This window comes from Myotis yumanensis, unplaced genomic scaffold (assembly GCF_028538775.1).
Source record: "Myotis yumanensis isolate MYYU_CA2020_CCGP unplaced genomic scaffold, mMyoYum1.0.hap1 SCAF_16, whole genome shotgun sequence".
Classification (NCBI taxonomy): Eukaryota; Metazoa; Chordata; class Mammalia; order Chiroptera; family Vespertilionidae; genus Myotis; species Myotis yumanensis.
The window spans coordinates 39,679,975-39,750,337 of NW_027223767.1; the positions used below are offsets into that span (position 1 = coordinate 39,679,975).

Sequence of the window (70,363 nt, forward strand, 5' to 3'; positions counted from 1 at the left end):
CGCCGTCCGCCTTCCTTCCCGCCGGCCCCCCTCCTTCCCCGGCTTTTGCCTGGGCTGCTTGGCCCCTGGTTAGTCCGCAGCTTGGGGTGGCCGGAGGGGTAGGGCTTGGGAAGTCGGATTTAGGAACTCGGGCCAGGTGTCTGAGAGGAGGGGCTGTGCGGACCTGGGGTGGGGAAGCAGGAGGAGGAAAAGGAGGGGCCAGTCCTGAGAGCAGGTCCTGAGCGAGAGTCTGTCTGCCCTCGGGTCGCAAAGGGGCGCACCCGCTCTGTGAGTCTGCAGCGCACGCCAGCTTGGAGCCGGGAAGGCCGCTGGGCCGCTGGGCCGCTGGGCCACTGGGCCTGGCAGCAGAAGGGGAGGCCCTGGTGACCGCGCCGTGCAGCCTGGGCCGGAGGACCTGCCCTTGCAGCCTGGTTCAGCCGCAGAGCCCGCTGCTTCTCCGAGGAGCAGCTTGAAGGAGAAAAGTGGAGCAGCGCCTCCGGCACCGCCTCCCCTCTTTCCATCTCACAGGGGAAACCAAAACTGGACAGGAAGCCACTTGTCTCTGGCCTGGGGCGGGTTGGGGCCCAGGAAACAGGCCCCAAATTCAGGGCTCCGGTCCCTGGGGCAGAGTCTCCTCCGCTGGATACAGCTGTGCCCACGTCATCACCTCCTGCACTGACTTGTAGGGCACAGAGCCCTGCCTCATCAGCTCGATCAGGATCTCTAGGAACAGGCCTGCAGGCCTTGGGCGTCACAGACCCTGCTGTTTCTCACCTGGCCTGGCGTCAGGGAACACCGGGGAGGGTAAGGAGGAGCCCCCCTCAGCCAGGCCCATCTTGTCCACCAGCCCTGCCGCTCGCCCAAGCACTGAGCTAGGGGGTGCCTGTAGCGAAGATACCCAGGAAGTCTTTGAAGCTACAATTGCATCACCTGGGAAGAGCCAGGAGGGGGCGCTCTGTGGGCCTGTCCTTGCAGGCCTACCCTGGGTAAGCATTAGGGGCTTGCCGGAAGTCCCAGGCATTAGAGAAGCCACTCCTGCCTGTCGCCAAGCGTCAACCCTGGTTGAGTGGAGGAGAAATAGCCCTTGCCCTGGGGAAGCACCAAGTAAGGATGAGGATTAACACAGCAGTAGAGGCTGTGGGATAGGCATGTTGATCAGGGCAGACTTCCTGGAAGAGGAAACTTTAAAATAGGACCAGGCCAGGGGTTCTGTGGGTTAGAGGTGGGAGAGAATGAGAGGGCAGACATGGGGGCACCTATCATCCAAGCCTGCCTGCTGCACAGCCTCACACATCTCCTGTGGGCTTAGCTGGATACCCACGGTGCACAGGGCGGCTCTCATGGCTGCGCACATCCACAGGGCCGTTGGGCGGGAGCTGACAGTCTGAGGATATCCTGGAATATGGGGGGCAGGTAGAGGGGCAGGCAGCAAGGTGAACCGCACACATAATACAGAGGACAGCGGCTGCTGTGTGTTGGCACTTGTTTAGTGCCCATTCAGTTCTCATGTCCAAAACTCACGTTTGGACAAGTTTGTATGAAGAACATTAAAAACTCATGTCCAAGGCCACACCACCAGCAGGGACAATGCTGGGCTTCGGACCCCGGCCGTCTGGCCCTGGAGCTACAGAGCATCGAGGCTGCAGGCGCCCTGCTGGCACCTGGCATGTAGCAGGCACAGCAAATTATTGATGAATAAAATGATTCTGTTTTGAGGGACCTCTGCCAATATCAAGGCATGATCATTGGGGGGCAACAGGGTCCCCAAATTGTGAAAGGGGTTTCTTTTACCCCAACTCCCACAGTCCCAGGTTCCAGGGGTAGGGGACTTTTTTTCCAATTGTTTCTCCCAGTATCCTTCTTCTCTTCCTTCTTCCATCCTTTCATCCATCCACCCATCCATCCATCCACTTACCAACCATCCCAATACCTTCCTATCCACCAATTCATCTTACACACACACACACACACACACACACACACACACCAGTGGGCCCTGGGGTTGAAGAGAGGAGCAAATTAGACTGGCACGGAGAGAAGGGTACAATACAATCACTATTTCTTGCAGTGACCTCAGCCGCTGGGCAGGCAACCCCTTGTAGTTCTGCTCTGAACACCCCCTACTTTTTCTCCCTGCTCCCAGCCAAGGGCCCTCACCTGACAGCTGCCGGGATGTCAGTACAGTGGGGCCTTGACTTATGCGTTTAATTTGCTCTGTGATGGAGCTCGTAACTCAAATTACTCATATGTCAAATCATAAAGTGAACGAGTGAGACACGTGATGCTGGGCTGATGTGGCGTTCACTGTGACGTTCGCTGCGCCAACTAGCGGTGGGGTATCTGAAGCTGGCTCGTAACCCGAATTTTAGCTCACAACTCAAAGCAAAAAATCGGCTGAGAGACGGCTCGTATCTCGAAAAACTCGTTAGTCGGGACACTCGTAAGTCAAGGCCCTACTGTAGTAGCAGGACCTTGTCTGCAAAGCTGCCTCGGGGAAAGAGGTTGTAAGTCCTTTGCACCTGCTGCAGAGGTGACAGGGCAGGGCAGGCTTATCCCAAACCCAGCACCCCACTCCTAGCCCTCACCTCTGAGACCCAGCACCTGGGCCTGACGACGCTACGAAATGGGTAGCTGAAGGCCCTTGAACTCTTTGGCCCCGTGTGAGGCCTGCTCTGCCCCTGTGGCCAAGGTTGCTGCTGGCTCCGTCTGGGTCAGCAAGGCAGTGTGTCGCTGCAGCCTCCCCTTCCAGGTCTCGCGTGAACAGTCTTCTGTGGAGGCCTTGGAGGTGGGAGGAAGACACTTCCCATTGGATGCTGAGACTCCAGGGGACCCAGGGCCAGGCCTGTGGGCACACAGCTCCGCCTTCTCCCAGGAAACCCCATTCCAGCCATGTGCACTCGCAGTCCTCTAACCAGGGGGCTCGGGACAGTAGCTTGGAGGAGCAGTGGACCCTGTCCTAGCCCTAGTCACCTGTATGTTCTCTGTGCCACGGGGGTCTCTTGGTCTTCTGCTCTCTGCTGCCAGAAAGGCAGAATCACAGGCTCTAGGCTGGTCTAGCGCCCCAGGCCCGAAGCTCCCAGGATGGCTTTGGGGTGAATTTTAACATCTTTTGGCAGGGGTGCACTCTCCCCCTCACCACAGGCCTGCTCCTCTCTGGGGTAGTTAAAAAATGGTGGTGGCATCCCTCAAAAATTGAGACAAGGACTTCGCAGCCAGGTGAGTTCACTGGTTCCGGAGCTTCTGCAGAAAAAGTCTGAGCTGGGGCCAGCACTGGAGGCTTTATTGGTTTCGTTTAGTCATTTCTCTGGGGGAAGAAGTGGGCAACAGCTTAAAATGGATTTTCAGCATTAATGGAGTCTCTTTCTTGGTTCCCGGCACTGAGCTGCAATGCAAAAGAGGGGGTGTCACTTGGGCTCCAGTGGGAGGGTCAAGGGAGAGGGATGAGCCCAGAGGCCGCTCTGAGGAGGGCCCTGGGGCAAGAGGACCTACTCCTGCTGCACGCGGATGGGCAGCTGACATTGTACTGTGTCCACGCATCACTAGAAGCAAGGGGTGCTGCAGGACCCTCTTCCCGCACTGGCCACTCGATGGAAGTGTCCTGGGCCCAGGGCTGGAGCCGTCAGGTTCTTGGCATGGAGACATTGGCCTGAGCATTTCTGATGAGGGATAGGTCATCAGCCCGAGGGGTGAGAGGCTTCCTAATGCTAGAATGGCTCTTCCCATTTAGAACCCAGGTCCCTGGCGAGCCCTGGAGTGCTCACCCTCCAAGGTTCCCGGGCCTCCTCCAGCCCTGGCCTTGGCCTTGCACCCACCCCTTCCTCTACCCAGCACCCCCTTCCACTGGTCCCTGTCCTCCTTGAAACTGTGAGGAGCGGGCCCACCCACATCCTCGAGCAGCCGCCCCTTGCGGGGAGCTGCGCCAGCCTCACTTACTCTTTCCTGTCTCCATTCAGTGAAGAGGACCTGGCCGGGGCCCGGATAAACTTGACTTTCCCTTTAAAGGCGGTCCTCTGGGGCTCCGGCTTGCTAAAGTCAAAGTAAGGGTGCAGGGTCTTGTCTTCCTGCTTGGCAGATTCCAGTGGCTCTCCGGCTTCCAGCGACTTCTCGGATGCCCTCTCCTGCACCTCAGGGAGCTTTTCCTGCTCTGGCTCCTCCTTGGCAGGCGGGGTGGTGCTCTCCACCATGGGCGCAGTAGAAGGCTCCACGGCCTTCTGGGGTGGAGATTTCATCATGTGCTCCAAACTGGGCAGGTCCCTGTTGCTGGAGGAGGCGATGGCCAGGGAGGATGCGAAGTTGACCAGATCTTGTAAGTTGATAGCTGGTGTGAGATAGGGGGAGGGCAAGTCGGTGTCTGACGGCTGCCGGGTGTCTGACGGCTGCCGGGTGTCTGACGGCTGCCGGGTGCCTGGTTCTGGAAGCTCTGCCTGGGTGCTTTCGTCCTGGAACTGCTTTACGGGGACCGGCTCTGGGACTGCCTTCTGGTTCGGGGGGCTGGCGATCTCCTCTGTGCTCTCGCCACGCTGCACGCCGGTCTCCAAATCCAGGCTGTATTCTGAGGCCTGGATATCTTTGTCTGCCCAGAAGAGGTGCTTGGAAGTCTGCACAAAGATGGAGCGATGGGTGGAGTCCACTTGTTCCTCGTCCGTGATACTCGGGCTTGTGATGGAGCTCGACCTCACATTCCACTGTTGGGTGTCCTGCTGTGTTAGCGCCCCCTCGAGGGGCTGGAAGGATTCCAGGTCTTCATTGCAGACCTTCAAGCTGGAGTCCTTCTTGGCCTCAGGCTTAAGCATGGACGCCAGGCAAAACTCCAATGGCGGGCAATACTCCAACGACGGCACAGCCTTGGCCTCCTGCACCAGTTTTTTGTCTTGTTCCAGGTTCTCTTTAGGTGGGACATTCAAGTGTAGCAATTGATCCACCTGAAAAGTTTCAACTGAAAGCTGAGGAGGCCCCTGCCCCTTGGGTCCTCCCTTGCACCAATTCCCTGCCCTGCTCCCCTGACCCCAACCCTCATGGACACACACACACACACACACACACACACTGCACACTTCCTCCCCACACCTGCCTCTTTGCAGAGACCTCCTGGGGCAGGGAGGTGGTATGAGCAGGTCAATATCGGTTTGGTCCTAGGGTCCCAGAATTGTCAAGGCTAGGGGCTGGTTAGAATTTAGGGAAGATGGGCTTTGTCTACCACCTCTTCAGAAGAGGTGACCCTGCCCACTGTTACCTCTTCCTCATCTTCCTCTTGTGCAGGCTGGGGCTCCTCTTGTGCAGGCTGAGGCTCCTCTTGTGCAGGCTGAAGCTCCTCTTGTGCAGGCTGGAACTCCTCTTGTGCAGGCTGAGGCTCCTCTTGTGCAGGCTGGAACTCCTCTTGTGCAGGCTGGGGCTCCTCTTGTGCAGGCTGGAGCTCCTCTTGTGCAGGCTGAGGCTCCTCTTGTGCAGGCTGGAACTCCTCTTGTGCAGGCTGGGGCTCCTCTTGTGCAGGCTGGAACTCCTCTTGTGCAGGCTGGGGCTCCTCTTGTGCAGGCTGGAACTCCTCTTGTGCAGGCTGGGGCTCCTCTTGTGCAGGCTGGGGCTCCTCTTGTGCAGGCTGGAGCTCCTCGTGTGCAGGCTGGAGCTCATGTTGGTTTAAGTCAATCCTAAGACAGCAGGAGACAGAGTGGGTGACAGGGCTCCACGGGGTTGGTGGGATGGCTTTAGGGGGGAGAGGAGCTTTATACAGGGACTGGCAAGATGTCCCCAGCTATCCACTCCCTTGGCTGTCCCTACTCCCACCAAGAATTCTGGAGTTGTAGTCTCAAACTTTAGTGAGTTTAGAAAGTGCCTGGAGAGCTTGCCAAGTTGTCCCCCCGGCCTCCCGCAAGGAGGGATCCAACTGGTTGGAGGCGAGGCCCAGGAATCTGCATTCTAATCAAGCATCTGTCAGCTGATGCGGCTCACTTGGAGAACCAGTGTCCAGGAAGTGGCTCCTCATAGAAGGAAAAGCCCAGGGCACTGCCTTTCCCCAACCTGCTCAGTCCCAGCTCAGCAGATGTGAAGAGCAGAGGTGTGTGTGTGTGTAGGGTTCCCTCAGTTTTGTTAGCCATGTGCTGCCATCTTGGCCCCTTGCCTTCAGTGCTCAGCCATGTGACCCCCTCTCCTTCCTTAGGAACCTGCCCAACCCCAACTCGGACAGCTCTGTCCTTAGAGCAAGGTGGATCTAAGGGGTCAGGTCCCATCCACGTCCCTGGGTATGCCCCACTGCCCCTTAGTCCTCCTCCAAGATCAGAGGCTGGAGACAGAAGCAGGAAGGGGTGCTACCCACACCCCCCGGCCCTCGCCCCACCATGGCCTTTTGGCCTGGATACTATCCTTGGGGAGATTTTGAAAATAGATGGAGGAAGATGCTGGGTTGGGGGGGGGTACATGAAAACTTGGCAGTGGTGGCAAGTGGGGGTAAGGGTTGGTGGTCTTGGAAGGTGGGGGAGCGGTCCTCCGATGATGGGGGACTGGTTCTCACTGTGTTTCCACTATGTCCACCGAATCCTTGCTACAGCAGGGAAATCCATCGGCACCTGGCAGAAAGGAGGAGGTGAGGGGCTCTGGAGCAGGGGCTGTTGGTGATGCTTCAGCCATCCTCTCCATCTCTCTCTGTTCCTCACCTTAACCCATTTGCCATTCCCTCTCCCATCTTAACCCTTGTTTCCTCCCTCTTCCTAGCCAGTGTCAGCAGACATGAAGACCTATCCTTCATGTCTGCTCCCCTCCACTTTCCATGCTGGCCCATGCTGGCCCTCCGTAAGGGTGAATGCTAACAGCACTCAGTTCCATTTATTGAGAACTACTAACCCAGGCATTATGTTGAGCACTTTCTGTGCTTTATCTTGTTGATTCAACAAAAAAGAGGTTCATTTGCCCAAGGTCCTTCGGCTGGTCATTCAGGAAGTCAGCACGAGAATGCAGATTGGACTCAGGAAACTCAAGTGCCCTGTCCTGCATGCTGTTCTCCCCAGGAGCCTGGAGCTGTGTGGGGTTCCCCGTCATGTCCACACGAACCATCCTTATCTCCCTCCATTCCTGTCCCTCTGTCCTTTTCTCCACTCTCTTCTGGCCAGGCTTCAGATCTGCCACTCAGCCTAGCCATCCTCCTATCCCCAAGTCCATCCTCTCTTTCCCTGGCTCCTCACCCCATCACATCCTGGGGTCGTCCACCCCCAACTCTGGGCCCAGGTTCTCAACCCAGGTGATGCTGCCACGGACCTGGTTATTTAGGAGCTCTGATAACCCGACACAGAGACTCCTTGGGGGAGGTCTTCCCACTCAGGTTTTTGGCACATTACAATCTTCCCTGGAGATTTGTGTCTTTTACTGCAAACGCTTTTTTTCAATCTCTGGGGGTGGGAGGCACCAGGCTGTCCCATTCCTAGATCCCCAGGGTCGTGGATAGGGGTTGATGGTGAGGTCATCATGGCAATGGGCAAGCTGGGTTCCCATGAGTCTGGAGTGTGGCAGGAAGTGACAACCCTGGCTCTGGTTGAGAACTGCTCCCAGGGTTATATCAAAAGGATCAGAATGTGCAGTGGCCTCTTCCTAGAGATGTAGAGGCTGAGGAGGGTCCTTGCCTGGCTGGTCCTGGGACTGGGATTTGGGCACTTCTGTATTCAGCCTGGATCAACTGGGCTAGAAGTCTGCACCACCATGGACAGAATAAGTGGTCTCTTCAGAACCCTTCGCCTCCTTGACTATCACACTCCCGCGGCTTCCTCCCCATCTCTCTCACCATCTTTAACTTCACCTGCCCAAGTGCTGCTCCTCCCAGGCCTCTGACCTCACAGCCTTCCTTGCTTGTTTACAGAGTTTCCCTGGCTATTGAATCAACATCCTACAGTCTTAATCTTCCCATGAACGGCAACTGGATGTGGACAGGAGGAAAAGTGATTATGGTGTGGACCTCATAGCAGCACTGGCGGTTGGAAACAAAAGTCTGAGCTTGGCTCCACTTGGGACTTCTGTGACATTCTGTAGGATGCGAAATAATTTCAATTTCTAACTGCCGATTGCTAGTAAATAGAAATGTATTGATCTTGCAACTGTCCTAAAATCCTATAAGTTCTAGTTTTATTTTGTAATAGATTCATAGGTTTTCTACATAAACAATAATGTGTGTGACTTAAGACAGTCTTACTTCTTCCTTTCCAATCTAGGTGTCTCTTTATTTCCTTTTCTTGCCTTATCGCACTGAGAACAATCTCCAATACAATGTTGAATAAAGTGGCGAGTGGACATCCTTGCTTTGTTCCTGAGCTTAGGGAGAAAGCATTCAGCATATCACCGCTAAATATGATGTTGGCTGTAATTTTTCTTTCTTTTTAAAAAAATATATTTTTATTGATTTCAGAGAGGAAGGAGAAGGGAGAGAGAGATAGAAACTCAATGATGAGAGAGAATCATTGATTGGCTGCCTCCTGCATGCCCCACACTGGGGATCCAGCCCACAACCCAGGCATGTGCCCTTGACTGGGATCAAACTTGGGACCCTTCAGTCCACAGGCCGACACTCTAGTCACTGGGCCACGCTGGCCAGGCTGGCTGTAGTTTTTCTTATAGATGCCTTTTATCGGGTTGACAATGTTACCTTCTATTCCTGGTTTACTTAGTTTGTTATATATAGCATGCTATATATTGTCATATATAGCATGCTATATGTTAACATGAATACTGTTATATATTTTTTGTTAATAATTCATTTTATGGTGAAATACACTGATTAAAATTTTTTAAAAATTAATCTTGCATTCCTGGAATAAACCTCATTTCGTCATGATGTATTATCTTTTTGTACACTGTTGAATCTGATTTGCTATTTTTCTTTTTTAGAATTTTCACATATATGTTCATGAGGTGTACTAGTGTGTAATTTTCTTTTCTTGTAATGTCTTTGTCAGGTTTTGATAGTAGAGTAATACTGGCCTCAGAGAATGAGTTGAGAAGTATTCCCTCTCCAATTTTCTGAGTTTGTGTAAAATTGGCATTATTTCTTCTTTATGTTTGATAGAATTACTGAGGCTGTCAAGAGCAGGATTTTCCCTTCATCTCCACTTTCTTCCACTTCTTCACCCACATTCATAACACTTAGATTCACTATCAAGTAGTTTTGTTTTCGGACGAACTCAGCTGCTCTTCCATTATCAGTAGCAATGCTTGCTTTTATCACTACCAAACAACTTTGTTGTTCATTGTCCTGGTATGGTTTCATGCAGTCTTTTTTTTTTTTTTTTTAAATATATTTTATTGATTTTACAGAGAGGAAGGGAGATAGTCAGAAACATCGACGAAAGAGAAACATCAATCAGCCGCCTCCTGCACACCTCCCACTGGGGATGTGCCCGCAACCAAGGTACATGCCCCTGACTGCAATCGAACCGGGGACCCTCCAGTCCGCAGGCCGACGCTCTATCCACTGAGCCAAACCGGCCACGGCATGTGCAGAGTCTTTATCAAAAAATAAAATAAATGCAATGCCTTTACTCTTCCTGGTGTCTTTAACTTTCATTATAGTAACCTTTACAATTTTTGTCACACTTGGAAAATATCCGGTGTGTCAGCTGTTGGTCAGGGAAGACGGCAAGTTGGACACATACGCTGTGCTTTTACTTGGGGCCAACCCACCTCTCATTTCTACAGGAGGGGCCGGCCAGGAGTCTGAAGAGCGTGTATGAGCCCTCGGCTCAGTTGGGGCTCAGCCCTGGACTGTCCCTTGCCCTTCGCAGCGGCCTTGGCATCCCGGGTACTGGGAAGGGTCAGGTGCCGCAGATGAGAAGGTGCTGCAGCCTGTCCATGGCTCTCCTTAGACCCAGAGCTGGAGGTGGCCCAGAGGGGGGCTTTTGCTGACCTACATTTTACTTTTAGTCAACTCATCAGACCCAGGTCTACTTAGCATAAGAATAGCCCCTGGAGGGGGTGTAATAAATGTTGTAGGAGTGACTTAAATTTGTTGCCCCACAAATTTGGGAAAGGGGGTAAGTTGCTCTCTGGTTGTTGGTTGTTGGCACAGTTTATTATTTATTTATGCTTTGATTTTGGGCGCATTTTAAAATGCTGGCCCAGGTATGTTTTCCAGGGAGAGAAGGTCCGGAGGGAAAAGCCCTCATTCCAGTGGGCGCCTGAGCCCCCATGACCAGAAACTGGGGAGACCCAGGGCCCGGAGGGCAAGCATCTTTGCTCCTTGGCACAGAGAAGAGTGCAAAGCACAAAGGAGGTGCTCATGAAACAGTCGTGGCTGCTGCTTCTTCCTGCAGAAGTTCCGAGCACCGGTCAGGGGCAACTAACCACGATTTGAGCGGTTGTCTGCGGTTTGGATAATTCATGAGTCGTTTTCTGGGCACAAGGCTACTGTTCCTAGAACCTCCGGGCAAGAACCCTCCGAATGTGCAGCCTTAACCCCAAGGTGTACAGGGCCCAGGCCTCAGAGTTGGGGCCGCCTCCGCCTCCCCCCCACCTCCTCCTTCCCGCCCCATCCCCGCGAGGATGGCCAGGGCTTTGGCTGGAATCGCCCTTTCCACTGTGCACACCCCCCTCGCCCGCCTTGAGGAGCAGGGGCGGGAGCGCGGGGCCAAGACCCTGCCCCCCACTTCCACTTTCCCCGCCCTCTCCACGCGAGCAGTCCCTGCGCACCCGCCCACCCCGCCGCCCGCCGCTCCCACCTGTCATCCCCATGCAGACCGAGTTGGCGACCAGGGAGGCTCTGGGGGAGGCGGGGAGGGATGGTGGCTGCTGCCCCTCCGCCTCCACTGTGCTCTTTGGCGGGGGCGGTGGAGATGCTGTGGGCGCCGGTGCCTGTGATGTCGCTGCCTCTGTGACGTCCCGGCGAGTCCCGTGGGCAGGGAACTGCGCTCAGGATTTCCGGCGCGTGGGTAGGAGCGGCCTGAAGGGGCAGACTCCGGAGCGGGCCCCACCTGCTCGTTCGGCCTCAGAGCCCGGTCTGGGGACCAGGCAGCTCTGCTCCGCAGCAGGCCCAGGGCAGAGAGGGCTGGGCAGGGGTACGCCTGGGGTCTCCCCGACTGGCCTTTGCACCTGTTCTGGCCCAAGGCCGCTGCCCTCTGTGTACCCAGGAGCCCTCCAAGAACCCATGGAACCTTCGACCTTTACCCCAAGGTGGGCGGGTATGTCCCTGCGCGCGTGTGCACACACACACTCTCACTCGTGCACAGCTTCAGGGGGTGTGGAACCAGATGATACAAGACACCCTGTGTGCTGGTGGCATCACCCTCAGGCAGGCCCCTGTCCCATGACCAAGGTCCCACTCTGAGAAGTCACCTCTGATCACAGGCAGGCCTCAGGTGGCTGGAGGGCTGGGAGTCCAGGCTCTCCTCCCCCTCTCCACTAAGTTCCCTGGAGCCTGGCCTCAGGACAGGAGCAGTGGGTGGGGCGGCCTTTGCTCTGGGCCTGCAGGATGCCCCACTATCCATGCCTGGTCAGTGCCCAGGCCTTCTCTTCTTTGCCGTCCTCCTCCCCTCGGCCTGGCAGTGTTTGGCAGGGACTTCCCTGCTGCCACCGGTGGGGCATCTTGCCAAACTGGTCTGATGGGTAGCTCAGAGGGGGGACTGGAAGCACCCACTGGGAGTGGTGGGAAAGGCAGCCCCCCTCAAAGGTTGAAAACCGTCCTTGCCCCAAACACAGGGCAGACTTGACAAGATCCCACCATGAAGGCAAAGGGAGGCAGCTGTTAGGATCTGAGTCTTTGCAAGCAGGCGCGAGAGTGGAGAGAGCCAGGGTCTGAATACGTGTCATTACTCCAAACTTTATTGCTCACAGAGTTCCCTGCAACTCGAACCCTGCAGTTCTTCATGTACTGGGGGCCGGGGTCTCTCCCTGGGGAGCAGGATGGCTCCTTGTAGATAGCTGGACAGAGGGCACCTTGGCAAGACTTGGGGACAAGATTCCGAAGGAGGAATCTCAGGGGATACATACCCCCTCATCCCCAGGGGCTGAGAGTAGCAGGCCCCTCAACTCCCAGTGATTCACAGTTGATTAATGCTACATGAGTCCTGATCAGCTCCCCCCCTGAAAAGGCTGGACTGGGCAATGAAGAGGAACTGGGGGGGGCTCATCTTAAATCTGGAGGTTTGAAAGGATCACATGTGTGGAGACAGGTCAAGACTTGAGTCCCTTCACCCCATCTCCTAGTCTGCTTGTGCTAGTGATCTGCCCTCCTGGAGGGCAGCCGTGAAAGTGCTTTGAGGTCATCAGAGTGCAAAGTGCAGCTGGCAGTGCCCCCGTAACCTGGGGCAGGGCAGGGTCAGTGTGGGCATGATGCCTGAGCTGCGTCTCGGGAAGCTGGTGTGCAAGATGTTGGAAGCCGTGGCTCGGGTAACAGTAGCGCCTACATCTGCTGCTTTCTTTTCCGTCTTTAAACCTTATCCCCAGGCACTTCCTGTCAGGGAGGTCTCATGCCGTCACCCTTCACCTTTACGGATGAGGGGACCGAGTACTAGCTAGTCATGGCAGTGCTGGGCCTGCAGTCGGGGCCCAGTGCCTGCTGCTCTGGGGAAGGCGTGGCCAGCAGCCAAGGGGCACGAACGTGCGGATTGAGAACCACATCGCTGAAACACCTTCTTTGGTCCTTGGCTGAAACTGAGTTTAGCACAGGACCTGCATTGCAATACCCTGAAGAACGTGGTGCATTCTCCCAGGGAGACTTCCCAATCAGGGCTTCCTCCCTCCCTCTCTGTCTGAAGAGTGGCCAGGCCAGGCAAGGGGGTCGAAGGCCCCGTTTACCCAAGGCTGGGCACACCTGCTGCCTGGTCCTGTGCTGGACCTGGGTATGGGTCTTTAGGCACTTGACACCCTCAGACCTGCGTAGAGGCTGAGAGGCTCACCCACCAGCCGGTCCCTCACGGGCCCCAAACTGTTCTCCCCTGACAAGTGGTCACTGACCCAGGCCAGCTCGTTTGAACCAGGTCAGAGAAGGCCCTCTCTGTTCCCTGTGGGAAGAGGCCTCTTGACTTCTTTCTCCTCCTCACGTGGGCACAGGGTGTTCTCTCGGTGGGTCAGGCAGGATGCAAGTGGGAAATCCTAGGAGGCATTTTGCTGGCGCCCCCTTTGCCCTGGTCCCACTGCTGAGATCCCTGGGAGCAGCCTGAGCCTGGCTCAGCGGCAGCATCGAGCGCCGAGAAGGAAGGCTCCTCTGGCTGAGTGGAGCCGGTGGCGGAGGCTGGGTTAGGGCCTGTTCTCCAGCTGGCCATGCTTGACCCTCCAACTCCAGGCGAAGCTGCCATCTGGGGCCAGGGTACACTGTAGGTCGATGCCCGAGTCTGGCACCTCCATGTCGTAGCGCACAGGCTGCCCATCCTTGGTCACCAAGCTGAAGGCTGCGGCTGGGATCTGGGGCAGAGCAAAGCAGTGGGCCTGAGACACTGGCCTGGGCCTCAGAAGCTACCTAGAGTATAAATCTGTCAGTCTCCTCTCCCCCAGCCCTGGGAGCTCCCTCCCTCCAGCCAAGCAGTGCACCTGAGGGCACCACCTGCCTTTCACCTGGTCCAAGTGCGGGTCCTGACAACCCCGCAGTCACTACTGCCGGCCTTGCCCCGAGACCCTGGGGGACATCCAAGGCCAACTATTCTCTACAGGCCATTTCTGCTCATTCAGAAGCCTTCCTCTGTCCCTGAGCGTGTACCTGCCCCTTACCTGGCTGCTGATGCCAGTCGCAATGTCTCCCACCTTGACCCGGTGGAACTCCCGGATGTGCAGGTGTTCACCATTGAGAGACTGTATTTGGACTTTCACACCTAGAATGCAAGCAAGGTGACCGTCAGGAAAGTGACTGCTGGCTCCCTGAGAAGCCCTAAGCAGAGGGAAGCAGGCTATGAGGAAGCTGCGTAGGATGATATTTAGTCCGGAGTGGCCCTAAGGTTATACACTTGCTAGGCCATTTTCTGTCAATACCAGAGTTTGCCCTGCACAGAGCAGAGCTAAGGGTGGCTTCCATGGGGAAGTAGTACTCCAGCGCGCACACAAAGCAGAAAGGAACTGGAAACAAAGATCCCTAAGTTACACTGCAGGCATCTTAGATTGTACTGTTCCCTGAGCTGAAGAGGCCTCTGGCCAGGCGGTGCAGGCTTGATAACCATGAGTCACACTGGCCCTGGCGAGGGCCCCGGACTGTGAGCTGATGAAACCCTTGTTGTATTGAAATCACAATGTAACTTATGCAACCAAGCCTGAAAATTAAGTTCTGTAATTTCTCTCTGCAATTCTGACTTCAGGTCCCAGTGGAGGGTCCCAGCAACCTTGTTCAGAGACATTCTTTGCTCAGTTTCTTGATTCTAGGCCAAGGCTCTTGACTCTTGACTCCCGAGCTCTATCCACAGCCCACCAGGGGCAACAGTCCCTCTGCCCCAGCAGGAAAGGGCGAGCAGGGCCTTTGCTCTAAACTGACTTAATGGCCAAGTACTTCAAGTTCTGGGTGCCAGGAGCCTTCCTCTCCCTTCGCCATGAGCCAGAGGAAGGGAGACAAAGCCCTCAGGCTCCCTAGTCCCAGGTGGGTCAGGTGCTGGGGGCTGCTGAGCAGGTGGGTGCTGTACCATTGAAATAGCTTGGTGTGTCCGTGGGCCGCCCCCGGGCCAGCACCATGTTCCAGCTGGAGCTGCGAGCCTCGGCCTGGCTGCCCCACGAGTGCACGCCGGAACTCAGGGTGTCCCGCGAGCTCTGAGAGGCCTTTGACGGGTTCTGAAACAACAAGGCGGGGGGCACAGACTCAGGGTCCTGGGCTCAGGGAACCATCTCTGGCCTTGGTCTGCTTGGGGCAAAGGGGACCCGGGCCCGCCCCTGCAGTGAGGAACTGCTCTTGTTCTAGGTTGGTGTATGGCTCCACTGGGCACTCTTGGGGCTCAGTAGGAGGCTGAGGTCATGAGGGGCCCCTGAGCTGGAAGAGGGTGAGGACTTTTTCTATGGGGCCCAAGACCCAAGCCTCCTTCCCCACCATCCCCAGTGGCCAAACCGTTCCCTAATGTCCAGCCGCGCTGGCCGGAGATGGAGTGTCTCACTCTGAGAAACCAAGGCCCCCTGCTCCAGTGAAGACCCCTCCCAACAGGAAGGGGTGACCCCATCCCTCTCCCTTTCTTTACCCACTACTCGCACACAGCCCATTCACCAGCTGGACATGAAGCCACCTGCTCTGTGCCCTGGTGCCCGGCTCACGGTCAACTCACCTTTTCGCTGTCATCTGACAGGGAGAGGCTGTCGACGCTGAGGCACGAGAGGATCTGCTCCTGTTCCTCCAGAGAAAATGGCTGGGACAGGCTGTTCAGAAATAATTCTGCAAAACGAAGCAGGAGGAGGCTGTGAAAGACTGGGAGGGGCTCAGCTGTGTGGCCAGGGGTCTTCCTGCACAGGCTGCAGGGGCCGATCCATGGGGAAGGGGCTGGAAAGGGGAGGAAGCCTGGGGACCCAGAGGCTGTACCTATTTCCAGCTGCTGCAGTTCCTGCTCCGGGAAGGTGGCCTTCCGCTCTGGCGAGCTGGGGTTTTTGCTGGGCGCCGGGTCCAGGGAGGACAGAGGCAAGGGTTCCCACATCCCAGACTCCTCCTTGCCCCAGTGCAGGCTTGGGCACTTGTTTCGCTCTGGGGGATCTGGAGGTAGAGGAGGTTGGAGCTTGGGGGCCCCGCCTGTGGTGTCCTCGGCTGGCTGGGGCCCCGGGGCCCCTGGTGAGAGCTCCTCCGGCTGGGCTTGCAGGGTCTGGTGAGAGTGGGCTGGGTGTGGTGGCGGATGGCCTTGGAGTGCCGGCGGCAGATGTCTTGGCTCTTTGTACTCTCCCCTCCAAGGGCTCTTCAGACCTCCCACTACAAAACAGAGCACACAGGGTGAGGGGGCCACGGGCCAGCACCGAGCAGTGGGGGGGGCTCTGGCCTCACTGAGGGACACACTGTAGGAGGGCAGCGTGCGCTCCGGAGGAGGCCTCTCCCATCGGATGGCCTCCTACAGTGGCAAGTGGACAGTATTCTGTTTTTTTTTATTCAATTTCTTCCTAGGTCACAGCAGCAAGTTGAAAAAGGACAGAACTGGCTCCAGACGAGGACTTTGTTAATATTAATAGTCAAGGGATGATTTAAAAACCGTTCTGGGGTAACACTAACTCAAGTTCCCAGCTAAACTGGCCTCCCTGACCCCTCTCTTACTCCTCCCTTCCCACAGGCTTCCCCAGGGCACCATTTCTCTGGAGTGGGGGGCACTTCAGCCCCTGAGCCATCCCTGTAACGTCCATGTTGGGGTTGGGGGCTACAGAAGGTCCCTCTCCTGTTTTATTTATTCCCTTTTCATTCCCATAACCACTGCCTTTCCCCTGCCAACCTCCCAGGTAACATTCCGTTATGTTCAACGTGCCATTTTGGGTTTGACCTCATTCTTGCAAAGTGTTTGTGGTTTTTATTTATCGATTTTTTAATTTACAAAAAAGGCATTGTGCCGTGGGCCTCGCTCCGCTGGCCCTCTTTCCACCCAGCACTGGGGTTTTAAGCAGCCCGGTTGCTCTGTGAACATGGAGCTGCTTTAACTGCTGGGTGGTGCTCTGTGAGGCGTCCCCCACCCTTGGCCTCTCTACCTCCCAGGAAGGGATACCCCACTGCACCCAGTTCCCCTCCCGCAAACGAGGCTGCAGTGCCGTCCTCAGCGTGTCCCCTTAGGGATTTGGTGAGAATCCCTTTGGCAGCGTGCCCCCCAGTGGAGGGTGGCTCACAGGTCTGCAGGTGTCTGCCTGAGTGCTGACCAAGGCTCTGGCAGGCGCCCTCAGCAGAGCCTGAGGCCTCCTGTCCCACATCCCCACCAGTACTTGGTGCTGCCAACTTTCAGGCTCTGCCGCTCAAATGGCTGGAGAGTGATAGCTGGCTTTGTTGCACATTCTCTGATGACTAATGAGTTTGGGCCCTCTTTAGAGGTTGTAACCCCCTCCTCCCATCTCTTGAGCACGGCCTCTGCACAGTCTAACCAACCCTGACGTTCCCCTGGGGAAACCAAGGCTCCGGCAGGCCGAGTGCCTTGCTCCTGACCACTAGGCTAGCCGCAGCCTCTCTTGCCCTCCGGCCAGCACAGGCTCTTACCGCGCTGCAGTGCCAGGTTGACTTTCCCCCCCAGCTCCAGTGCAGATGCTCGCTGGACAGGCTCTTTCTTCAGCCCCTCCTCGATGGCCTGGGCTGTGAGAGGGGTGCAGGAAGGCGGGATCTCCCTCACAGGCGGGGGCTCGCTGGCAATCTGGGGGTCAAAAAAGCAACATGTGAGGCCCGGTTGGCATGGCTCCGTGGTTGAGCACTGACCTATGAACCAGGAGGTCACGGTTCGATTCCCGGTTAGGGCACATGCCCGGTTGTGGGCTCGATTCCCAGTGTGGGGCGTGCAGGAGGCAGCTGATCAATGATTCTCTCTCATCACTGATGTTTCTATCTCTCTCCCTCTCTCCCTTCCTCACTGAAATCAATACAAACATATTCATAAAACAAAAAAGCAACACGTGAGGCCTGCCTCCCCCTCATTCCCCAGCTTTCTCTTCTTGCTTCTCTCCACTCTCCCCACCCTGCTGTGCTGGGGGGTTGGTCATAAGGACTGGAGGGACCTGGGGTAGAGTGAAGTCTGAGACTTTTCCAAGAAAAGGGAAAAGGAGGGTGCAAGTAGGATAGGTCAGAGCCAGGCAGCAAGACGCCCAGGACCTCCGGGCCCAGCCTGTCAGGAGGCAGGCAGAGGGGGCCCAGAGTGTAGACCTAGGAGAGCTCAGACCTGCGAGGAACTCAAGGAGATCCCTCGCCTAGGTTCTCCCCTTGGCCCCTCAGAGTTGGGGGACCCGTATTTTAGCCAGGATCCCACATTTATGAGGCCTCTTCCTGTTCCCTGCTCCCAACTGCCACTGCAGAGCAGCTAAAATGCAAGGCGGCCACCAGCCTGCAGCCAGAGCCCCGTGGCCCTGCTGGCTGTCCCTCCTGGCTGTCTCAGGTGCTGTCACTGACCTTGAGGCAGAGCGGCCCTCGGAAGTACTGGGTCCAAGGGTGGCAGCCGTTGAGCATATGCAGCATCATGCAACAGCTGCTCCACACGTCCACCTTGGCATCACAGGGCTTGCCCATCACCACCTCTGGAGCCATGTGGGTCTCTGTGCCAGGGATGTAGTCCCCTGAGGAGGCAAGGGAGACAGAAGTCACCTGTGACCTCTGATAGGCAAGAGCTTCGGCAATGACCACCCCAGTCTATTCCTGAGATGCCTTGAACTTGTCTGTGTTAAAGTGCTTTCATATCAAACCTGCTGGGGATGAGCTAAGTCAGGGGTTCTGCTGGGACTGGTACAAAGAATACATCATCCAAATACGGACGCTGCCCTTTGGACCAAATCCTTAAGGTGCTTTTTTAAAATGGGGAGGGGCCTGGACATTGAAAATTAGGTTGTAGAAGACTAATGAATGGTATCATATTCCTGAAATTTTAGTAAGTGAAAAAAAAAAAGAAAACTTATGTTCATAAAGGCTAGAACAGTGGTTCTCAACCTGTGGGTCGCGACCCCTTTGGCGATCAAACGACCCTTTCACAGGGGTCGCCTAACACCATCCTGCATATCAGATATTTACATTACGATTCATAACAGTAGCAACATTACAGTTAGGAAGTAGCAACGAAAATGATTTTATGGTTGGGTCACAACATGAGGAACTGTATTTAAAGGGCCAGAAGGTTGAGAACCACTGGGCTAGAAGGATTGATACCAGATGTAAATAGCATTTTTTTGTTCTGATGATCTACAGTTTTTATTTTTGCTTAGCTCTGGTTCCTGCAAATATATTAGAAAAGAAATTATTTTTTGTAATAAGAAAAACCCCCAAGTTATGTTAGAGTCGAGGGCAGGTGTCCATGTTCAATTTACATCTTCAGAATCACCATCACAGCCCTTTAACAACAAGTAAGCACTTTTTCCCAAAAGGTTGTTTTTCCTTTGATCAAAATGAAACCACTTTATGCTTAATGTTATAAATGAAAAAAAGCAGGGCACAGAATTGGGTTACAATGGCCTTAACTATGTACAGAAAAAAAATCCAAAAATACCTGGAAGGAATTATCTAAAATTTCATGATTATCTTTCTGAGAAAGGAAAACGGTGAGAATTCCTTTTTTCCTCCCCTTCTATACCATTTAACTCTATAGTTGCAAAATATCTTACAATGGATGTAGATTACTTTAATAATCAGAAAAATATAAGTTAAAAAAAGTTAAAACCAGATATTTCTCCAGCTACACAGCTAAGGCCTTTGTGCCTCCAGAACCTGCTCTCAAAGGCACAGGAAGGCCGAGGTCACAGGCTGGGAGCACAGCTCCCCCAGAAGGCCAGGCAAGAGGGATGGAGCCATGGAAGCGTCTGGGACAGGGGTGGGCAAACTTTTTGACTCGAGGGCCACAATGGGTTCTTAAACTGGACCGGAGGGCCGGAACAAAAGCATGGATGGAGTGTTTGTGTGAACTAATATAAATTCAAAGTAAACATCATTACATATAAGGGTACGGTCTTTTTTTTTTTTAGTTTTATTCATTTCAAACGGGCCGGATCCGGCCTGCGGGCCGTAGTTTGCCCACGGCTGGTCTGGGAGAAGACCTGGGACCTAGGGCCGGGCAGGCAGCCTTTCCATTCTCCTCTGTGTAAAGGGAACATCAGAAATGAGCAGCTGACGCCCTAACCAGTTTGGCTCAGTGGATAGAGCGTCGGCCTGCAGACTGAAGGGTCCCAGGTTTGATTCCAGTCAAGGGCATGTATCTTGGTTGCGGGCACATGCCCAGTAGGGAGTGTGCAGGAGGCAGCTGATCGATGTTTCTCTCTCATTGATGTTTCTAACTCTCTATCTTTCTCCCTTCATCTCTGTAAAAAATCAATAAAATATATTTTTTAAAAGAAGAAATGAGCAGCTGACATGCGTTATTGCATTTAAGTCTGACAAAAGCCTTATAATACTCTAGGGTGGTTGTGGGCTGAAGCATGTTGGTGGACATAAGTGCTCACATCTCTGATTCTGTTATGGAAGGTACAGGAGGACAGGGCTAATACTAAGGCTACTGGCTATGATCATCATGGCGATAGGCGGGGGTGGGGGGTGGAGATGGGGAGGGAGGGCATGGGCTTACCTGTGAGCAAGGAATTCCCCAGGCCATCAGGTCGAAGGCACACAGCATGGCCAAAGTCACAGAGGGCTGCCCGGCTCCCATCCTTGGACAGGAGCACGTTGTCAGCTGCCGGGCCGCCCCAGGGAAGAAGAGGAACAGGTGAGTCACATCGGGCCCGGCCCACCCTGGACCTCCAGTGAGGCAATGTTCTGGCTGACCCTCCATGGCAGCTGCTGCTTTTGATTAGGCTCATTCGTCATGGAGGAAGGGAGGAGGGTATCAGTTCAGGCTCAAGGCAGGCAGCAGGCAGGCGTTCCAAGAGTGAGGGGACAGGGGCAGAGTTTACTCAGCTCTGCGGCCTCCCTCCCCGCAGTGGGCACCCGTGTGTAGTGGGGCACCACCCACTGAGGGCTTAGAGAACACTTCCCCGTCCCACGCACAGCCCTGTCAGCCTGGCCCCGGCCCTGCCCCTGGAGATGACCAGGGAGCCCCGCAGACTGGGGAAGAAGTCGGCAGGACGGGAGAGGAAGAAGCCCGCTGGGACCAGGGCCTCACCTTTGACATCGCCGTGCAGGATCCTGCGGGTGTGGAGGTATTCCAGCCCTTCCAGGGCCTGGCCCAGGTAGTAGAGGGCTCGGTCCTCCGGCAGACGGCCCATCTGCTTGATGAGCTGGCCCAGGGAGCCACCTGGAGACCAATGGCCAGCCTTTACATGGGGCTCTTCCAGGCCTCCAAGCCGAGGACAAGGGCGGTTGGTGGAAAGCAGGCCTTTCCCGCCAGTGCCACAGTGTCAATAGGTTAAAAACGGGTGGACTGGGGGCCAAGGTGAACCTGGTAAGACTCGGGAAAACCCTGGGCTCTGAATTTTGAGGGAGAAGGCGTGGGACCTCGCTCCTCACCTTCCAGCAGCTCCATGAAGATGTTGACCCAAGGACCTTCCTTCACTGCTCCATACAAAGGGACGATTCTGGGCGAAGTCAGCCCAGCACACGACATCAGCTCCTCTGCCCGAAACTTTTCCACTCGCACCTGAAAGGGCCCGGAGGTGGCTGTGAGTCAGGGCGAGGGGCCAGGGCGGGCTCCCTGTCACCCTGTGAGGACCTGGGTGCTCCCCGCACAGAGCCTGCTGATGTGCCCAGTGACGGTTCTGAGGCCAGGCAGGGCCCTGGTGGGCCTACAGGCCCTTCAGAAACTAAACTGTGTACGCCTGGGGTCAGGGGCAACTCCCAGGACTTGACTAAAGTTCTGAGGGGCTGACGGGTGTGAAAACACAAAAACTTGCAATCCTTATCCTGGCTCTCAGCAGGCTGCCCACCCTCAAATCTGCCAAACACAGAACTTTTTTTTTTTTTCCCCCCGGCACAAATGCCTGGACAATTTCTAGACACAGGACCTCTCCTCTATCAGCACCCACGACGACTCTTCAGATGCTGGGTTCTGAATCTTATCAAGACTCCGACTCTGTCAGTGCCTCTGATCCTCAGCACTCTGCTCACTCTCACGCTGGTCTCCTTCCTCCCAGGACTAAGACGTCCACGTGGACGGGGCAGTGCTGTGTGCTCTGTGTGCAGCTGTTTCCCTAGCATCTGGGCACAGAAGGCTTCCGGGGAGGGGTTTGGCCAAGGACCCTCCCGCTGGGGACCGGCCGGCCTGAGCGCACCCCCTCCTTTCTGCAGGGACCAGCATGGGGTGGCAGGAAGGAACAGACCCTCATCCGAGCACCCTGGGCAGAGACCCTCGCTCAGCCACTTCTAAAGGTAGAGCAATCCCCCTAAACCCTGTTTCCATAAGTGAAAGGTGGGGGCAGTGGCCTCTGCTCCTGGGAAGAGTGCGCATTTGGAGGGGTGACAGCCAGCACCGGGCCTGGCAACCAGTGGTGCTCAGGAAGTGCTAGCTTCCCACCTCCTCCTCCAGCTCAAGTAAGAGCAGCTGAGGAAATGCTTGGGCTTCCTGAATAGACTTTCCTCCCGGCTCCTGGGGGTTCTCGTGTTCGCCTAGCAGTGGTTCTCAACCTCCCTAATGCCGCGACCCTTTAATACAGTTCCTCATGTTGTGGCGACCCCCAACCATAAAATTATTTTCGTTGCTACTTCATAACTGTAATTTTGCTACTGTTATGAATCGTAATGTAAATATCTGATATGCTGGATGTGTTTTCCGATGGTTGCGACCCACAGGTTGAGAACCGCTGGAGAGGTACCACCAGGGGGCGCCAGGGGTAGCAGAACAGGCTGGAAAAAATCAGTCAGGACCTGGCAGTTTTCTTCCGAGGGAGAACGTGCTGACTTGGCAAACAGCGCTGACGATGTGGGGTTTTTGGACTTTTGCCTATCAGTGGAAAATGTCTCTCTTCTGGTTACATACAGAATACTATCTGGTTTTGTTAATGAACTCGCATGAACTTTGACTCTTTGTCAGTGTTTCCAGCTCTGAACCCGAGTTGGAGCTAATTCACCAACGGGACTTGTTTGTAAATGTCTGTAAACGGAGCGCTCCCACACTGTTAGTCGAAGCACCTTGGGGCATCACCGAGAACTTCGAAGGCCACGCCAGAATATTTTACTTTGGGGGCAATAGCAACGATGTACGTTTATGGGACGTCAAGTAAACTGCTGGCTTGAGATAGTTCACTTTCAACACTAGGTTGCAGAGTATTCCTTTGACGGTAGATCTTTATGAAACGAGGTTTTCGGAGGTTGCTGTGATACATACTTCGGGGGGAACATGGGGAGCTGGAAACGAAGGTGATGGTGTCCAATCTGATTTCAAAGTTTGAGAAGTTGTGCAGTGCCCACCAATGAGTGCATCCCAGTAGTAATTATGGTTGGTTAAGAACAGAAGAAAATTTTTCTTTCAATTTCTATGTATTGTTTTTCAAATGGCTACTAAGTTGTTAGGATAAAGACATTATTGGACCTAATTCCTTACTAAATGGAACTGTTAGGTACTTGTTTTGGCCTGGGGTGCCATGAAAATATCACTGAGACATGAAGACCTGTGAAAGAAAGTTTGGGGACCCCTGCTTTAACTTTTAAGAGATTCGTAAGCCCCTCTAGAGTGGCCCGGCCATGTTAAGAGCATTCCCACCCACCCAACCAAAGGGGGGTCAAAGGAGACTCTTCAAAACACAAGGTGGTTTAGAAATCTGTGCCAGCTCAGGGAGCACAGACTGGCAGGGCAGTCCTGAGGGAGCCAGGTGGGGAGAACACAGGCTGTGCAGCCAGGCCAGCGGCCCATCGGGTCCACCTCCCCGCTCTGGATCCAGAAAGTGAGGGACTGGGCTAGATAAGGATGTTAACGAGAACTAATATTTAATACACATGTAACATCTGCCAGGTACTATTCCACACTAATCACTGGTTATTTACATCTTGCAATAGCCTGTGAGCTGATATTCCCATTATCTCCACAGAGCAGGTGCTTGGCAGCAGCTGGCTTTACTTGGCCAAGGCCACGCTATCCCAGGTCAGTGGCAGAGTTAAAAGGAGGCTCCCAGAATTCCATGCTTGAGCCAGATGTTCTCAAATGAATGGTTCTTAACCCTCTTTGGGCCACAGATTCCTTTGAAAATCTGATAAATAACACGGATCCTTCCCCATAAAAATGTGTGTGTGCATCTATACATCACACTCACACACACACAGAGAAGTCATGGACCCTATGAATTCATCCGCTGCTAGGATGAGAGCTTATATATTGGCTGTTAAAAGCACTAACGCAATGCATATGTACCAGTAAGGAAATCTGCCCATGACATATTATTACATGAAGAAAACATGGTACAGAACAACCTCTAGGGTACAACCTCATTTTAATGAAGACAACAACTACATGTTTATATATGCATAACAAGTCTAAAATGATTTATGTCAAAGAATAGTTACCTCTGAGAATGGGGTCAGGGAACAGGGAAACTTTTGCTTTTTGGGTATCATTTGAATTCTTTTATAATGAGCCTATATTTATTTGCAATTAAAAAGTAAGATCAGCCCTAGCTGGTTTGGCTCAGTGGATAGAGCACTGGCCTGCGGACTGAAAGGTCCCGGGTTCGATTTCGGTAAAGGGCACATGCCTGGGTTGCGGGCTCAATCCCCAGTAGGGGTCGTGCAGGAGGCAGCTGATCAGTGATTCATCATTGATGTTTCTATCTCTCTCTCCCTCTCCCTTCCTCTGTGAAATCAATAAAATTATATTAAAAAAAAAAAAAGTAAGATCATACGAAACCTTAAAAAACAAAAACTCTACATTAAACCCCAGACTCATGACCAATCAGCATTTGACCTGGGGCCATGGATGTTCTAGGAGGACCAAGGAAGCGCTGACCTCCCCGTGTGCTGGATCCTCCCCAGGGAGCATTAGACAGTGCACGACTTGCTCTGACCCTATGTGCAGCCTGACCTCTGACCCTGTCCCCCCATCCTACCCCTCAGCAGGGAACTGGTTCTCAGATCTTCCAGATGAACATCCTAAAGAACCCCACTGCCTGCCCTATCTCCTCCCCTTGAGAGAAAGGAGAGCAGGGCGGGGCTGTCTGCCCAGCCAAGGGCGGTGTGTGGGCTGCCAACAAGCCGTCCCCACTGAGACCGTGGACAGCAGGAGGGGAGCTGGGAGAGTGGATGCTCCAGCAGAAGAAGCGCCGAGTGGATGGGTGGGCAGCCGAGTGGTGCTTGGAGCTTCCCTCACTGCCTTGGTGAGAGACGGAGGATGTGTCCTCTTCTACTATATTCGGGTTGTTTACCTTGTTGCCTGGGACTCTGACAACCTCATCAGGGGAACAGCTGAGAAGCCCGGTGACTAAGCCCCCAGCACTGACCATTCATCTCCAGGACACTTCACACCCTCTCAGGAGGGACAGCTGCGCCTTCTCCGATGGCCTGGGGAGGGAGCTGCTGCTGAAGAGGTCAGGCACGAGGCCCTGGCATCCCAGTGGAAGATGACCCACGCTGGCAGGAACTCCGCACATGTTTTGGTCAGGGGGGGTTGGCGAGGGCAGAGCTTGCTTATTTGACACAGTGTGTCTGAAGTTTGGGGTAATACCTACGGATAGTCCCCTCTCTCGTCCTGTCGCCCTGAGGCTCCAACTGTAGAACTCTAACACCCTGGCCCAGGTACACGCCAGGGAAGCCAGGTGCATCAATGTCACAATTTGTATCTTCACCCCTTAAAGCCACAGGCATCCATGGCAGCGGCAGAGTTGATGTCCACTCGGCACAGGCCCTGGTCTGGCTACTTGGTTTCTTTCCATTTAGGGACCAGAATGTCCTTGACAAAAGCCGCTTGATAACAAGGTCCATCTCTCAGCTAGTCTATTTCACCTTGCCAGCGGGCCAAGGAAATGGCCCACAGAAATGTTTCTGATTTCTGGCTTCAGAGGTCCTGGATGCTGGCCTTGGGCCAGGGACAAAGTGGCTTCCAGTCAAGATGAGCTGAGAGCCAGAGGGAGGAGAAAAGGGGGCAGAAGGGGAGCAGGGTTGACACCTTCCAGGTGTGTGGATGTGCGGCTGGTGGGCCTGTGTGTGATTTGGCAGAAGGAGGCCTTCGTTTCAGGCCCAGCTGTGTGGCTTTGGGCAAGGCAGGTGGCTCTCTGGTCTCCAGTTCTAACATGGTGAGATGAGAGAGTGGAGAGGTGATGCATGCCTGTGTCTCTAGCTGAATCCTAGAACCACAAGTCCTTCTCCCCACCCTCCGTGAGAAGTGTTTCAGAGGCGGATTCTAGTCAGACACGCCTGGGTCTCTTGCTAAGTCTCATTTCCTCATAATGTCCGTCACCCAGGACCAAACTCAAACCAGATCTGACTCGCCCGACGCACAGACTCCTCCAGGAGGCACCTGTCAGGTGGAGGTGTTGCTCTTGCAATTGCCTTATGGCCCAGGTGTGGTGGCCCCACTATGTGGTTAGGGGTTTCGGCCTCACAGGCATGTCATGGCGACCCACCCGTCTTCCAGGGTTACCTGCCCCTGGCATGGCCTCAGGAGTGGCCTAGGCCGCGTGCACACTCTCAGATCCCCTCTCACTTACACGCATAACAAGCACAGCTCCCAGACGGAGCCAGGGCAGCCAGGAGAGCCGGGCTCCATTAGCAATTAGACCCACGCCACCCTGGGCCTACCTCGAAGGAAGGCAGAGGGAGTGCGACAGGCGCCCTGGCCTCCCTCTCCAGCCCCTGGAGCTCTGGCACACGTTTTGGGGCCTACCTTTTTGACAGCACACTGGAAGCCAGTCTGCTTGTCCTCCATCCTGTGCACCTCTCCGAAGGAGCCTCTGCCCAGGCAGGGCTGGCGCGTGGCCCAGTGGACCTCCTCTCGGTACTCGTAATCCACCGGCTTCAGTTTCTGGAGTTGGCGGAGAGAGGCCCGTTTCAGTGGCCAGGCCACAGGGGGACGAAGCGTTACAGTTAGGAAGGCTGCCAGGCTGGGGCTGAGCCCTCACAACCAAAGACATCACCGAGTTGGGGGTTGGGAGGGCAGGACCCAGAGAGGGGGTGATGGGGATTAGGTGAAGGCAAATGAGTGCCTCACGTGCTGCCGGAGGCAAGCTGGTCCGTGCGGTGAGAAGCCTCCCAGACTTGTGGTTGTGGGACAGAAACGGACATTGTCTCAATGTTGACAATGAGAAAATATAACTCAGGAGCTAAAAGGTAGAAGGAAGGGAAGGACAGGGAAGGGGGCAGGGGCCAAGGGATAACGTCAAAGATGGATGGAATAAAGCCCAGAAATGTAAGCGTGGAAAATCATTTACGGTTACAAAATTATCTGGTAAGAGAACTAGAGGAAAGGGGGAAGACGGGGAGGAGTGAAGGAGGGCCAAATCCTCATGTTTCACGTCGGGGGTCCTGGGTAACTTCTGAGGGTGATATTTGCTTATTCCCATTTCTCAGCATATGTATTATTCATATAACACACGCACACAATCAGCAGTAATGAGGTAACCAATCAGACCAAAAACAGAAATAGCTAAAAAGACGGAAAAGTGAGCCTGGAGGTTGAGTGGGTGACAATGCTTTTCATCAGCGATAGCAATTTGCTATGATTTCATCTTCTTATCACATGCCTGAGTGATCTTGTTAAAGAGAAAAACATCCCCCCAAAGGGTGGGAACTTGACAGTGGGTCTGGCAGGTTTCCAGCGACGCCCTTTCTTCCAGAGCAGGTCCCCCTGACTCCCAGCTGCTACCCTTGACCCTGGACTTGGTGGTGGTGGGAGTGGTATGTGTGTGTTTGGGGGGTTAGTTACCTCAGTAAGCAGGACCCCCTCGCTGTCCTCAGTTTGGGGGCTGGGCTTCTGGGGCCTGGAGCCCCCCGCCGACCAGGTCTTGGCCAGGCTGGCCAGGCTGTGGGCCTGGCCGGAGCTCACGCTTCCTTGCAGGGCGTGCACCAGGTACTCCTCCACCGAAAACTTCTCATGAGTGCCACAAGGTGGGCGGCTGGGCTCCAGGGGTGGGCCAGGCAGCGGCTTCTGACTGTCTCTATAGGCTAGTTTGCTCAGGGGTGGGCCAGGCAGGGGCTGATGGCTGTCTACACAGGCCAGTTTGCCCAGGAAGGCCTCTAGGGCGTGAGGTTTCCAGGGCTGGAGCGGGTGGAATGGGAAGGGATGGGGCAGTCTGCCGTAGGGGAAGGGGTGAGCAGGCTGGGGCAGGGGGCCTATATCCTGGGGGTGGTGGAGTTTCCACACGTGGTTTAGACATTGCAAAGGGCTGATCAGTTTGTGGAGTTCCGACCGAGGCAGTGCTGGCCGTAGGCCTTCCCCAAGTTTCTTAAAACAGAGTTGGCCAAGGCCTGGCTCCTTCAGAGGCTTGGTGAACTGGAGGGCGTTGCTAATATATGGGGAGCCAAGTGGGGACTCGTCCTCCTGTGGGGAAAACACAGGTGTTAGGACATAGGGCCAGGCCAAGGCTCAGGCGCTGTGCCAAGGGCCCCGGGAGCCAGTTCTGGGGATGACGGTGGGCTCACCTGCACAGGGACTGTGCAGCTCTCCTGCTCGGGGGTTCTGGGGAGCGGTCGGGCCACGGCCACTCCCACCTGAGCCAGGGACTTCGAGCTCTTCTTCTTGCGTTTCTTCCGGGCTTTGCTGCGACGCTTCCCCTTCCAACACACACGGGCCATTTTGCCCTCAGTTGCGTGGGCCACATTGTTGGGGATTTGATCAAGGCTCTCAGACTGGCTGTCAAAAAGGGGACAGATATGCATTTTGAACGTGAGGAGGCAGGAAGACATCACTGCTTAGGTAACGGCGGTTAGAGTCATAGACAAATCCCTTGGTCCTTAAGTGAACCTGGGAACATTCTTAAGCCCCAGGAACCTGTTTTCTCATTTATAAAGTGGGGGTAGTATTTCTGCAGGTGGAGAGGTGGAAAGAAACAGCTCATTGACCAGCCAGTGTGGCTCAGTGGTTGACCTATGAACCAGGAGGTCACGGTTCCATTCCCTGTCTGGGCACCTGCCCAGGTTTCGGGCTGTATCCCCGGTGTGGGGTGTGCAGGAGGCAGCCCATCAGTGATTCTCTCTCATCATTGATGTTTCTGTCTCTCTCTCCCTATCCCTTCCTCTCTGAAATCAATAAAAATAAAAAAAATAAAATAAAAAAAGAAACATCTCATTCAAAAAGCCTACCTCAGTGCCTGGCCCCAAAGGCAAATTTCCCATAAACCATTATTATTGGGGCTGGGTGTTCAGGGCACACACTCTCCCTCCCTCCAAGGGGAGAGTCCCCGGAGGGCCCAGCAGGGGGCGTGTGGCTCTGAGGGTCACTCCGTGGTGGGCATTCACTCTAACTGACAAGAGTTTGCTTCTGTCACCTCCAGAAGAAGGGACGGTTGAGGACAGTCACCTCTGATCCCTGGTGGCCATAGGAATGTGAGGAGCCATAGAAACAAGACATCTTGCCTGGGCTGGTGACCAGGGGCCAGGGGAGCCTGGCTTTCTCTGATGGCCTCCCCACCGCCATGGATCTCACTGGCTCCTTCCCCTGCCAGGTATTAAGGCACTGGCAACGGTTTCTGGAAGGATGGCTGCCAAACAGCTGTGGACAGAACTTGGCCTTAGCCACCCTCGCACACAGGAGGCAGATGCACCCCAGTCCTGGGGGCTGCTAGAGGCCTACACGCTTTTCTCGGGGAGCTCAAAGAGTGGTTCCCTCAGGAACCCCTCCCCTGGGCAAAAGGCATGAGGGGCAGTGTAAGGAATTTGACCAAACACTGAGCATTTATGGGTTCAAGGGCAGCGGTCCTCCCCACAACCTTTTTTTTTTTTTTAATATATTTTTATTGATTTCAGAGAGGAAGATTGAGGGAGAGATAGACAGAAGCATCAATGATGAGAGAGAATCATTGATTGGCTGCCTCCTGCACGACCCTCCCTGGGGACTGAGCCCAAAACCGGCTCATGTGACCTTGACTGGAATTGAACCCGGATCCTCCAGGCAGCAGGCTCTGTCCACTGAGCCAAACCGGCTATGGCCCCACAACCTTTTTTATCACTAGCAGTTTCCATATTGCAATGATAAAAAAGTCCGCCTGGTGGTAGAGGAGGAAGTTGTTTCCAGGTTCAACTTTCAGTTGCCAAAATTCATCCTTGGGGATGGGGAGCCTGGGAACAGACTGAGCCTCGCTTGGCCGCCTTCCTCCAGGGCCCCGGAGCTGTGAGTCTGCCTGTTTCCAAACCCTCATCCCTCCGGGTGTGTCTCACAGGAGAAAAGACACTGCAGGTTTCTCCCACAGTCAGGGTGGCCCCTCGGGCCTGCACCTATGGTCACGGACCAGCGAAAAAGTGATCTCTGTTCCCAGCGCCCTCCCTGTTGATGGGAAATGAGGGGGAGCAGCAAGGACTCTGAGGAGAACAAAAATAAAATGTCAAGCTGATGCGACCCAGAGGCAGTCATCCACACGCTGTGAAAAGCTTTTGAAAAGCTTATTTGGCTGAGAGAGCAGCTCCGCCAGGAAAGCCTGGGCGGGTTCCAAGGGCTGCACCACAGGTGCTGAAGGAGGGAGCCAGGGGTCACCGGGGAGCGGCCGGGCGGGCGAGCAGCTGGGGGAGGGAGGACGCTGGCTTAGTTCCCCGTGTCCCGCTCAAGCTCACCTCCTTACCTGTACTGTTTTGACCCAGCGATGAAAATCCGCTCTGAAAAGGTGGGGCTGAACTCTTGGCTGTTCTCACCTTTGAAGTAAAGGAAACGGGGTTGGACAAGCAGAAGGGAGAAGAGCAGGAACAGGAATTCAGCACTTGGGAGAGAGGCATTTTAGAGACACCCTCGGGACCACTCCGTCTGCCTGGTGGCTCACTCCTTACCCATGCCAGCTCCTCTCACTGACTGCTGCACCCCACCCTCCCAGTTTAGGGGTCAAGAGCAGAAGGCAGACCTATAATACGGGTCATAGGGTGCCCACCTCACTTTCCTTACTGTGAAGCTTAAGTGAGATGATCTATACAAAATCCTCACCAAAGTGCTTGGCACATATCACAGCTCAATAAATATAAGCTATTACGTACTTACACGTATGTGTATATGTGTGTTTATGTGTCTATTATTACATTATGTCACTCACTCCACTTCAATTTTTATTCCCTCATCTCTCCTCAGAAACCAGACAGAAGGCAGTGGAAGATGAGGGGAAGGATGTGAATGTGGGAAAATGCCGTCAGGAGCTGTCTGCCTGCCCAGAAACCTCCGAGGGTGGGTGGGGAGAGAGGAGACTCCTGGCCCGACCCAGCCCTCCTGGGGGTTTCTCCGGCTCCTGCGGCAGCCATCGTTTCAATCATTTTGAGGTACTGTAAGTGGAAGCAGAAAGGGCCAGGCCAGGCCTCACCCTGCAGCCGCCTGCGGCCATCAACTTGCCCAGCAGGCCCAGGAGCAGGTGTTCATTCTTTGGGGTGGGGCCACCTTGAGATGGAAGAGAATCAGGCCCCACAGGGGCTTTCCAGGAGACCTGGCCTTTCCTGCCGGGGCCTCTCCAGAGATGTGCCGGCTGCCCAAGGTCAGGACAGAAGGCTAAGGGCCTGCTGGGCAATCCTGCAGAGCCCCCGGGACCTGTGGAGCCCACAGTGTCCTGCCTCCCTTCCCTGCTCTGGTTACAATGGGAAAAGGCCTCCATCTGCCACTTCTCCCTCCTTCCGTCTCACTTCCCCAGCACTGTTATAACTCCCACTTCACGCTCAGTCTTGGCTTAACCTCCACTCCACCCAGTTGTATCTTGTGAGAATCACAGAGAGTGGTCACCATGACCTCCCTCTTCCATAGGAGACCCCAAACCTCACCTGTGCCAGCCACCCTTGCGTAAGAGCCGCACCCACTTGCAGGCCCACCCTCTCAGCCAGTACCCTCCTAGCCTGGGACCCTCACATTCAGCCTGGGCAATGATGGAGATGGCGGCCGGCCCTCCCTCAGAGCCTTCCTTGGCGGTGCCTTTGGTGATCACGTCGTTCAGGATTTCCCACTTCCCGCAGAACACGGGGCTCTTCTCCACGGCCTCAAGCTTGTTGACGGAGCTGTGCATCTTCTCCATGGCCTGTGTCTTCTCCTTGGCTTTGGCGAGCTCCTTCTGCTGCCCGACCGCCGAGCCAGGAGCGCCTGGGCAGGCCACTTCCATCACTGCCATCTCCCAGGCTCACGCTCACCCTGAGGGGAAGACCAAACAAGAGCAGGTCACTCACAGACCCCGAGGGGCCCAGGTCAGGCGTGGGGCGGAGGAGAAAAGCAGGGTAATGGGCTCTGCCTCTTTATGCCCATGCACGCATCCTCCAAATGTTCCCGAAGGCAAAGCAGTCCCCCTCTCAGCATCTACACCGGCCCCAGGAGCAGCGAGCCCCCGGCCCTACCAGCACACCACCCTCAACAGACGCCTCCACCCTGCCCAACAAGGAGGCTTCCGGCCACTTCCTCCAGACACCATGGCACAAACATCTGGGTTGGTTCTTTCTTGCTTTTATAAATAATGGTGGGATCTTCTGTTGTTTGTTTTATGGCAAATGTTGCTTCCCCAGAACAGGGTGGTGGATCCTATATTCCAAAACCATGAGTCACCGCACTGACTGCTCAAGCCTTGTCTTCTCAGAGGACATGTCTGCACCGTCCACATGGCTCTTCTCCAACAGGAGAGAATGAAGGTTTTGCTCCCTAGCAGGGCTAGACATACGTATGCATATGCGCATATGTATACACATGTCTGACAAAGTCTAAAAATCACCATGCGAACGGCGGCGCCAGCGCCTGGCTCCTGTCCAGGAAGCATCTGCTTGTGGCTCTCCAGAGGAACTGACATACTTCCTTCTGTAACGTCCGAACTCATTTGCTGAACACCTCTCCTAGGTCTCATCTTTCTTGCAGGCAACAGCAGCAAGATTAGAGCCTCCAGCACCCCCCCACACCTCTTAGAAATAAGAGGGCAAAGCACGAGAATTCAATCTCTAGCGGCCCTGAGTGTTACAGGAAGCTGCAGGGTGAGCCCCGTGTGCTGACAACCTGTGCAAATAGCCTGTGGGCTAGAACTGCCATGAAACAGAACCGTACCACCGGAGACTGACCATCTGGGAACCCTTCTAAAGACTGGGCTGTGACTCCCACAGAGCAGGGTCTTGACTTGCTACAGACAAAGCCTGAGAAGGCACCAGATGCAAACAGGCCCTATCTATTTATTTATTTATTTGGTGTTAATCCTCACCTGAGGATATTTTTCCATTGATTTTTATTTTTTATTTTTATTTTTTTAAGTATATTTTTTTATTGATTTTTTCAGCAAGGAAGGGAGAGGGATAGAGAGTTAGAAACATCGATGAGAGAGAAACATCGATCAGCTGTGTTCTGCATACCCCCCACCGGGGATGTGCCCGCAACCAAGGTACATGCCCTTGACCGGAATCGAACCTGGGACCCCTGAGTCCGCAGGCCGACGCTCTATCCACTGAGCCAAACCAGGCAGGGCTCCATTAATTTTTAGAGAGAGTGGAAGCGAGGGGGATAGACACACAGAGAGAAATATCAATGTGAGAGAGACACATTGATTGGTTGCCTCCACACGCCCCCAATTAGGAGCTTGTAACCAGGTACATGCCCTTGACTGGAAATCGAACCCGGGACCCCTCAGTCCCCCGCAGGCTGACGCTGTATCCACTGAGCCAAACTGCCTGGGGCACAAACAGGTCTTTAATGAGTGCTCTGTGGTGGCAGGCTGGTCTTAAAGGTGTCACTACCAGAGACAGTCTTCCCTGCTGTAACTCCACTCATCCCGGATCACGCCTCCGTTTGCTCTTTGGGTAGAAAGGCAGACCCTGTGAACCACGCCAAAGCTGGACCGCCTCTGGCCTTTTGCCCTATCAAGCTAAAACGAGACAGTCAGAAGCTGGGAAACATTAGGCTCAAACCTTCCTACTGAGTCTGCCTCACCACAAAGACTATGAAAGACCGAGCCAGTCTGACTGGGGTGGGGTGAGGGGGCTGGGTGTGTTGGTCACTAATTCGATCCTCACATCTGTGCCTTCAAGGGCCTCCGAGCTTTGAACTCAGAGTGGCTCCAGCTTTCAGCATGGATGCCTGGGTTTGGTCCTGAAGGCTAGACGCAGAGGAGGCTGAATGGGTGACCTCATCGTTACTTGATGACTTTCAGCAGTCCAGGGGGTGTTCTGACTTCAATCAGGCCAAAGCCCTCCAAGCGACTGTTTTCCTTGTAAGAACACTTTCTTCCCAACCACCTCCTCAACCCCTGCAACCTCCAAAAGGGAATTGATCTGGGGCCTACAGCACCTCCCACCTTCCTCGGATTCTTTACCAGGGGAATGGAGATCTTAAAAACAACCCCAAACCTCCAAACCTAACAGCCTTAGAGTTCTGCTTACAGGGACCTCCACAGTACTTTAACCTCCTCCTTTTCTTTTTTAATATATATTTTTATTGATTTCAGAGAGGAAGGGAGAGGGAAAGAGAAACATCAGTGAGAGAAAATCATTGATCGGCTGCCTCCTGCATACTCCTTACTGGGGATTGAGCCAATAACCCAGCCATGTGCCCTGACTGGGAATCGAACTGTGACCTCCTGGTTCATAGGTCAAAGCTCAACCACTGAGCAAAACCCTCAGGGCGCAACCTCCTCATTTTCTTTCTCTCTTTTTTTTTTAATCCTTACTCGAGAATATTTTTCCATTGATTTTGAGAGAGAGTGGAAAAGAGAGGGAAAGACAGAGAGAAATATATCACATCAATTGGTTGGCTCTTGCATGAGCCCAGATCAGGGCCCAGGCCAGAGAGGAGCCTGCAACTGAGGTATGTGCCCTTGACGGGAATCTAACCCAGGATCCTTCAGTCCACAGGCCAACCTTCTACTGAGCCAAACTGGCTAGGGCCTCCTCATTTTCACTTGAAGAAATTGAGACCTGATTTGGCAGTGACTTGCCCAAGGTCACCCAGACTGTATGGCAGTGCAGGGCCAGGACCTAGAACCCCAGGCTCTCGGCTGTGTTGCCTGCTCCCTTAGTCTCCGGGGTTACAGGCAAACACAAGGGGAACTCCCTGGTCAGAAGGCTCCTGAGGGCAGAGGTGGTGCCCTCAGTGTATAGCACAGCGAGGCACAGAGGAGACCATCGATGTTGGCTGAATGAGGGGATCAAAGGATGACCTCCAGAGCCAGGATGATCCTGAGCGTGGGGGATGGAGAGAGAATTCCATCCGACGAGTGAGAGAAATGAGGCCGAGTGGTCAACGGCTGTCCCGAGGGCACCCAGCTGTTTGAGATCTAGATGTGCTGGTGCTCACAGAGCCCACCTCTGCCTGACATGGCTCACCCTGAGCCAGAGCTCCACTCCCCCTCCCCGCCACAGCCATCCTTTCACCTTGGTGGTTAGAAGGGCTGCTGGCCAGGCGCCCTGATCCTCCCCCATGAGCATGTCAGGCTCCCCTGCCTGGGAGAAGCTGAGGCGGAGGCAGCCAAGCTCAGGGCCTGTGCAGTTCCCTGGTGACTCACCCACCAGCCTGGCAGGCGGAGAGGAACAAGAAGGCTGTTGAGAAGCTAGCCCAGCAGCTGGCAGCTGAACCTGTGAAGGGCACGGGGAAAACAGGCTGACCCTCACCTCTCAGGGGCATGAAATCACGGCCTGGGAACTGTACAGCTTCTCCTGTGGCTGGCTTTCCTGGGCCACATGACCATGACTCAGGCCCTCACTGACAGACTCCAAGTTCAAGAGGCTATTCTCGGGACACTTTGCCTGACAGCAGCTCTTACACACACACACACACACACACACACACACACACACACACACACACACACACACGCTCATGCTCCTTCCCGCCGTCCCCACTTCTGTACTGGGTCTGGTCTACAAAAGCAGGTTCTGCATTAATCCTGGGACTGCTAGCCGGGTGGCCTTCCCAGCCCTGGGTTTTGGTCCCTGGGTAGTCACCCCAGTTCACAGCCCCGCAGCTCTGCTGCCCCTTCTCTCTCCTGCAGCTTGTGGAGAGTGAGGACTAAGGAGCCAGATATGTCTCTGCCTTTGAAAGCAGGTCAAAATCCTGATCCATTACTCAGCCTGGACTCTCTCCCCAGCTCCACTCATGCCTCAAATGCAGTCCGGCCTCTGCTCTGTCAGAGCTGAGCTGAGGACGTATGCGAGCTGTAGCAATAGCCAAATGCACTCAGCTCACCCAAGGCCATGAAAATAAAAGTGGAAGGGAAAGGGGTGGAGTTCCTTCAGTATTCATTCTTTCAGGGCCCGATGCATGCACACTGCCTATTCTCTCTTCTGGGGTGCCTTGCTGAGCCCCTGGAAGTCGAGGGGGGGTGGGGTAGGAATGACTGGGATGGTACCAGATGAACCCTTGGGCAGACCCGTATGACAGCTTGTTGTGGACAAGGCTCCCAGACCCAAAGACTCTAACTTGGCTCCCCTACCAGGTAGTAAAGGTCTTCCGTCCAAGGTGAGGAGTGGGTTCAAGGATGGCTTCAGGATGGCATGTCAAAATATACAGTTTGGGCTTTTTCCAGGGAAGAGGTCCATAGCTTCTATCACATTCTCCAAGGGCCTGACATTCCTCAGAAGGTTGCTGTAATCTCCCAGATCAAGGCCAGGGCTGAATACCTGATGCTGGCTCTGCTCTCCCACCCTAAGGAAGAGGGCACCCGGCTAACGCAGCAATTTCCAACCTGACCGCAGGTTAGAATAACCAGGTGAGTTCTTAAGATGCACTCACCCTACACTTACTGAATCAGTCACTGGGCATTAGGCCCAGAATCTGTGCTTTTGACAAGTTCCCTGGATGATTCTGATGCCAAGGGGTCAGGGACTGTCACTTCAGCCCCTCTCTATACTGTAAGGCTGCGCTGTCCACTATGGTGGCCACTAGGGATGTAAATGAATTAAAATTAAATAAAATTTTAAAATCAGTTCCTCAGTTTCACTAGCTACTATGTTGGACAGTGCAGCGAGAGAACGCTTCCACCACTGCAGAACGGTCCACGGGACAGCGCTGGTCTAAAGCCATGATAGCGATGTTTACTCAACAGCAAAAGTTGTTCCTAGGATCCTGAGACAGGAATGTAGTTTAGGTTAAATGATTTTTTTTTTATTTTATTAACTAGAGGGTACAAAAATAATGTTTAAAATTTTATCTTCAGTGTTGATAACCTCTCTAAAATGTATCATATTTCACTTCCCTGTTTTAGTAAGTCTGGTGAAAACACCAGACTAGGAACCAGAAGATAAGGGTTTTAGCCTTGGCAACTTAAACCAAAAAAAAAAAAAAAGCCATGAGACCATTTTTGTCAAATGAAATCAGACCTTAACTCCTAATATATAAAAGAGCTAGAAGCATGCAACTGATATGTAATTCACATTTAAAAAGCTTCTCTGGCCCTGCCGGCATGGCTCAGTGGTTGAGCATCAACCTATGAACCAGGAGGTCACGGTTCGGTTCCTGGTCAGGACACATGCCCGGGTTGTGGGCTCGGTCCCCAGTAGGGGGCCTGCAGGAGGCAGCCAATAGATGATTCTCTGTCATCATTGGTGTTTCTATCTCGCTCTCCCTCTCCCTTCCTCTCTCAAATCAATGAAGACATATATTAAAAAAAATAAAAGTCGCACAGTCACAGGTTGCAGAGGTGAGGCTTGCTGCCTAAAGCTTAAGCAGGCTGCCCAGTTTCTTCTCTTCGTGTCTTTGGAGTTATTTTGAGGACTGAATGAGGTAGAGTACAGAAACGCCAATTGGTTTGCTTGGCCAATAGAAGATACTAAATGAAAGTTCACTCCCTTGCCCTTCACCAGGCCCATAAATGCTGCCACTCAGACAATGGTACTTCTCTGTTTCAACGCCATATAGTCAAGATGTCGAGCCTTACTTAAGCCATACGTGAGCCTTGGTTCTCTGAATATAAAGGAAATAAAAAGCTCCATCTTATAGGGTCATCTTGAAAATGTCCACTGAGGGGTCAGGGCAGACCAGGGCAAATCCCTCTCATGACTATTTCATCTGGAAGTAAAATCTGTCCTTCTCTGAATGCCCAGAGGGGACAAATAGCAGAAGTAGAATGACTCAACTTCCTTAGTAAGATATTAGTTGAAAAACCAATCTTATTCTGATGCTTCCTCTTTTAAGCCCCAGCTTGCCTGGCCACTGGGCCAGCCTGAGCTTATCAAGAACGAGGGGCTGTGCAGGAAGGGGAACCAAGGGCCTGCGTCAGGCAGAGCGAGCTGGCCTGGCAAAAGTCATCTGGCGAGGCAGACAGCGATCCCCAGGCACGCTCAGCCCTGGCTCCCTTTCTGCCCTGCCCCCCAACCCCTAGTCCAGCTTCTGTTCCAGCCAGTCTCCTTTCACTGGCCCAAGCAGAGCAGCAATGGGTGAGCCTCAGATTCTTTCCTTTTGCTCACCTTGTTGCTCCTATAGAGAATGCCTTCTTTCTTTATTAATATCTGCCCAGATCTCACCTACCCTTTATAACCTATCTCCTCAATGAAGCCTTTTGTGTTAGGCTCCTGCATTCATTCGGCAAGTGTTCAATGAGTGTCTCCTGAGGGCCAGGGACTGCAATGACCACGACCAGTCATCAGACGTCTTCAATGTACTAGGCATGTACTAGGTGCTTTATCTCAGCAACCGGTAAGGTTGGTTAATACTGTGCCCATTTTACAGATGAAGGAACTAAGTTTTCAAGACATGTTACCTGCAGAAACAATGAGGCCAATTTATACAACTAGAGCATCTAATGTGGGGTTAGGGCTAAAGCTAGGACACGCCTGGCCCTTTCTCCTGGGACTCAAGGATCCTCAGTTCCTTTTTAGGATAAAAGTTTCTTGGCAGAGGTACCTGGAACAACCAGGAATTGAGCAGTATTACTACCCATGTGGATATCACTACCCTTATTTCACCCACAGGATCTATCCACTGTCGGTAATAATTTCTTAGCCTATGGAGGCATAAGATCGAAAAATGAGAGATCTCATCAATAAGAACTGAATCAGCAAAAAAATTGGTCAGATTTTTAGTTGACTTATATGTACATGTTCCTGGGGATTATGATTTTTAACTTGATTAGCATTAGCAGGTCATTTCATTTTCTTAAAACAATTAAAAAGAAACTCACACACAATACACATACAAACAAGAGTTCTAGGAAAGATGGTGCTACCTTCATTGAAAGAACCACTCACTGAAAAGGTCAACCCAATAAATTCAATAAAAAAGTTAAAAATAAGAAACAACAACAACACTGAAGGCAAGCAGAAAAGTGAAACAGAGAAGAAATGGGATGCAAGCAACAATGGAAGGCACAGGGACAATATGATATGCTGGTCAGTTTAATTAACAATAGAATGTTAAAGGAATTAGTTTAAAACATTTAAAAACATTAAGTTCTGGACAATATAAATAAGGAAGAAGGGTGGAGTGTGTGGATCCATGGGTAAAGGGTGATAAGAGCCTTGCCTTTAATGGAATTTACATGTCAAAATGTTTACACTTCATTAGAAAAACTAATAGTTATCGATGTATGTTAAAATTTAAGAATAGCTAACTATAAGAACAAAAATACAATTCAGAGTTTCCAAACCAAAAGGGTAAAAAAGGAAAAATAGAAAGCTTGATTGCTCTAACAAAAGGTAAGGAGAAGAAAAAGGACAGCAAGTATAAAATGAAACACAAGTTAAGGGGGCAGAGATAAGTTGAAATGTTAATATATCAATAATCACAATAGACATAAATAGATTAAGCACATCTATTAAAACACAGCCAGTCAGAAAGGTTTTTAAAAGATCTGGCTAGATAGTGACTAAAAGAAACAAAACAAAATTATACAGAAAGTTTGAAAGAAAGGATGGAAAGAGATATCCAGGTCGATATAAAACCACGTAATATTAATATCAGACAAAATACTTAAGACAAAAGTATATAACAATCACTTATATGCACACCCAATAAAGAGCCTCAACGTCCCGAACTGGTGGCAGGCTGAGGCTTTATGGCTTCAGCGTGCCCTGTCACACTGCAGAGAACGGCAGCATCTCACAGCAGCATTCTTTGAGCTCACACTGGGTGCTGGGCCCTGTGCTGGGCGCTGGGGATACACTGAGGAAGAAGACACAGTCCCTTGAGGAGCTTACAGTCTACCGGGGGCAAAGAGACAAGTCGTCAGAGAAACAATACAATACAGTGATGCAACGACAGACACAGACACACAGCAGCTGCAATGAGAACACACGGAGGGACATCTAGCCCAGCCTGGTGGGTGTCAGGAAAGGCATCCTAAAGCAGGCGATGCCCACACTGAGACTCAATGGTGAGCAAACGTTTCCCAAGAAAAAGGAGAGGGTATTTCGGGTAGAGAGAATGGCTGGAGTTAAGGTGCAGAGTGAGTCTATATAGGAATCACAAACAGCTCCAAGTTGCTGATGGGCAACTTAGGTCAGGAAGCCGAAGGCAGGAGATGAGGCTGCTGGTGGAGGTCAGGTACCAGATAATGGAAATGTGCTTGGTCCTGATACACCTCCAGGGGTTACATTCTCAGAAGAGAGAGAGGCAGAGCATTCAGGAGCAGAGTTCCAGGTGGAGGAGCCTACGGGGCAGGGGCAAATGGTGGGTGCTGGGTGTTAAATGAAAACCGTGTCATTGGGACAGGATCTTCCCCCACCTCCCTGGCCTAGGCTGACAATATTACAAGTTACAGGCGTCTGGGAGGCTTCATTCTCTCCCTTAGGTGGGGAGCCCGAGTGGGCACTGGACCTAGAAGCAGACATCTGAGGAAGGAGGAAGGAGCACTCTGGTGAAACTGGAGGAATCTCCAAACCTGCCTCATTTGCCAGCTTGAGTTCTGCTTCCCAGGAGAGCAATTTCCCATTAAGGAGGCTATGAAATGTGAATGTACATTAATCATTAAAACCTCACAGATCAATTATAAATAAGAAACCTGCCATGCCCACAAAAAGGCAATCTCGCTGCCAATTCCATAGGTCAAACTGCCCGATAAATGAAATGCATGGAATAAAATTTATGACTGTCCTTCAATTCCCACCACATGCAGGAACATTGCTGTTGACAGCTCCTTCACATGTTTAAGGCAATCACCTGATACCTATTCTATTAGCATAGGTCTTTCCCACATCTGCTTCTCCCTGACCCCCTCCCAGCCCACCCTGATGCTGAGCTAATCTTAAAACATCATGTCCCTAAAATAACCTCACGCTCAAAGACATCTATTGGCTCTGCACTGCTTATGGGCCCAGACCCAACTCTGTGGTCCATAATCTGTCTGACCACTATTTCCCTAAACACAAGGTTTGGCTCTGGCCAGTCTGATCTCTCCACACCCTGCTAGTTGCTCGAATCTACAGTCTCTAGAGGAGTGTGTCACGTCCTTGTGTGGGCCGCCTTGCACATCCTGCTTGTCCTTCACAGGTGGAGTTCAGGCCTTCCACCTCCAGGAAGTCCCTCCCATCAGCTCCCCTGCATGGCCTCCTTTTCCGACGGCTTTCAGCACTGGGTCTCCTCATTTTTTTCACCCTCACCCTGGCCCTTCACCACACCCTTACTCCCTTTAGTCATCAAATGAAATAATGTAGATGAAAGAACTCTGGAAACAATAAAGCATTATGCCAAGAGAAGACAGACATTTCTGTGTGCACAACTCAGACTTGCAATCTAGGTATGGCGCAAACAGTAATACGGATAAAGATGCACAAAGAGGTTCAGTGTATTTTTATAATAGTGAAAAACTGGGGGAAAGTCTAAGTACAGGGGAAGGATAATTATGAAATAAATCCTGCTACATCCATTTAAAATTGCTTATAAATAATTTTTAACTATATGGAGAAATACTAACGGGATACATTTATTTTTATTTTATTTTTTAAATATATTTTATTGATTTTTTACAGAGAGGAAGGGAAAGAGATGGAGAGTTTGAAACATCGATGAGAGAGAAACATCAATCAGCTGCCTCCTGCACGCCTCCTACTGGGGATGTGCCTGCAACCAAGGTATATGCCCTTGACCGGAATCGAACCTGGGACCCTTCAGTCTGCAGGCCGACACTCTATCCACCGAGCCAAACCGGTCAGGGCAAGCGGGATACATTTATAAAAAAATGCACACCTAGCACACACATACAGCAATGTTTCTTTCTTGGAGGTGTTAAATATTCTTTATACTTTTCTAATGTTTCCACTTATTTTTTTCAGTGAGCATGTATTACTTTTCTCAGTGTTCATTTTTTCACAGACGGTTCCAAGTGGTTAAAAAAATACCGAAAGGATATAGAGTGACAAGTGCAAGTCCTTCCCACCTTTCCCCCGTTCCTCTGAGGGGATCCCTTCACCAGTTTCTTGTATCTTCCTCCAGAGAGGCGCTCTTGGTCTGGTCCACCTTTGCGTGTGTGTGGGACTTAACAAGCAGGTGATGACTGTCTCCGCTTCTCCCCCGCCCCCTTGGGCACACACACCACTCACACAGGAAGCCTCACCTATTCTCTGTGGCTGGCACTGAGTTCTGGCAGCAGGGCCACTAACGCAGAAGGCTGGAGATGGGCAAGCCCATTCCTCCCGGTTTTGGTTTTCATTTCACTCCCCTTTTTGTTCTCTTCTGGGGACTGTGGGCTTTATCAGTTATGACTCAAGAAGTAGGAAGGTGCTCAAAGATGGCTCTGCCAGCCGTCCTCACTTCTGATGGCCACCGCTTCCCTGCTCTCATTCGTGGTCATCCACTGCCAAGTATACACAGTGGTCACAGGCCTGGGTGTCAGAAGTGCTCATGGGCACGATGGCCCCATAGAGTGGGAAACAGCAGAACTGGACCTGAGAGAAAACCACCAGTTCCTCCCTCGCTGCTTATGTCAAGGGGTGGGATCTGAGGGCTGGTCCCAATCCGGGAAACCCGAGAGAGGCAAGTTTTCTCACCAATCTCTCCTACTTCCCTTATATAATATATGACCCTGCTTTATTTTGTTTTCAATCACAAAGATAATACTTGTTCATTGTCAACATTTAAACAATACAAAAGTGGACAGAGAAAGAAATCCCTGTACCACTCCCTCTTCCCCACAACATAAGACATACTTAATTAAGTTTAGCATAAATCTTTTTCGTTCCATTACTATACATATACATATAATTTTGGACTATTTTAAAAATAAGCATGAGCTTACCCTATATAATAAAAGCCCAATATGCAAATTGACCTAATGGCTGAACGACTGGTCATTATGATGTACACTGACCACTAGGGGGCAGACACTCAATGCAGGAGCTTCCCCCAACCTGCAGGCCCCAGGCCAGCCAAGGCGGGTGCCAGCAGGGGACCCCTGATCATGCCACTGGTTGCCCCACAGATTGGCCCTGATCGCCGGCCAGGCCTAGGGATGCTACCCATGCATGAATTTCATACACCAGGCCTCTAGTACATACATAATATTCCATAGTTCTAGGTGATAAATTTCTGGAATTGGAATTTCTGGGTGGCCTTTTCTTAGTGGGCTCTCTCTTCTCTCCTGTTTCTATGTGTCAGGGAAGTAGGCAGCATCCATCAGTCAAGAACAGGTGGTTCCCAAATATGATATTCATTATTTGCTAGAAAGATACCCTTGCCCTCAAGGTGCTTACAATCCATTTGGGGAAAATGGGTGGATGGATAAATAAATGATAAAGGAATCACAAAATGATCTTAGGATCAGAAGGGCCCTAGAAGTAATTTATTCCAATATATCACTTAATAATTAGGAGGGAGGGCCATCTAGCTACATAACAGGTTGGCCTTGGAGTCAAAAGATCTCGTTCTTGCCTGGCTGACATGGCTCAGTAGTTGAGCATCTACCTATGAATGAGGAGGTCCTGTCAGGCCATATGCCCGGGTTGTGGGCTCAATCCCCAGTGTGGGGTATGCAGGAGGCAGATGATCAATGATTCTCTCTCATCACTGATGTTTCTCTCTCTCTCCCTTCCTCTTTGAAATCAATAAAAATGTATTAAACAAACAAACGTTCAAATCTTAGCCTCTTAGCACTCTGGTGTGTGACCATGGGCAGGTCACTAATCTGATAGTCAACTATCTCATCTGTTAAACAGGGATCTGAAACCTACATAAAAGGATTTTATGGGATAATTAAATGTAAGAAACAATGTTTATATGCCCAATACAGTGCCTGGCACATAGTGGGTGCTCTGTGAACAGCAGAACCTCCAGTGAGATGGAAGCTGTTATAAGATGAGCAGTCCTTTCCATCACGGCAAGTGCCAGTTCTTCGAAAGTCCTTGCCTATGCAAAGCTGAAACCCACCTCCCACAGCTTCCAGCCAGCTGCCCTAGTGTCAGAAGGAAGATCTGGAACAAACACTATCAAAGGCAGAGGGGAGAAACCCAAGAGCAGAGGGACAGAAGTGGTCAGGAAGAAAAGGGCAACCCACGAAGGAGAATGTTCTTTGAAGAGCATCTGCACACGCCATCCTGCTTCTCTCTCTGCTGGCAGTGCCTCAGCTCTGATGGGCTGAGGAATGACTGGCCAGTGCATGAACCAGGACCCAGAATTCCTTGGCAGCTGGAGCTGAAATTAATTGTCTTGTGGACATCTTTGGGTGTTTTCAACCATCTGCTGCTATGTATATACACAATTACATGCTGGTTGTCAATAATAATAAAAATAATAATGACAGCTATTATCGGTTGTTATGAATTAGGTAATACATGCATTATTTTTCTTATTTTTTTAAATCCCCACTGGAGGATATGTTTATTGATTTTAAAGGGTGGGGGGAGGAGAGAGAGAGAGAGAGAGAGAGAGAGAGAGAGAAACATTGATGTGAGAGAAACATTGATTGGTTGCCTCCTGTATGCACCCCAACTGGATTGAGCCTGCAACCTAGGTATGCGCCCTGACTGGGAATCAAACCCATAACCTTTTGGTGTACAGAACGACGCTCCAATTAACTGAGCTACCCGGCCAGGGCAGCATTATTTCTTGAATCCTCAAAATAACTCGGTGGGCGTGGCACTAATATTACTCCCTTTATACAGAGGGAAAATCTGAGGCTCAGTAGGTCAGTAATATGTCCAAGGTCACATTGCAAGGAAGTGCTAGAAGCGGGATTTGCACAAGGGACTCTTATGTCAACCACCATACTCTCAGCCACGACACTGTATCCAATTTCAAATTATCTAAGTTTTAAAAATTGGGACCCAAATGCAGAAACTGCCATAAGCCAAAGGTTTATTAGTGAGAAACCCAGGAGGAAGCATCTCAATTAGGAAGCATAAACGCTTCCTAATAAAAGCAACATTAGAATGGAGAGCAAAGCCTCCAAGCTGGACATGTGGCCGGCCTGTGTTCCATGCTCTGGCTGTCCAGCACAGCTGGCCCATACCAGGGACCAATTCTATGACACGCTTCAAATTTGCCTTTCATTTCATAAAACCTGGTTCCAGGCTTTTTGAGCCTTTTTTGTTTGTTTGTTTTTGGATTTTGGTTTTTATAGCAAAACCTTGTGTATCTTCGCTATCTTCATAAATGTGGCCAGTACTTTGTCTCCAGGCCCCTGACTTGGGCATTGTATAAGTTTTAAAAGGAATGTGTGACAATAGCATTTTCAATTTAACTTTCAAATCCTTTGTATGAGGAGAGTCAATGGCATATAGTAAAGCTGCCATTGGGGCATCATTGATGCACAGACACAACTATGCAATTGGTATGCAGGAGAAAGGGGGAGGAAGTAGTATTGAGGAAAAAACTCAACCACATACATACTTCGATTTATACAATAAGCAACAAGGAACTTTTAATGTATGTTATATAAAAAAATCAAGTGTCACCGAAATCTATAGGTTGGGTATTTTGGGTAACTGAATATTCTGGGCTGCAGTATATATTGGTAGGTCAATAATGACCGATTTCCAAAGATTATAGTGCCATAACTGCCCTAAGTATGACATAAAATCAGGCAAGACACAACCAGTTTTCTTTGATGAGTCAAAATACACTTCTGGATCTTGCCAGCCTGAGGTTATCATTACAAGCAATGTTTGGTTGTGAAAAACTGCTCTCCTTATGTAACCTTTTGGATTGGATTCTGAGCAGGAGCAGTTCCCTGGGCTACGGTCAATCCACTGTGATAAACCACTCCCCTCCTCTCTCGGTTTGTAACTCTGGTTTTCCCAGGTGGGACCGGCTGAAAGCAGGGTCTACCTGTATTCAAAGAAGATGGAGAAAGACAGGCCCAGCCTTCCTGTAAGGGAGGAGGCTTCAAGTTCATTGTAGTCACTGGTGAGTGGTTCTGAAATTGAGGAACTAGTTTGAGGAACTGCAGAACAAACAAAAAAAAACCCAAACACTGGCCTTCCACGGAAAGCATGGAGGCACACGGTGCAGCTCCGCCCTTGGGCAGTGGAACCCTGACCATGGCCTCGTTTCAGATGCTGCCCAGCACACCCGGTGACAGACTGGCCTGAATGATCAGCTGGAGGATGTGAGCAGTAGGGGTGCATTTGACATGTCCCTTTACAATAGAGGTTCACATTCTTGTCTCCCCCAGAAGGGAGAAAGGGCTTGGGACCTGTGGTATGACAGAACATTCACAGAGGATCTCAGACCAATTCCTTGGTAAAGGAGGGGGAACCATGAAATAGCCTGTGGTTCTCTCATCCTCTCTCGGGCCAGCAGGGCCTAGGAGGAGTGTGGATTCTGGTATTGCACTTTCACTCAATAACAAATACTTAGCCAGGGGCTACCATGCTCTAGGTACTGTGCTGATCAGAGAGATGCGATGGTGACCTGGACAGACAAGGTCCTTGCCTTCACGGAGCTTGCACAGTTGTAATCCTTGAAAGGCCTTCCTGGAGTGCTGAACACAGTTACTAAGAAGAACTGTCGCCTGGCCAGCATGGCTCAGGGGTTGAGCAATGACCTATGAACCAGGAGGTCACCGTTTGATTCCCAGTCAGGGCACATGACCAGGTTGCAGGCTCGATCCCCAGCATGGGGTGTGCAGGAGGCAGCCGATCAATGAGTCTCTCTCATCATTGATGTTTCTCTCTCTCCCTCTCCCTTCCTTCCTGAAATCAACAGAAATATATTTTTCTTTAAAAAAGAAGCACTGCCGTGGATGAGGCCACAGACCATCCGCCTACGGATCTGTCTCAGAGTGGCACCAAGCACATGGGATTTGCTAGTCTGGTCACTGCCCTCTCAAAACCAGCCTGGAAGGCCGGGATAAGTCTGCCATGTCTTTAACAGTTGGCTACTCATGGTCTACGTGCCAACACTTCTGCAGATGACTCCTTTCCCCCAGAGTGCTGAGGTTTCCAGATTGTTCTCAAGCTCTTATTCCAAGCTAAACAAGCAGCACAAAGCCCCAAGATGAAAGAAATGTTGAGAGCGTTCCTGCCCAGACACCTGCAGAATGGGGAGGGGTGCTCTTCCCCTCTGAGGAGCTCTGTGTGTGAGTTAGAGCTGGGTCAGGCTGGCAAAGGAGGGCCATGGCATGTGGTGCCTTCCTCGCTCCTCTCCAGCTCCCACAGTCGTGGCTCGTGATTCAGCACCTGTAATGTGTCTGCTTCCATGTCCATGGCCAGCTCCTCGGGGGCAGGACCTCAGTTGTCCTTATTTTTATATTCTAGCACCTAGCAGAGCCTGCCACATTTGATACGCTTGACAAGTGTTAACTGAACGAAAGAATGACTGACACACTGGGGAATAAATGAGTGCTGTGGGCTCTGAGAGCCTGGCTGGCCTGAGATCTGAGTATCCAGTCTGTCCAATCACCTGGAGAGCTGGAGGGGATGAAGCCAGCTCCCTGCACAAGGTATCAGCATGACGTATTGTGACTGCACCCCAGCAAGAAGGTATCATGCGAGCTGGCTCCTGAGCCACCCGCCATCCCCTTTTCTAAATGCTGACCTAGAGACCAGTTATTTCCACTTCCTTGAGAAATGACCCTTCTGAACTCAACAATATCCGTCTGGGCTCGGACTTGGGTATACATGCTAGCTAGGAGGTGAGACACAAGTCTTGGCCTTTGACACTTATCTCTAAGGCGATTTCTACTGCTCAAAGTTCAGCATTTACCACCGGGACTATTGAGCATGGTCTCAAGGACACTGATTCATCCAACTAACTTCCTGGGTCAAAGGAATCTATTTCTAATCGTCATTAGCAATAACATCCTCATTGGAGGCTGGCTAAGCTCTCCTTTCTTCCCAAGCCTCCCAGTGGTCCCTGGTATTGACCAGTAGACTGATTCTGGCCCAGTGAGAGAAAATGTCAGTGTCAGCAGGTGGGTGGGTGGTGGACCTAGGCTACAACAGCTCTTTGTTCTTGCAGGGGCCACCATCCAGATATGACGTCATGCTTTGCCCACAGGAAGAGCCTCTTCACTGAGAGGAGCTGGATGGATCCAGAGGAATGATGCTGACTATTCTGGCTCTTCTAGCCACCTGCCTGCCACTAGCAACGTGTCTCTTCTTCACAGGACAAAGATAAGGCAAAGATAAGAGCTTCTTGGTGCCCAGTGGGTTTGTGCCCTTACAATCCATCATTCATAGCAACTAAACGCCCACTTTAGGTAAGATACTGCTTGGCGAGGTAGGCAAGTGTCCTACAGGTGTAGGCAATCTTTGAGACTTCCTGGTAACCCTGCCCAGAATTGTATTTTCTTATCAACCTTGACCTTCTTTTGGTTACATGAACTTCATGGTACAAGACAGTGTCAATGAAATAGCTTTCTGTTTACTTTTTCTTAGACCCAGAGCAGCTGCGTCTGGCTCCACCCTTCCCGGTCTGCCAGAGCTTGCAGAAAGGCTGAGGGTGGTGGGGTTGGGGTGGGGGAACAAAGTAGGAACAAAATACAATTCCTGCCTCAGGAGTAGTTCCTTTGTTCAGTGGCAGCACAGCACAGTGTAAAGAGCCTGGACTTTAGTCAGTTTCAGTCATTAACTAGCTGGTGGCTTTGGGCAACTCACTCAGCTCCCTTCCATTTATTCTTTTGTAAAAAAAAAAAAAAAAAAGGGAGTGAGCAATGGTAATGATCATTTCCAGCCCATAATTCTTTTCTTTTTTAAACCTCACCCGAGGATATTTTTCCATTGCTTTTTTTTAAAGAGAGAGTGGAAGAGACAGGGAAAGACAGAGAGAAATATTGATGTGAGAGAAACACGCTGATTGGTTGCCTCCTGCACGAGCCCTGACCAGGGCCTGGCTGGGAAGGAACCTGCAACCAAGGTAAGTGCCCTTGACTGGAATCGAACCCGGGCCCCGTGGGTCTGCAGGCTGATGCTCTACCTACTGAGCTAAACCAGCTAGGGCTCCAGTCTGTAATGCTAATAGCACTTTCTTGACAGAGCAGTTAAGGCCTACGGCCACTTAGCCATGCCCACCCAAAGTGACTGCTGGTTAGCCCAGATTGATGGTGTGTGCACCAGGGGCTGGGAAAAGCTTGTGACCACTTGCAAGGTCATACTAGTTCTTTCCCTGTGGTTTCAATAAAGTCAAGGCCATCTTGTGGGTGACCCTAGACACTGATTACAGACATCCCTGACCATCAGCAGTCAAGCTCAACAACACCACACAGATCTACAACAGAGTCTGAACAATTTCTTTGACTGAATGGACACCTAGGCATGGATTTAGTGGTAAGAGGGTCATCAGAAGCCATAGCAACCAGCATGTGCAGAAGGGCTAGCTCAGGAGTTCCCCTGCTGCTTCTTTCTGAGTTCATACAGTGGCTCTTGAAGTGCAGACAACCTAGGTGGTGGCAGGCTTGGAATTCCAGTTTCTGGAAATGCAGGATTCAATCCAACCTTTCCAATCACTGGAGCTCATCGGAGCCTCCAACTCAGGTGGTGAAAAGCAAGGCAGGTAGAAAAGGGTTCCCCAAAAGGTCTTTCACACCAAAGTAGGGGTTATATCTCTCTGCTCTTTGCCAAGGGGTTTCCCAGCTCCACGGAGCCAAAGCTCCCCTCCTGCTTCTTTGCTGACTGTCACTGGAAGCTGGCCATTTTTTACTCTCAAGGTGGCTGGACTCACTGCTGATCTGGCTCTGTGCCCTATTCACATGACCTCGTGCCAGGGGATCCATCTCCCTTTCAGTCAGCCAGCCCTGGGAGCCTCCGTTTGCTTCTGTATCCCTATCTCCAAACCCTTGGGCTGAAATGAACCTGATCGTTGGCACAGGGCTTCTCCACACGGGCCAGTCAAGACTTCCTCTGCAACTGTGCTGGGTGGATCAATCGCCTGTCACCTACACCCCTGCATGGGTGACTCACCTTCCAGAGAAAGTGCTTTGCTCACCTAAGCAAAGCTGCCTGGAAAATGACGAAGGGGCCTATCAAATGCACTCTGTGGGGCCAACCAGCCACTGAGCTGGGTCCAGACACACTCTGCCTCTCACCTCCAGCCTGAAGTCAAGTATGGAGCTGCCACTCCAGGCTGCTGGTTTCATTTTCATCTGAACACGATGCTTGACATCCGGTGATCTATTTTTTCTAAAAAACTAGGTTCACTTTAGAAATGACTCTTTGGCCATCGAGACAGCTTCCCCAGGAGAAAACAAAGTGTTATTTAAAGGGAACAGCAGCCTGGTGGGAGCCTCTATTTTTGTTTTGTGTTAAAAGGAGGGAAAAAAGAATTTAGAATGTACTGTGAAACTTTTTTCCCCCTTTGGGTAATTTAAAGGGAACTCTGTAAGTCTGTGACTACCGATCCAGGGCCCTCAGACATTACATGCCGGGCACTGAGTCTGCCTGAGCTCACACAGATAGTAGCAGATTAGCAGATATATTTGTAAGAGGAAGGAAGGGCGAGCTGGGGGTGCATGTAGTGGTGGGAACCCTACCCCACAGAACCAAAATTGTCCTCCTAGTGCCCTGAACAAAGAGGAACAAGTCCTGCTCTGCAGGCATGGCTCAGTAGTTGAGCGTCGACCTATGAACCAGGGGGTCACAGTCTGATTCCTGGTCAAGGCACATGCCTGAGTTGTGGGCTTGATCCCCAGTGTGGGGCGTGCGGGAGGCAGCCGATCAATGATTCTCTCTCATCATTGATGTTTCTATATCTCTCTCTCCCTCTCCCTTCCTCTCTGAGATCAATTATATATATATATGTATATGTATATATATTATGTATATTATAATATATATATATATATTATGAAAGGAACAAATCCTTGCTGACTTAACTTCTACACAGTATTCTCCTTTTTCACCTCCAGAGTTAAGGTTGGGACCCACTCCACCACATGGAGGACACAGAAAGCCCTAGAAAGGTCCAGCTGTGCCTCTGGCTCAGAGTCCCAGGAGGGCGAAGGGTACCCATGGTTTAGAATCACCAACTCTGACCAGGTAGATAGAGCCTGGGCCTTTGTAGGCTCATTGGGAGGGTGGTGAGGGCATGGTTTAGTGTAAGGCAGGGGCAACCTGACAGCTAGAACCTCCTGACAAGAAATGTCGCCCTGGAGGTCCTGCTGAGAAAATGACTCGGCCCTGTCAGGCAGTCTGACCGTCCTGACATCATCTTACAGAAAACAGGTCTAGTCAATGTGGTAATGGGCAACTACTGCTACTGCTATTACTACTCCTACTACTATCACCAACAACGTTTACAGCCAAACAGCACCATTTACAGCGGCCTTCTTCTGTGGCTTATTATACGCCAGGCACTGAGTTTGCCTGAGGTCACAGATAGTAGCAGACCTGGATCTGACCCAGGTCTGTCTGACCTGACAGCCTAAGCCCCCACATATGACACAGAGACACCATGGACTTGCTATATTGCTCTGGATATATCACTTCACCACTCTGCCTCAATTTCTGCATCTGTAAAATGGGGCTGAGCATAGGCTATGCTATTCGTCTTTGGTCTTTTAATAATAATAATTATGAATAATTGATATCGATTAATAATTGTTAATGACATATTAATATTTTTAAATATATATATAGCTAGATAAATAAAGAAGCTACCCTGGTTTAATTACATTCAAAATTGACATTTTTTTGGCGGGGGGGCAGAAACAATTTATCTTTTCATGAGTAAGTTAGTAGAAAAGGCAGTGAACTTGATGTCAGGAAATAAGGGTTTAGATTCTGGGCACGACACTGATTTCCTGAGTAATCTCATCCACTTTATTTCTCTTTATGAGATTTTACTTTCCTGACCTTTGTCCCTGTCTTTCTTTATAAGAGTATTGTGAGAAAAACACAAAAAATAGCTACTGAGGAATAATAGTACCATTATTCTTGACGCCATATACTTTCAAGGGATTTATATCAGGAGGAAAAGGGATTAAAGGATATCAAATAGCAAGAAGGGAAGAGAATCATTTAAATTAAAATGCAAAGAAGGGCGCACAGGTCACTGAGGAGAAATGACTTTTCTCTGCATTGTCACTCAGGTAGTAAGACAAGCCCACAACTAAGGACCCTTATCCATCACACTGCGATGTCTTGCTCAGCTCAACTGAAATGTTCTACGACATGATTTGCCCTACGTGTGGCCTTCCATTTCTAAGCTACTGCTTTCAACATTTCAGTCAGCATCACCAAGTACATGCAAAGCTTTCACACAGGCATCACTTCAAGTGCTCGCCCTTTCCCTTAAAGATGCTCACCCCCACTTTTCCCTTCCTGGGAATCTTGGCGTGCAGAGGCCAGAGGGGCTGGCTGATCTTTAGAGTCCCCCAAATCCACTGACATGGAATTGACCCCCTCCCTGCTAATTTCACACCGTGCCATCTAACGGGCCCGTAATGTTCACGTTTCCAGTTTAACTGAAATACTAAAATGGGGCAAACAGGAAGCATCAGACACAACTGCGGTAGTGACTTATTAATCATGAAAGCAGAATTTTAGTTGCCTCTTAACCTTTTGCCAGGGGGAGAAAAAAACAGCTCTGAGAGGATGGAAGCCATTGGTAGAATATGCTGCCTATATGTGTTACCAAGCTGACTTTTACTTTTAATTTAGGGCTGAATTTGCGTTTAAGATTTCTTAACTCTCCACCCAGAAAGAACATCCATAAGTCAACCAACATGAATCTGTCAGCTCTTGATCACTGCGGGCAGACCTGTTAGGAAAGCCCATGTGCTATCCACTGACACAGGAAAAAATAGGAAATTCAGAGTGACTTCACAGGCCAGAGTGATAAGACACGGTTGAGGGTGCCAACAATGAAGATAACAACCGGGGAGGAAGCTTTACCTCATTCCCATCCCCACAGACCTCTCACCAGACCCCTGCCAAGATGAACTGTTATCACGCACCCAAAAAATCACATCGGTTGCTTGGAGTTGGACAACTTATCAGGACAAGCTTGCTTTCTCCACACTCAGTGATACACAAACACTCCAAGAATATCACAAAGAAGTCAGTGTTCAACAGGAGAACCAAAATGAGGAAGCAAACCTCCATCTGTTGAGGGGCAACGGCCAACCAGACATTTCTGTTTAATAGATGAAGGCTCATTTGGCAAGGTCTCTTGTCTGTGGTGCCACTCCCACAAGCTCTAACAGACAATACTAGGGGCAACCCCCCCGCCCCCACCACATTCAAAACTGCTCCTTATATTCTGAAAACAGAAGATAACCTAAAGTTTGGCAACCTATTGCCTGATTTCACGAAAGTGCTAGGACATATACCTGGATACATATTTCTACAATTAAAGTCAGAGATTATTACGTTTCTTTTGAGACCTTCTGAGAAGTTCACCACGCCCTTCAAAATAGGTGAGGATGCCCGAAAGGTGTCTGAGAAAAGCAGAGGTCTGGCATCGCTGCACCAAAGGAACTGACTTTGACATCACTTAAAAAACACCAAGAGTAGATCCAAACACATCGTAAAGCAAGACAAGCACCTGTCCGCCTGTCCTCTCGCGCTAAGAGCAGAACACCACACCGAACACTTCTCCCTCCTTTCTGCATCTCAGTCCCAGATTGTGGTCCTGGTCCAGGGGGGAGAGCTGGAGAAGATTCCGGTGTCCTAGGCTTTAGGCATTTCTATATGCCCCCTCCCCTCTCAGGTGCCTTATCTATAAGAGACAATGTTATCTGTCTCATCACACAGGTTCTAAAGGAAAAAGGAGGTTACAGGTATGAAGATACTCAGTAAAAAAACACATCACTAATGTTAAGATATTATCTCTCCTTCGAATCTTTCAGAACGACCATGGTTCTAGTCAAGGGGTTTTCAGCATTTTTCCTGGAATAAACTTCAGACTGCTATTTTGCATTAGGCCCCACCTCTCCTCATTTCATTTTACTTGCCTTTAGAGTCCCTAATCAAGTCACCTGTGTTCACTGTCTCTCCATTTACCAAAAACTGAATTCGGTTACCTTCCCTCCATTCATCCTCTCCCCGACCCTCCCCATACTCATGGCCCAGTCCATCCTTCAGGACGGAGAGCAACTTTTTAACTTTAATAAGGAAGGTGCCGCCTTTTTCTGAAGTTACCCAGCATCAGGAGGCTCCTGGCCAGGTGGGGCTCTCTGCACTGTACGAGTGGCCCCTTTCTGCCTGGGGACAGTGGCTGCAGGTTGCCAGGGGCCACAGTGGGCTTCCGAGATGGAAATATTCTATTGGAGCCGACAGATGAAGTCCCCAGGCGTCGGGGGACGCAGGAGGATGCTGCGAGCGGCCAGCCAGCTCCGCCGAACGCCAAGGGCAGGTCTGCGCCTTCTCCCCGCCCGGGGTGTGCGATCGAGAACTTCCCAGGGCAGCCGGAGGGTCTCACTGACCGGGCAGACAGGGGGCAACGCGGCCGGGGAGCGCTTGTGCATCAGCCGCCTTCCGCCGCGCCGAGGCGAGCCCCCATCCTACCGGGCGCCCAGGGCACCGGGCAGGAGCGGCAGGCCTGGCGGCGGGGACAGCTGAGCACAGGGGAATCGGGGTACCGGGGAAAGGGAAGCAGGGCGCCCCCGCGCGCGCTTCGGGCGAGCGTGTCGCCCGCGGGGATGCGGGGCGAGCACGGCGTGCGGCCGTGGCCCTAGAAGCGTGGTGAGGCGCGCCGCCGACCAGACCCCCGGGGCCGAGGGCCCGCGCGCGAGTGGACTCCTCCGACCAGCCGCGCCGCTGACCCCCACCATTCTAGGGCGGCGGGCCCGGCCGCATCCCGGTCCCGGGCTGAGGGGCGACCCATCCGCGGTGCTCCCCGCTCCGAGCCCTGGGACCCTGCCCAGTCACCTACCGGCCGAGCGCCGATCTCCCCAAGCAGGACTGTCGCGCTCCCCTCGCCCTCGATCTCCCGCCGCCGGCTGCCGACCGCTGTTCTCGGGGCCCACGGTCGCCCCGCCCCCGCTTCGGGCCCCACCCCCTGGTCGCCTTCCCGGTCGCCCCCGGGGCCACGCCTCCCCCGGCGGCGGCAAATTTGCCTGGGTTCGCACCTCCCACTCTGGCCGCACCTCGACCCTTGGTCCCGCCCACCCCGCCAACCTAACCAATGAGATGGCGCGTCTCGGCTAGTCCTTCTTACTGCCTCGAGCAACGATTGGTAGCGAGAGCGCGTTTCCAGAAATGGGCACTGTTTCCGGACAATGTTTATAGTGAAGACGTCGGTGGGCGGATGGATTGACAGGAGGCGGAGGCGGCGGGAGTTTGGTCTAACCACACATGCGCTCTCGGCTTCGGGCAGTTTTTTCACGGGTTGCGTTCTTCGGAAGGTTACGGGAAATAAGAGTGAATATGCGCATGCGTGGGCACTCCCAGCCCGAGACTTCGGTTACCTTGGAGACGGCGAGGCGCTCTCCCTACTTGGCCAAGTTCTGCTTCCTCTGCTCGAGGTCTCCATGGCTGAGGCCGGTCGGGGCGGGGTGTGCGCGCGTGGTGGTGCTGGTTAGAAACATTTTCATTGAGCACTTAACTCTGTTCAGGGCTGGAGAGTTCCCGAGCACTAGTAAGACAGGTTCTAGTTCCTGCCCTCGAAGAACTTGGAGGAGCCAAAGGCCTACACTGGTCAGACCTGTGTGTTGAAACCCAAGTCTGATGAGCGCGGGTGGATGGCCCGGTGCAACCCCATCCCGCAGCCAGAGAAGCAGCGTGGTGCGAGCGCTGCGTGAAGCCTCTCCTTGGTGGGTTTACAGAACCAGGTTACAGAACCGGGAAGAAGACTGTACCTTGAACTGTGCAAAAAAGGACCGAGGTGTCAACCAACGGTGCTTCTTTCCGAATGCGAGGGTTAGGTGGGCAGGAGGCATTTAGGGGCGGTATGGACATTTTTTCTTTTCGAATATTTGCTTACCTGTATTTTCATTGTTCTTGTATTTTATTTGTAATAAAGAAAAAAAATCCCAAACTTTAAAAGTTTGCAAAATGGAAAAGATCTGTCTCTACCTGGGCACCCTACCTACCCCCATCATTGGTCCACAACAGGCAGGTGTGGTTATGTGGTTACTGACTCTAATAGGTAGGCTCTGTCCAAAGCTGTTTTGGGAATAAGGATCATCTCATTGCTGAAAGTGTTGCTCAAGACCACTTTTCAGACATTCCTTGGTAGTTCAAAGCCTATTTCTGGTGATCTACACCCAACAGACATCTCCCTTGTTGGGGTGTAGGAAAGACCATTCATTTAGGCAGGGGTCAAAAACTCACAACCTAAAGGTCTTGCCAACGCAGTCATGCCATAAATATACTTTGTTTGGCTAGTCCAGTGTGTGTGTGTGTGTGTGTTTAAATTTGAATTTGAATGCCTTAGGATAGAGCCTGCAGTTTCTCACAGCCCCTGGCCTTAGGTCTTACACCCAACCATTAAACCTTATGTCATCTGTCTGGATCCTGAAGCATTCCAGATTGTGGCCCTGATAGAGCCTTGCTTTGGAGCTGAATAGTCTCTGGTACATCAACTGGCTGTGCCACTGACCAGCTTGCAAGATGGCGGGCAAGAAGAAAGCTGGTAGCCCCTAAAGCTCCTTCGAACCCCTGAGTTTTTTCATTGCAGTGACTCAGGGCGAGGCGGAGCTTGGCCAGATGGCGGGTTACAGGTTGGTATCAGCAAACCTGGATGCAGAGCTTGGTGCTCTCACCACCTGTTTGCCTCTGGGCATACCACTTCTCAGGAAAGACGTGGGCACAGGCCCAGATCTGCAGATGCTCCCTGGCTCGCCTTTGCATGATCCTTTTATCACCATTCCTTCTTTAGGATACCCAGGGCCCACATACTTTCCTGACACTTCTTTGGGTCCCTGCCTGCCCACATCCACTCTATCATGATTATCTGCCTTTAAATCTATCCATTAACACTAATGTGTATTAGTGGGAGATAGTGAGCATGTTGACTCAAATATGCAGCTCCCAAGAAGGGATTTCTCAGCAGGCTGCAGAGGAACAAACCACTAGAGGCTAGTGAGGAAGGTGATATGGGATAAGAAGGGTCTCAGAATTTCAGCTCTTTTTCTCAGGCCTTTCCAAACCCCACCATGTGTGGGGTGAGGTGAGAAACAGCACGACACCCACTCTGAGTGAGCACCTTGAAATGCTGGCACCTTCTGGAAGGAGAGCTTCAGGGCAAAATTACTTCCTCCCAGTCCAGCCAGTTAAGTCAGGACAACCTGAGAAGGCTTCTAGCCCTGAGTCACTTGTGCAGCCTCAGCTCTGCTTTAAATAAAAATAAACCAACGTTTACTGGGTGACTCACACCTGGAGCCGTGAGCCAGGTTCTCAGCACCAAAGGATTTCCACATCCCACCTCATCGGTTCACGTCTGGAGACAGCAGGGTACGATTGTGTCCTTCCAAAAAGAAGAGCAGCTTCTGTTGTTTGAGAGCTTACAAAAAACAAAGCAACGCTTCTAAGTGCTTTGTGTGCTTAACGTCTGAATATTCACTCTAGTCCAGGGTTTCCTAACCTGTCACTCTTAACAATTTGGATTGGATGGGGGTTTTGGGTGATGGGGTGTGGGGGGCGGGGAGGAACTGTGATATACATTGCAGGATGGTTAAGAGCATTCCTGGCTTCTGCTCACTAGATGCCAGTAACATCACCCTCCTCCCCCGCACCCCAAACTCAGTTGTGACAACAAAAAATGTCTCTAGACATTACCAAATGTCCCCAAGGGAGCAAAATTGCCCCCAGTTGAGAACTCTTACAATCTAACCCCATAGAGTAGATACTGTTATTATCCCCACTTCTGAGGCTCGGAGAGAACTAATTTGCCAAAGGTCATTTTACTGTAACAGAAGACCTGGGATTCAAACCACTGTGACCCCAGGGTCCCTGCTCTCCTGCATATAGGACTCTACAAAAGGACTTTGGACTTTAAGGAGTCCTTTGCCCAACAGTTCTATACAAGGGTAATGAAGGGTGAATGAATTTTGTGCATCAGTGAGAGAATGTTACCCTTGGATCATTTTCCCTTTTCTGCTTGCAAGAAAGGAAATTATATTGTTTTTTACTGCCTTAGTCAGCACAGTTCATGGTGTCCAGCTATGTTTAGTGAGAAACTGGGTAATGAATCATCTGAGTGTCTGTGGACCTGAGGCCCCAAATTCCTGTGAGATCCTAGAATTACACTTGAGAAGAATTCAGATGTAAGATAGAGATGATGTCACTGCCCTCCCTGGCTTGGACTTACCCCATTGCTACCACCCAGTCTAGAGTTATATGGAGGGAGGCAGGAGAGGAAGTGGATGTAGGCAGTGGTGTGCTGGAGTTCTCTTCCTACTCTGCAGTCAGTGACAATTTCATGTTGGTAGCTTGAAATCAGAAATGATGGGAGTATTTACACCATGGAAATTGGCAAATAGTATAAATCAGGACTACCCACCCTCAACCTGTTAAACATTTACCAGAATACCACTGCATGCAGATTCTGGTCTCTGACTGACCCCCTCCAATTCTGCCCCCGCCCCCCCATGGAGAAACATGGTAAACTATAGAACAGGGGTCCTCAAACTACAGCCTGTGGGCCACATGCAAATACAAATATTGTATTTGTTCCCGTTTTGGTTTTTTACTTCAAAATAAGGTATGTGCAGTGTGCATAGGAATTTGTTCATAGTTTTTTTTTTTTTAAATATATTTTATTAATTTTCCACAGAGAGGAAGGGAGAGAGATAGAGAGTTAGAAACATCGATGAGAGAGAAACATCGATCAGCTGCCTCCCACACATCCCCCACTGGGGACGTGCCTGCAACCCAGGTACATGCCCTTGACCGGAATCGAACCTGGGACCTTTCAGTCCGCAGGCCGACACTCTATCCACTGAGCCAAACCGGTTTCGGCTGTTCATAGTTTTTTTTTAAAACTATAGTCCGGCCCTCCAACGGTCTGAGGGACAGTGAACTGGCCCCCTGTTTAAAAAGTTTGAGGACCCCTGCTATAGAACTATCAGAGAAGAGGAGGAGCCATGTGACGTGGGTAAAGAGAAGAGGTGCCAATCTCTTCAAAGGATGGAGTTGCCAGGGTGGGGGTCTCCATGAAGGCACTTGGGAAAATATACCTGACTAAGACCAGGTCCTGGACTTACCTTTCTGAGACCCCTCCCAACTTTGAAGCCTTCTTAGGAGGCCCTGGGTTAAGAATTGACTCAAATTCTTCTCACTTCCTCGTTGGTTATCCCTTCCAATCTCCTCGTCATATCATCCTCAAGTCTTCTGGTGGATTTATTCCTCCTAAGAGACCACTTGGGTGATGTGTTCTGCCCCACTGTCCTCACAACTTCTCCCCTTTAGCTTCTTCCTCTTAATTTCCAAATGTGCTCAAGTCTCTGCAGCCTAAAAACAGACAAATAAAGAAAAAAAAATTCTTCCTCTGTCCTGGCTTTTCCTTACACTGTTGGCCCAACCTTTCTTCCCCTCTCAGTTCCCAAGTCTCTTGGTCCTCCCTTGCATCTGCTTCAATTGCCACTTGCATGTACCCCTTGCCATCTGGTTTCTGGCCACGACCCCTTCTCTCCATGGACACCCACTAATTGCTTCCTAGTCAGATAACCTCATCTCAGCTCTCATCTGCAGTCAGCCACAAACGTGATGCTCTGAGCACCTACTATGTCAGGCACTGGGGAGTGTGGAATTTCAGACCAGTTCCTGCCTTTGGGGAGCTTCCAGTGTCGTGGGTGGGTAGACCTTGAACAAGTGACTACTGATGGGGACTTAATAAGTCATTCCAGATGATGAGGGTGATGAGAGAATGGACAGTGTGTACTGTATCAGGCAGGTCCCAACCAGGGAAGCAGAACTCACTCTGAGTTTTTAGACATGGAATTGAATGCAAGGATTGGTCACACAGACGATGGAAGAGTTGAGAAACCCAGCAGGAGGAGATGGTGAAGTAACCACGAATCCACTACTACCCCTGGGGTGGAGGGACTTTAGGGGAACGCAGTGTAGTCAGTGGCTGGAGGCCGGGGCCACTGAAAGAACTTGGAACTACAGAGGAGACACAATCACTTTCATAGACATGACTCAAGACTGAGAGGGGTGAAGATTCTCCGTTCCTTCCGCCCTCTGGCCTCCTCAGTGCAGGGGTCAGTTGCCTGTGGTACCGAGCAGAGCAGAGAAAGGGAGGGCCAACCCAGGACTAGCACAGGTATGGGTTTGGGAAAGGATAATCGAGGAATGGGGGACTAAGTTAGTGGAGGGGCTCAGAGAAGGCCTGAAAGGTGAAGGGGAGAGTTGGAGGGGAAAATATTCTCAGCAATCACTGGTATTTTAAAAAATTGAATTTATTAGGGGTTACATTGGTTAATAAAGTTACATAGGTTTCAAGTATACAATTCTATAACACATCATCTGTATATTGTATTGTGTGTGTTTTTTTAAGATTATTTTTTAGAGCAGATTTAGGTTCCCAGAAAAACTGAGCAGAAGGTACAGAGATTTCCCACCTACTCCCTTATCCCCTCACATGCATAGTCTCTCCCACTGTCCACATCCCCCACCAGAGTGATACCTTTGTTACAAGTGATGAATCTACATTAACACTTTATAATCACCCAAAGTCCATAGTTTACATTAGGGTTCAGTCTTGGTGTTGTACATTCCATGGCTTTGGACAAATGTATGATGGCATGCAGCCATCATGATAGTATCATACAGAGTATTTTCACTGCCCTAAAAATTCTCTGTGTTCTGCCTATTCTTTCCTCCTTCTCAATCCCTGGCAACCAACAATCTTTTTACTGTCTCCATAGTGATAAATAAATAAATTGTGATCCATCCAGACAATGAAATATTATTCAGTGCTAAAAAGAAATGAGCTATTAAGCTATGAAAAGACATGGAGGAAATCTTAACTGCACATTACTAAGTGAAAGAAGGCAATCTGAAGAGGCTACATCTATATGATTCCAACTATATGATACTAGAGGCCCCATGCACAAATTCGTGCACGGATGGGATCCCTTGGCCTGGCTGGTGATTGGGGGTGATCCGGGCCAATCAGGGCCTTCTCGCCTAGATCGGGACAGCTGGCCGGGGGAGGGACTGCGAAGGTTGGCTGTAGGAGCATACTGACCACCAGGGGACAGCTCCTGCATTGAGCACCTGCCCCCTGGTGGTCAGTGCATGTCATAGCGACCGGTCGACTGGTTGTTCAGTCATTCGGTTGCTTAGGCTTTTATACATATATATTCTGGAAAAGGCAAAACTATGGCGACAGTAAAAAGACCACTGACATTTTGGGCCAATCCTCTTCCTGAGGCTTTGGAGATACTGTATTTTCTTTCTTTCTTTCTTTTTTTAAATTTTCTGTCTCTGCTTTTTCTCTCATTCTTACAGAGCGATGCACTCCCCAAATTATAGTCCTAAGCTCCTCACTTCTCTATACATTCTCCTGGGAGTTCTCATTCACTCTTGATTTCATTTAATTGTTCAACATACATTAATTGAATATCTATTATGTGCCAGGTACTTGCAAAGAGAGATGAATGAGTCATGATGCCTGCCAGCGACAAAGAGATGCCTGCCCTCAAGGAAGGAGATGAACAAGGTTTCAATAGAATGTGGAAGATAGAAGGAAGCCCCGGGTGAGGTAAGAACACAGAAAAGGCTGCCTGGAGGAGGTGATGCTCAAGCTGATTGCTGCCAGGCACACTAACAGTAAGCCAGGTGACTGAGGCAGGAAGGACATTCTGGCAGAAGAAATAACATGTGAAAAATGCATGGAGGCAAGGGACATACCAGGTATTGGTACCTTTAGGGAACTGGGTGTGGGATGCAAGGGACAAGATAAGAGCGATCCTCAGGCGGGTCCTACAGGCGTGATCTGGATTGTGGATTGTGGTGTGCGGACCATGCTCCTACCAACTGAGCCACCCAGTCTGGGCAACCTGTGCAGTTTTAAATGCTTCCCCAGACTCCCTTGAAGCTAGGGTGGCCATGTGACAAAATTCTGGCCAGTGAGATGTACATGGAAGTCCCTGGCTGGAGCTTCAGGAGAAACTTGCAAAAGGGGGCCAAGCCCAGCTGGCATGAGCCCTCTTGTCTTATCATCCTTCTTCGTGTGGAATGTGGACCCACTGCCATGAGGTGTAGCAGCCAGTGTTTGAGCATAAGAATTATAACCTTGCTCCAGCTGGTGTGGCTCAGTTGGTTGAGCTTCATCTTATACACCAAAAGGTTGTTGGTTTCATTCCTGGTTGGGCAGGTGCCTGGGTTGCGGGTTCAATCACCAGTAGGGGGCATGCAGGAGGCTGCTGATCCATGTTTCTCTCTCACATCCATGTTTCTCTCTTTTTTCCTCTCCCTTCCTCTCTCTCTAAAACTCAATAAAAATATATTTAAAAATATTTTTAAGAAGAATGATCATCTCATTCTCTTATAGCAGAGAGGAAAGCTAGAGGGCTTGGAGTCCCTGATGGCCTTGTGAAACAGGGATGCAACCAGGGACTGCCCACTGCACAGGGACTGCCTACCTCTAGCTTCTGGCTACATTATGAACCCAGGCATCTGGGTTTCTGTTACATGCAGTACTGACTGGTACAGTGAGATTTGTAAAACTTATCGACCTTGAGAATTCCCAACAGTGAAAAATGGCCCAGAATGAAGTCACACTGTATCAAGCCTTAATATGTAATGAGCTTATTTATGCTTATGAGCGATTGTGTAACATGTGGAAACCTACAGAAAGACAGGTCTGTAGCCTAGGTCAGTGGAGAGTGCCACTCCTGTTTTCTGAGAAAGGGAACCTCGCCTGGGAAAAGCTGTGGAAAGAAATGAATGACTTAATGGGCTAGAGAAGATGCCGGAAATGTCATTAAGGGACTACGTGACTTCTGAGTTGATGGGCTGATCAGGACCAAGATGTTCTTACCCAATTAACATAAAAGATGCTCAGATTATGTGCAGGGAAAACCCAGGTGTTAAAATACAGAGATTAGAATAGCCGCCAGTCTGTGCTTTCACAAAAGCTGTGCCATCCTTACAGGACTTTCCTATAAACCAGCAGTTCTCAACCTGTGGGTCGCGACCCCTTGGGCGGTCGAACGACCCTTTCACAGGGGTCGCCTAAGACCATCCTGCATATTAGATATTTACATGACGATTCATAACAGTAGCAACATTACAGTTATGAAGTAGCAACGAAAATAATTTTCTGGTTGGGTCACAACACGAGGAACTGTATTTAAAGGGCCAGAAGGTTGAGAACCACTGCTATAAACCATAGCTTCCCAAAGGGGCGCACGTGGTCCCCAGTGGTGCACTCGACAACGTGTGGTGGTCTACAGCAGGAAATAACACTGGATCTCATGCTGAGAAAGCTGTTCTCTTTTCAATTCTTTTTTTACATTATTTACTCCTTGCATAGTTGTGTACATTTGTACACATTTCAAAAGAGTGTACTTTTCCCACCTCTGGCCCTAGTTTCTCCTCTTTTGAGGCAACTGTTCTTACTAGTTTCTTGTGTATTTTCCCAGATATGTTTTTATGCATTTCCAAACACATAGCTTCATATAGCCTCTTTTAAAAAATTAATGGAAGCAGCTATACACAAGTTCTTTGTACCTTGCTTATTTTCCTTTACATATTAGTGAGTTCCATGTAGTACGTATAGAGCTGCCTCATCCTACTCCATTATATGGCTGGTACGTAATTTATCTACTCCATTGTATGGCTGGCACACAATTTACCTGGTCCCTTATTCATGGACTTACCTGATTCCAACCACTTCCTATTATAAAAATTGTTGCAGTAAATATCCTTGTACCTATTTTCATTTTGAATATGAATTCATCCTTGCACTCAACAAATATTTATTGAACACCTACTATTCACCAAGCCAGCTCTAGGCACTAGCAGAGTGGGGGTGGGAGGGTAGATCAGTAAATACAATAGGCCTCTCACCAAGGAGCTGCCATAGAATAATAAATCAGGCTTTCCTTCAATTCTTCAAGCCAAGAGGAAAGTCTCACTTTGGTGAGAAAGTCTCACTTTAGTGCCAAATGTCTTTAATAACCTCTCTAACTCTTGCTTATTTCTTTAAGATAGAGAGTACTGGTCTCAGGATTTGAGCCTTTTGTGGGCCACAGAGCCCAGCTAGAGTTTAATAATAATATTTTTCATCGGATTTATTTTTACACAGCAAATGATACTGATGTTCCATATAGCATCAAAATATGAAGGTTCTGTTCAGAGTATGAGGGTTCCTTTCAAATTAATTTAAGTGAAAAACAAACAAACTGAGTCTATTTAAAGAATGTTAGGTAAATAATAACATAGGTGGAATTGGGAGGTGGAAAATCCAGGAAGGTGATATTCAAATGACTGAGGTTAGGAAATCACTGATGTAAACAACGCCAGGAGAACCAGGGAGACCCTTTATCCTGCAGTTGATGTTTAGCTTAGTTTATTTAAAAAAATTTTAAATTGTTGCAGTAAATATCCTTGTACCTATTTTCATTTTGAATATGAATTCATCCTTGCACTCAACAAATATTTATTGAACGCCTACTATTCACAAAGCCAGCTCTAGGCACTAGCAGAGTGGGGGTGGGAGGGTAAGTGATTTTGAGAGAGAGAGAGGAAGGGAGAGGGAGAAACATTGATGTGAGAGGGAAACATCCATCAGCTGCCTCCTGCACGCCCTCTATCAGGGACCGAACCCACAATCTGGGCAGGCATCCTGACTGGAAATCGAATGGGCAATCTTTTGACGCCTGGGATGGCACCCAAACAACTGAGCCACACCCGCCAGGGCGATGTTTATTTTTTATCACCTCATCTTTGGTGTTGAAATGGTCTTGCCTCCCTATTTCTCCCTAGGCAGCTTATTTGTTTGTCATTTATTATTTGCTTGCTAATTCTGATGCTTCGATTTCACTGCGCTTTTGGTCATGGGAGTTTTTTTTGTTTTGTTAACTGTTATCAATTAGCATTCTCTCAGAAAACTTCTTTCTCTAGAATTCCCCAGATGCCCCAGACTCTTTGTCACTGCTGGCTCTGGAGACGTTTGGAGCCGCCTCTGCCAGGGGCGTTCAGGCAGTACCCTTAGTCAGATTTTCATAATCTGACTGAGGCTTGCTCAATAGTCCTCTTACAATATAGTATGATGAAACAACCTAGCCCAAATAGGCCTTCGAGGAGATTTCAAAGCCATAATCTTCCGAACAATCCCCACAACCACCAGTGGGCCTGTAATCACCCACAGCTTGTTAGCTAAAGACACAAACCATTAGCTTGGTGGTTGCAAGTATAAGTGCTTTTCTTACATGGGCTCTTTATGCCAAGTAGGTGGTAGTAAGTTGGTAATACTGCTGTCAGCTGTGGTCAGAGGGTTGGGGGTGCCTCAAGGCCACAGGCAGAGAATCTCTGTGGTGGGAGATGAGGGGCCAGGATCCAATGGAGGGGCGTGGTTGGGGGCAGGAGCAAGCAGAGCTGTGGGCACCAAAGGAGCACCTGGGTTCTTGGAAAGTGAGAAACAACAAAAAGGCCATCTGTGCCCTAACTGGTTTGGCTCAGTAGATAGAGTGTTGGCCTGAAGACTGAAGGGTCCCAAGTTCAATTCTGGTCAAGGGCATGTACTTTGGTTGCGGGCACATCCCCAGTAGAGGGTGTGCAGGAGGCAGCTGATGGATGTTTCTCTCTTATCGATGTTTCTAACTCTCTATCCCTCTCTCTTCCTCTCTGTAAAAATCAATAAAATATATATTTTAAAAAGGCCATCCATTAGCAGTTAAATCTCCGAACTTTCAAATCTGGTGGAGTTTAACTGTGGTTCATTAATTACCATGTACCAGGTACCAATTTAAGCAGTTTATAAGTATAAATTCAGTGGTTCTCAAACTTTTCTCCACCCCTCACCAGAGGACATGCTCTCATTGATTTTTCTTTTTCTTTTTTTAAGAGAGAGAGGAAGGGAGAGGAAGAAACATTCATCAGCAGAGGATCAAACCTGACACCTGGACATGTGCCCTGACCAGCAATCAAACCCACGACCTTTCAGTGTATAGGACGATGCTCCAACCAACTGAGCCACACTGGCCGGGGCTCTCAAACTTTTTGGCTCACTCTTAAAAAAAACTTTTTTAGGACTCCCAGGATCTGTGGATTATATCTGATGGTGTGAAGTTTAATAACTGGCTCTCTGAGGGAGAAATCCTGACTTGTAGCACTTGTCAATTCCCATGGTGTAAATACTTCCACTGTGGCCAATTTTGAGATTCCAATCTGACATAAGAAATGTGGGGGGAAAAAGAAATGTGAAGTGTGAAGAGAAGTGCACATTCAACTCTCCCAAGCAGGTGCAAGCTGACTCCAGCTGGAATATTTATTGATCTTTAAGGTATGAGAAGTTAAAACTGAGAGAAATTTAAAAATATGCATTCATTAAAAATACTAGTACAAACCCATTACATGTTACTATAAATAACACTTTTGTGAAAATAACTATATTTTCGCCTGGTCGGTGTGGCTCAGTGGTTGAGCACTGACTTACGAACCTGTAGGTCAGGGCACTTGCTCGGGTTGTGGGCTCCATCCCCAGTGTGGGGCTTGCAGGAGGCAGCCAATCAATGATTCTCTCTCATCATTGATGTTTCTATCTCTCTTTCCCTCTCCTTCCTCTCTGAAAAAGAAAAAGAAAAATAATTATATTTTCCAAAATAAAAAATATTTAGTTTAAAAAGTGACTTTTAAATATATGTGTGTGTGTGTGTGTGTGTGTGTGTGTGTGTGTTTGCAACTCCCTTTAATGTCTAGTTTAATTAAAGACAGCTGGGTCCATACATCTGCATTCAATCTGTTATGATGTCACACATCATATGGTCTCTGGATAACACTGTAGAGCAATAAAGATAAATAATGTCTTACTATTACTCTGAAAATAGTTTTGACCTCATGGGGACTTCTAGGGGCCCCTGGACCACACTTTGAGAATTGCTTTACTAATGCATTGAACTTTTCAAACAGTCCAAAGTCTAATTAACCTGATTTTACAGATGGGGAAACTGAGGCATGGAGAAGTAAAGTAACTTACTTAAGGACACTTAGCTGGAAAGTGACAGTCAGAATTCAAACAGTCAGTTTATACAGATGTGAATGAGTTGGTGACTGTCACTTACTAGATGTGTGATCTTGGGGAAAATCAGCTGAGTTTGAGATAATGTCATTTGATTAACCCACTGTCATCCCCTAGGTGGGATTAGAATTGATTTCCTCTCTGTTGGGTTCCTTATCTGTGTGTCCTTAGCATTCTCTCTTTTTTTCTGCTCACGTGGCTCTGTATCCCTTGCTTCTGTGGCATTGTTGAATCGTCCCCATTGGACTGTACACTCCAAGAGGGCAGACACCACATCTACCTTGATTCTAACTGGCTCTGGAATTGGGGTCTGGCACTGGTGCTGGAAAATCTTTGCTGAAGAAAGGAATGAATAAATTAATTCATGAAGGCAGGAGGCAGTACATCCTACTCAGAATTCTCTGTGGCTCCGGGGAGGGAGAGAGAAAGGAGGATAGGGGAGGAGAAGGGGGTTCGGATGCACTTGTATACACTTGCCCAAGCCTATTGCATCATCACAATCACAGAATTAATCACAGACGAAGAAAAGCCTCCCAAGTTCTGCAGAGCATTCTGATCATCCCCTGTTTGCCTGGAGTCACTTCTACTCAATGTGCCCATCACTTGGCACTCAGCCACTTAGTTTAGCAATCCCTCCAGATAGTCTTTATCCTTCTAGAAAATTCTGCATCTCCCCATGTGCTGCTGGGGGGCGGAATGGGGGAGCTCGCTGCCTTTTTCCTTCATATCCTGGGCTTTGTATGTTATCAGCAACTTCCCTACCCTTTTCTAGAACAGTTTAACCTTTTTATCTCATCACCTCTAGAAAGGGCCAGGCATGAAAGAATGGAGTTGTTCTGGCTCCTGTGCCTCACACCACTTGGCACCTAATTAATGGCTGCACTTCTGAAGGGAGGGCCCTGGGGAGACAGAGGCCGGGCAGGTGGGAACAGTGAGAGGGGGGCCATCTCCCTGGGCTGCAGCCGCTCAGCTTCCCCTTTCACTATCTGCACGGTCCTTTCCAGCTGTGACCTTCTAGGATTCTCAGAAGCCCCTGAGGAGAAGTGTGATTGTGGGGGAGGGAGGGAGACACAGCGCAGAGACAATCAACCAGGATTCTGCCTGGAAGGTCACGAGGCTGAGCTCTGGCACCAGAAACCTTTAAGAAGAAGCAAAAAGGAACTGAGAAAATAGCCAGGAGTCTGCTCGGCATGGAGTTCCTGGAATTCTGCTTTGTGTGTGAGCTTCCAGGGCACCTCTGATTAACAGGAGATGAGAATGGGAAGTGACAGGGTGGGTGGAGAGGCAGCGGGGCCTGACAGCTCTCCAGGCACTGCCAACGCCACAGGCTGGCTCCAGGTTTCCTCTGGTGGCTGACAAGGGTCTACCTAGAACCTCACCCATGAGGGTGGGCGCCTGCCTGCCTGCCTGCCTGCTGGGTAAGAGACCTGGCAAATCAATAAGTCAAGTTCTCTTCCCACCCACGATCCAGCTCTCTGCCAACCTGGTCTGGAGCAGGCAACCAAACGGAGGCTATCTCTAGAAGGCCATCTTTATTTTTTTAAAAATATATTTTATTGATTTTTTACAGAGAGGAAGGGAGAGGGATAGAGAGCTAGAAACATCGATGAGAGAGAAACATCGATCAGCTGCCTCCTGCACACCCCCCACTGGGGATGTGCCCGCAATCAAGGTACATGCCCTTGACCGGAATTGAACCCGGGACCCCTGAATCCGCAGGCCGACGCTTTATCCACCGAGCCAAACCAGTTAGGGCTAGAAGGCCATCTTTAAAACATGACCCTTACCCAGGGAGAAGGAACACCTGACCCCATGACCATCTTTATGACTTGGTAGTTGTCATATTGGAAGGCACTGTGAGCCTGGCCTGGGCCCCAGGACTGATGGATTTCAGTAGGAGGGAGGAAGAGGAGGGAGCAGGAGCAGCAGAGGAGTAGCGGTGGGGGGTGACGTTCTTAAGGAATGGGTACAGCTGGGGTCAGAGCGATGCCCCAGGTTGCAAACAAACTCAAGGATCCCATTTCCTCCCTCCCACCCAACATCAGTGCAGGTGATATCTTGTTAAAATAAAAATCAAGAGTAGGTAGCCTTGGTGTATTCCTGTCTTCTTACACTATTACAAGAGGGGTTCACAGGTCTATCTCCCATCTAACCTGCGAGCTCCTGGGGGACAGAGGGCTGGGTTGTTTCACCTTGGTATCCCCATGTGGAATGAAGCTGCAACATGAAGTCTACACTCAGGAGTGGGAAGTTGGGAGGAGGCAATGCAACCAGGAGGAGCTAAAAGCAAAGGCAGATTGGGGAGGGAGGGTGGTCCTGCTGCTTTAGGGGCTTAGAGCAGCTTCCTCCTCCTCCTTCTCCTTCCTCCCCCTACCCCCCCCGCACCCCCTCACCCCCCCCGCCCCCCCCCCCCCCCCCGGCCCCACAGCTGCCCTGGTCTTTAAATGCTCACATAAGGTGGTTAATCCATTCATTCAACACATATTTATTGAGCACCTGCCCTGACAAGTCCTGGGTTCTGCATAATTGGGAAGGAGACCTACACCAGTGATGGCGAACCTATGACACGCGTGTCAGAGGTGACACTCGAACTCATTTTTTTGGTTGATTTTTCTTTGTTAAATGGCATTTAAATATATAAAATAAGTATCAAAAATATAAGTCTTTGTTCTACTATGGTTGCAAATATAAAAAAAATTTCTATATGTGACACGGCACCAGAGTCAAGTTAGGGTTTTTCAAAATGCTGACACGCCGAGCTCAAAAGGTTCGCCATCACTGCCCTACACATTGCCTGCCTCAGGGAGCTCCCAGTCTAGTGTCCGTAAGGAAGTAATTACAATGAGCTGTGACAGCGTCTGTGACCCGGAAGGTCTCATAGAGCTGGGGTGACTATCATTTACTATCCTAATTGGAACACTTTGGAGAGTTAAAGTGACAGTTGCAGGGAGCAGATTCTGAGAATGAGATTCAGGGCAGAAAGTTCACGACGTGCGCTGTGGGCATCGACACCTGTGGAAAGGAAGGGACAGCAGCCAGACTGGGCAGAGGGAGAAGCTGAGATGTGATGCAGTCTCATGGAAAGCGCCAGTCAATCCCACAGGGGGCAGGGAGCTGAGATGGCCCTGCAGCCTCCAGTTGGGTGAGGGGGCCTGTCTTTTATAGCATCTTGTTGATCAGTCATTGGATACTGGCTGCCTCTGGAAGGAGGTGTGATCTTCGGCTTTTTTTTTTTTGGTTTTGTTAATCCTCACCCTAGGATATTTTTTCCCATTTATTTTTAGGGAGAGTGGGAAGGAGGGAGGGAGGGAGGGGGAGAGAGAGAGAGAGAGAGAGAGAGAGAGAGAGAGAGAGAGAGATCTGAGAGCTATACATCAATTGGTTGCCTCCTGCACGTGCCC

General features: G+C 50.7%; 2 protein-coding genes across 3 annotated transcripts; both read right to left on the bottom strand.

Annotated features, from left to right (window-relative positions):
- Positions 1-3,258: 3,258 nt before the first annotated feature.
- On the bottom strand, positions 3,259-10,680 carry SPATA32 (spermatogenesis associated 32). The gene is made up of 5 exons (XM_070395384.1): positions 10,668-10,680; positions 6,485-6,539; positions 5,213-5,624; positions 3,913-4,901; positions 3,259-3,361 (listed from the first exon to the last, which is right to left on the bottom strand). Exons 1-5 carry the CDS (start codon positions 10,678-10,680, stop codon positions 3,259-3,261), a joined length of 1,572 nt encoding a protein of 523 aa, XP_070251485.1.
- A 1,072-nt stretch (positions 10,681-11,752) lies between these two features.
- MAP3K14 (mitogen-activated protein kinase kinase kinase 14) lies at positions 11,753-54,789 on the bottom strand. Of its 2 annotated transcripts, XM_070394044.1 has the most exons (16): positions 54,702-54,789; positions 31,419-31,694; positions 30,166-30,235; positions 28,034-28,244; positions 27,318-27,932; positions 26,280-26,417; positions 20,984-21,113; positions 20,640-20,771; positions 20,106-20,210; positions 17,954-18,117; positions 17,057-17,207; positions 15,425-15,802; positions 15,174-15,280; positions 14,547-14,691; positions 13,651-13,751; positions 11,753-13,347 (listed from the first exon to the last, which is right to left on the bottom strand). In XM_070394044.1, the coding sequence occupies exons 2-16, from the start codon at positions 31,672-31,674 to the stop codon at positions 13,183-13,185; spliced, it is 2,868 nt and encodes a 955-aa protein (XP_070250145.1). In that variant the 5' UTR covers positions 31,675-31,694; positions 54,702-54,789; the 3' UTR covers positions 11,753-13,182. The 2 variants fall into 2 exon arrangements, with proteins under 2 accessions (XP_070250145.1, XP_070250147.1); XM_070394046.1 differs by lacking the exon at positions 26,280-26,417.
- Between the last annotated feature and the right edge of the window lie 15,574 nt (positions 54,790-70,363).

Coding starts and splice junctions, on each gene's coding strand:
- SPATA32 (XM_070395384.1), bottom strand. Junction 5,625..6,484: donor GTGGACATAGTGGAAACACA/GTGAGAACCAGT, acceptor CTGCTGTCTTAG/GATTGACTTAAACCAACATG. Junction 3,362..3,912: donor CTGAATGGAGACAGGAAAGA/GTAAGTGAGGCT, acceptor TTTGCATTGCAG/CTCAGTGCCGGGAACCAAGA.
- MAP3K14 (XM_070394044.1), bottom strand. CDS start 31,674: ATGGCAGTGATGGAAGTGGCCTGCCCAGGCGCTCCTGGCTCGGCGGTC. Junction 26,418..27,317: donor AGGGGGTCCTGCTTACTGAG/GTAACTAACCCC, acceptor CGCCAACTCCAG/AAACTGAAGCCGGTGGATTA. Junction 20,772..20,983: donor CTTCATGGAGCTGCTGGAAG/GTGAGGAGCGAG, acceptor ATTGGTCTCCAG/GTGGCTCCCTGGGCCAGCTC.